Source organism: Saccopteryx leptura, chromosome 2 (genome assembly GCF_036850995.1).
Source record: "Saccopteryx leptura isolate mSacLep1 chromosome 2, mSacLep1_pri_phased_curated, whole genome shotgun sequence".
Classification (NCBI taxonomy): Eukaryota; Metazoa; Chordata; class Mammalia; order Chiroptera; family Emballonuridae; genus Saccopteryx; species Saccopteryx leptura.
The window spans coordinates 286,352,235-286,423,029 of record NC_089504.1 but is presented as its reverse complement, the minus strand read 5'-3'; the positions used below and the strand labels follow the sequence as shown (position 1 = coordinate 286,423,029).

Below are 70,795 nucleotides of genomic sequence, written 5' to 3'. Positions count from 1 at the left end.
CTATCTCCTATTGTTTTCCTTATCTCAGCCTCAGCCCCACTTTCTAAGCTAAAAACTTAAGAAAAACTCCTCTAACAAAACAAATAATAAAAAAGAAACAGTTCTCCACCGTTTCCCTCTCCCCTCCATTAACATCCACTGAGCCACCAAACTTGGAAAATCCTGACAGTTCTCCCTAAGACCTGTCTCACCTCCAGGGCCATCCTCTCTGCTGTAGCTCTGCTCGCAGGTCTCAGCATTTCTTTCCTAGCTTATTGCAGCAGCCTCTTAACTGAGCTTTCTGATTTCGGTCTTTCTCCACTTTAGTTCATTCTCCAGTTTCCTCTAGAATAATATTATTAATAAAATGTTGACAACAACCATACTAACTTTGTCGCTCCTATACTTACAGATCCCCTCTTGCTTAGTGGTGACTCTACTGTTTGGTTAGAGTGCCCCCACTGCTCTTCACCCTTCCCTTGTCCCCCTGTCCAGGTTTCTGGTTCGTCTCTCCTGGTAGGCACCCCAATATCAGGCACATGCACTCTTCACCATTCTCTGAACACAGCATGCTCTTTCAGGACCCAATGCCATTGTACCAGCCATTCCTGCCGCTGCCTTGTGTGAGTTCCTCTCTGCCCATTGTCTCCTGGCCTCTTACTCACCCTTAATAAACTCAGCCCACATGTCAGCTGGCAAAGCCTTCCCTGACTCTTCCAGCAACACTTAGTTAGGCTTCTTACTTCTCTTGTCAAGCACATCTTTGCTTTCATCTCTGGCACTTCTGCACGGTAAGCTTCTTGGGACCGACTGAGTCCTGTCAACTCTGGATCCCTAGCACCTGGCATGTGGTGAGTATCCAAATGTGTGTAAAATGTTCTCACGGGACTAGAGGGTGTTTTTTTAGTTCAGAATAGGGCCTACAGTAAACTTTAAAGCTGGGGAAACAAAGATGTGAGCATGGGGAGAAAGCTAGCTTGGCTGGAGAAGACACTCTGAAGTACATAACTGAGGCCGGTGGAGCAGATGTGGATATTCACCCTGTGAAATGGAGGAACAGGCTCCAGAAAGGTCAGGGACTTGCCCAAGGCCAGGTGGCGAGTAAGTGGCAAAGTTAAGACTCAGGCCCAAATTTCCCACCTCCCCCTACATTTTTATCACAAGAACCAAATGAGAGAATAGGAGAGAATATACTTCTATAACATGCAATATGTGCTAGGCACTGTGGCATTTTACAAAATTAACCTTATTTAATCCTTTTAGTAATCCTCTGAGTTAGGTACTATTTTCATCTTCTATTATAGATGAGGAAACTGAAATACAGAAATGTCAAGTAACTGGTCTCAGGTTATAGAGGAAAAAAGCAATCGGGATGTGAATCCAGGCCAGGCTGGCTTTTAAATACTAGGCTGTTCTCCCTCTCCATGCAAATGATTTCATTTAGTATCAGGAGTATGATTAGAACATTTCTTTTTTCCCTTCCTGTTCAATGTGATAGTAACATGTTTTCAGGGGTGAGTACCTGCCACATAGCCTTCTTCTCCTTGTGCCTCCTCTGCAGCCTCTCTTCCCTCTCCTCTGCACACTTTCTGTGCCATGCCCTGCTCGCTCTGCTGGGACCTTCATCTGCTGTTTTTTATTCACAGAAGTGCATTAGCAGAGGGGAGCTCCAGGTGTCTCTGTCATATCAGCCTGTGGCACAGAGAATGACAGTGGTGGTCCTCAAAGCCAGACACTTGCCGAAGATGGATATCACCGGTCTCTCAGGTAGCAGCTATTTACTTCAACCTATTTCTAAATGTCTGAATGACACCCCTCTCCTCTTGCCTGTGGCACAGACACACTCCCACATGTCAGGACCCCTTATACCTGTCACTTTGCATCCATTCCTGTCTCTAACTTCTCCTCCCGATGACCATCTCTAGGTCATAGATTTTCCCAGCCAGGGTGGTGCTTTGGGTAAGCAAACGGGGTCTTTATCTTTGGTGAGGTACCCTAATGGGTGTGCATGCCTGGTGCTGAGTTCTTGCCCCAGGTGAGCCCTTTCACAAAGAATGCGGGCCCTGTTATTCTCTATGCTCCTAATAATGCTTCTTGGTGTCAGAGGGTTTCTTCAGACCTGACTTGAGGAAGTTTTTCTGTTCTCCTTCTGCTTGGTTTCCTTGACCCCTTTGCCTAGGCCCGGCAGACTCAAATGCAGTCAGTGTGCATTTATTATGTTATCACTAAAGACCAGGTAGGGGTGGCCACCAAGGGCGTGGACAACAGAACCTCCTTCCCAACATGGAACCACCATTATATAGGAGAGGACTGTGTCATAGGCCTGTCTTCCTTTTTCTCTATCTCTTTGGGGGCCCCAGATCCTTATGTCAAGGTGAACGTCTACTACGGCAGAAAACGCATTGCCAAGAAGAAAACCCATGTGAAGAAGTGCACTTTGAATCCAGTCTTCAATGAATCTTTCATCTATGACATCCCCACTGAACTCCTGCCTGATATTAGCATCGAATTCCTCGTCATCGACTTTGATCGCACCACCAAGAACGAGGTGGTAGGGAGGCTGATCCTGGGGGCGCACAGTGTCACAGCCAGCGGTGCCGAACACTGGAGAGAGGTCTGTGAGAACCCCCGCAAGCCTGTGGCCAAGTGGCACAGTCTGAGCGAGTACTAATCCTATGCTCCTCACCTCTTACCCCAGGGCCAGGCTGGGCAGGGACGTGGTGGTGGTGAGAGGTGACAGAGAGAAGTGGACTCAAAACCTCATTTTAGTTGTAGAAGAAAATTTCTTACAAAATAAATCCCACAAAGAACATCCCACATGATCACAGCTGCAGATCGGTTCTTAGCAATGATGATTTTTCTCCTTTGCAAGGCACTAGAAATTTTTATTTTAATGGGGAAAAAGAAAGAGGGAAAGACCTCTACAGGTTTATATATAACAATGTAACCTTATACTTGCATGTCTAATACAAACTGAAGAAATTAGCCTAACTGCCACTATCAAGTTACAGATTTTAATCCATGAAAATTGTGTTTTGTGCCGAACTGTATTTGCTAATTACCTGAAATTGGCTTCTTTTTATTGGGCTTCTCTGGAGAGTTACCCTCACTCCCCACCTCTGGAAAAGAATATTTTGCTCTTGTAAAACCTCATAGTTTCATTATCCCCATCATTTCTTCCTATTACCTCTTACATCTCTGTTCTTTGATTGAGCTCAAGGTCCAGAGGTCTGTAGTAATACCAGGAAACAAAAATTGAATGGATTAGGCAAGGTTTTCAGGGGAAAGAATGTTTGAGAAATGGGTTATTTTTGCTCCTGCTCTGAAAGGGTGGATGGCAGTCTATGATTAGATTGTGATGAAGCACATGGACACATCAGATTTATGTGGTAGAATTGGGTTACAAAATAACATCTCTAAAAAGAGCTTTAGAGACTTCAAATCAGCTATTGAATAGTAGCAATGAACACATCCCGCTGATCCCAAACACTATTTGCAGGAATAAGGACAAGAAGGAAAGAAATAAGATGATTGCGACCCCCTTTGCAGCTCTGGATGGAAGCAACAGCCATTGTTGGTTGATGGGTTAGAAATCATCAGAGGTTTGAAGGGTTAGATTGGCCACATCTAAATCTTCTCAAGTAGCTTAGATATGGTTAGTTTAGCTGCATAAGGCAAAAAGGCTTTCAAAAATTATTCTCCTTAAATCTTTCAGTAATGGCTCTTAAAAATAATAATGTGACTGCATCAGAAAGGTAACTTGGATTCTTTCAGGACATCGTTTCCCTCAAAAAACGTTTTTGGTTCTTGGAATTTATGAGTCTCAGGACAGGGTAGAGGGATGAGGGGAACCACAGAGTTCAATCCTCCTTCTGCCAGTGGGCAATGAAGGGCGAGACACATTCAGCACCCTGCTGGGATTAGAATTTAAATCTCCTTACTCCTATTCCAGCCATGTCTCTAATGTTGAGACTTCTCAGATGACAGAGACTTCACTGACAGTAATCTTGCTTGGAAAGACAGTAGATGTTTTTGTCAGCCTGAAGAGGAACTCAAATAAGCAGCAGCTGGAAGCAAGGCCTGAGGGGTTAGCTAAAATTGAAGGTCCACTTCCATGCAAGAACATCACTTTCTAACTTGCTTCTGAGAAGGGAGTTGAAAAGCTGTCTCCATGGAGAGAGTGGCGATGTTGCCTTTGAAGTTCCCTTAGCTCTTGTAATTTAAAACCAATCTGCTCCCCCCAATTCTTCCATTATTGTTTTAAACCTGGCTTCTTGACAAAGCAGAGCAATGCTGAGCAGGCAAAAAGCCCGCTCTCTGTTCTTGTGCCTGTCAGTCCCCACTCCCACAGTCTGACCCACTCGCTCACCATCAGTTGGCTTCACACCACCCGTCTCTATCCTATACTATGTGTAATGTAAATACTGTATTATACGTAGAGAAAGTAATTTTTGTTTTCTAAAAATGGCATTTTGAGATAGTTCAAAGTAAATCGGACAGGAGCATTCTGAAACCCCATTAGGAAAAAATTTAAATGGTTCTTCTTCATCGCCTTAATGTCTAAAGATAAATTGCTGAGCAATCCACTTTTGTTTCCTTCCCCAAAACAATGCAAAGCAACAGGTGGAGATAGTCCGGTCTTTGCCCTGCTGTGTGTGCCTCTGTAGCTCCTCCTGACATAAGTCTGGGAAAACAGCCTCGCCCCACTCCTCTCTTCCCCATCTCCTTGTAGCTTTATTCCTTGCATTCTTTGGGTCTACTGAGCAGTAGGTGGTGAGGTGACATAGAAGGAACCAGTAGTTCTGTAGCCTATGAGCTGCCTCGGTGTCTTTCTCAGAAAAAGGCTAAGAGGCAGACTGTACAGGGTTCCTCCCTCCTACCTCAGGCCTGATCCATCGTGCCCTTGACTTTGCTGTCCCAAAGTTTCTCAGCTGACTTTGGCTTTCACATTTGTCCCTCCCAGAGCTAACTGATAAGGGTGGAGGAGGCATACCTCCTCCTAAGAGTCAGTGGAAAGACAAGAGAGTCACATCCTAGCTTTTGTACAAGGTACTCATGGTCAGGAATAGGTTAGGGAATGGTCACTTCTGATTTTCCAAGAGTCAGTCCTTCTCTGCTGATATCTTGATTCCTTTGGGAAGACAAGAGTTTTTCTTAATAACAAAAGTCCCTTTAAAAAAAAAAAGTCCCTTTATGAGTTATTCCTTCTTTCAGTTCTCAGTGGAGCACAGCCAAGACATGTTTATGAACAGTGCTCTAGATATGAAAACAGAACTGGTTTGTGGGACGGGGGCAGCTTGCTTAGGAGAGGGAATAATGCAAGTCCTTTTTTTTGGAAGGCTTTTATTATGGCCATGATAGTGACATTTCCCTCACCCTGATCCTTCTCCAATGTGGTTGGTCTTTCTTTACCTTGTGTCTTCTCTTGTAAAAATAAAACTCAAGAATAAAATAAACGTGTCAAATTTGAAAAAAAGAAAAATCTGAAAAAACTAACATGAATTGTGTGAAATTGCATAATGCTGTAATGCTAATCTACAATATGTAATGCTATCTTGTATGTTGAATTTGTTAATGCACCCCACAAGTGCAAAATAAAAACCGATTCACATTAATAGAAACAGTGGTGTGAGCATGAGTGTCTTGGAAGCTGGATGACTATAAATGAAGTTAACAGTCAAGACTCCATTGGGATGTTCAAGGGCAGCGGTTCTCAACCTGTGGGTCACGACCCCGGCGGGGGTCGAACGACCAAAACACAGGGGTCACCTAAAACCATCGGAAATATATATACAATACATTGATAAGTAAGAGTTCTACTCTTGGGGAGCTTAGGAGAGCACAAGCATTCAAATAATCACACTAATAAGGGTATAAATATAAACTGAGAAATGCTTTGAAAGAAATATATTTCCGATGGCTTTAGGCGACCCCTGTGTTTTAGTCGTTTGACCCCCGCCGGGGTCGCGACCCACAGGTTGAGAACCGCTGTTCTAGGGCATGTTTCCAAAGTACAGACCTCAGAACACCTGATTCAGACTCATCTGGGCACTTGTTAAAAAAAAGTGGAGATTCCAGGCTCCTGTCCTGGAGACTCATTTGGTAGGTGACTTGGTTTACCGTTTGGTCTAATCCTTCTTTCTGGTCTTTCTGTTTTCCCTTCAAAATATAATCTCTAAGACAGGGGTCCCCAAACTTTTTACACAGGGGGCCAGTTCACTGTCCCTCAGACCGTTGGAGGGCCAGACTATAAAAAAAACTATGAACAAATCCCTATGCACACTGCACATGTCTTATTTTAAAGTAAAAAACAAAACAAAACAGGAACAAATACAATATTTAAAATAAAGAACAAGTAAATTTAAATCAACAAACTGACCAGTATTTCAAGGGGAATTATGCTCCTCTCACTGACCACCAATGAAAGAGGTGCCCCTTCTGGAAGTGCAGCGGGGGCCGGATAAATGGCCTCAGGGGGCTGCATGTGGCCCGCGGGCCGTAGTTTGGGGACCCCTGCTCTAAGACAATACCACCAGAGGGAGAGCTGCTGGTGGTGAGCGCTGAGAATTAGTCTGCCAATGTATCAATAATTGGGAATTCGGTTCACCCACTCATCTCATATATTAGTCAACAACTATTTATTTATTTACTTATTTATTAGCAACTATTTATTTATTGTCTGCCATATGCCACGTACTAGGGATACAATACATTGATAAGTAAGAGTTCTACTCTTGGGGAGCTTAGGAGAGGACAAGCATTCAAACAATCAAATAATCACACTAATAAGGGTATAAATATAAACTGAGAAATGCTCTGAAAGAAAAAGCACACAGGTTAATGCAACACTCTAGGGTCATATACTAGGGCGATATGGCCATAGCAACTGCTGTCTGTGGGATTCCTCTGCCAGCCGTAAAGTCTGGAATGATTCCGTTTTCATGTTTTCTGTTATGCACAAATGATCCTCCCTGAGTACATGCTCGGGTAGAGAAAAAGGAGGCAGGAGAAAAAGTCCTGGCTCTTCTGAAGTTTGAGTGAAGGAGCTAAAAAACACTTTTCAATTACAAAACTATATAATATAACTACCATATTACAAGAAAATTAAAAAACAAGAGAAAAAAATCAAGCGATTCCAAAATGTTAACAACCACATTATCTCTTCCAGTCTTGTTTCCTGTGCATTGTTTCCCTGCTGTGTCACTCAGGATCATTGTGGAAAACATGTAAAATAAAGTATAAGTTCATAGAAATAGGAAACATTACAAACATTAATCATTTTGGCACATTTTCCAATTTGTTCTAATTATCATGATTGTAATCATGGCCTGTATATAATTTTGTATATTTTTCCCCCTAGGTAATAGTCTTTAAAAAGAAAAAAAGTAACATGATATAACAAAATGATAGTGAGAGTACCTTGGAACTCAGGCTGCTTTTGGCTACAAGTAACAAGAAATGCAATTCAAATGGGCTTAAGCATTAAGAAAATATATTGGCTCAACTAACTGGAAGTTCAAAGGTGGGGGGCAGGCTTCAGAGCTGATTCCTGCAAAATGTCACTGAAACTATAAGGGACCCAGGTTTTTTCTGTGGGCCCACTCTGACAGTCAGTGTTAGCTTAATCCTAAAGCTTTTATGATGCTTACAGAACCACTTCTAGTCTTCATGCTTCCTCATTCACTTCCAGGGAAAAAGAGGAGATTGCTTTAGGACCTCTCCTAGAAAAATAAGATGCCTCTAGGTATTCTCTAATCTTTTTTTTTTTTTTTTTTTTTTTTTTAATTTTTCTGAAGCTGGAAACGGGGAGGCAGACAGACTCCCGCATGCGCCCGACCGGGATCCACCCGGCACGCCCACCAGGGGGCAATGTTCTGCTCATCCGGGGCGTCGCTCTGTCGCGATCAGAGCCATTCTAGCGCCTGGGGCAGAGGCCAAGGAGCCATCCCCAGCGCCCGGGCCATCTTTTTGCTCCAATGGAGCCTCGGCTGTGGGAGGGGAAGAGAGAGACAGAGGAAGGAGGGGGGTGGTGGAGAAACAGATGGGTGCTTCTCCTGTGTGCCCTGGCCGGGAATCGAACCCGGGACTCCCGCATGCCAGGCCGACGCTGTACCACTGAGCCAACCGGCCAGGGCCTGTATTCTCTAATCTTTCTGGTCCAAAATGTGTCACATGGGTATTTCTGAATGAATCACAGGCACGGGAGGTGGGATTACCTTTAGGTTGTTTTAGGACCGCCCTGGAACTAAGTATGGGAACTGGGTGGATTCTTGAATAAAATATCATTTTCTATGGAAGGAGGAATATGTTTTGGTGGGCAACTAACAAAGAATACCACACCATATTCTGTGGGACCTCTCACTCCAAGTATATTTTTCCTATGATCTTATTAACACAGCGATTTTCAAACTTTTTCATCTTGTGGCACACAGAGCAACGTAAGTTTAGCTATAGGGCAAAATTTTTGAGAAAGCTGAGAACATTATTCTTTTTTAAAAAATTAATTTTAGAGAGAAAGAGTAAACATTGATTTGTTCCACTTATTTACGCATTCATTGGCTCTTCTTTTATTATTGATTTTGAGAGACAGAGAGATAGGGAATGGAAAGAGTGAGAAGCATCAACTCGTAGTTGCTTCACTTTAGTTGTTCATTGATTGCTTCTCGTATGTGTCTTGACTGAGGGACTCAAGCCGAGCTAATGACCCCATACTCAAGCCAGCAACCTTGGGATCATGTCAGTGAGCCTGCACTCAAGCTGGCGACCTTAGGATTTCCAACCTGGGACCTCAATGCTCCAGGTCTATGCTCTATCCACTGTGCCCTGACTTGGGATCAAATCTGCAAGCTTGGCATATCAGGATGATGCTCTAATCAATAGAGGTACCCTGCCATGGCGAGAACATTTACTATTATTATTTGATTGATTTTAGAGAGAGAAAAGAGGTGGAAGAGAGAAGGAGAGACAGAAACATCGATCTGCTCCTGTATGTGCTGTTACTGGGGATCAAACTAGCAACCTCTGCACTTCAGGACAAGGCTCTAACCAACTGAGCTTTCCGGCTGGGGAGAAAACATTATTCTTAATCATTAAGCCTTTCTAAGATATTAAACAGCCTGACCTGTGGTGGCACAATGGATAGAGCATCGACCTGGAATACTGAGATTGCCAGTTAGAAACCCGGGACTTGCTTGGTCAAGGCACATACAAGAAGCAACTACTACAAGTTAATGATTCTAGCTCTGCCCCCACCCCCCACCTTTCTCTATCTTCTCTCTAAAATCGATAAATACAATCTTAAAAAAAATATATATATTAAACTGGAGAGCATGCCAACTGCCTAATACCTACTAGGTTAAATACCACCTTCTGAGTACCCCTAAGAAATGCTCAAAACTCTGCTTGGTATTTAAGAACAAACTCCTATAGGGGGTGTTAGGACTCAACAGGCCTGGGAATAGATGTACTAACAGAAAAATCTGGATATAAATCTGGGAACTCATTACCTGCTCTTGTCTTTAATCCTGAGAAACTGGTAATTCACCTTAAAAGTTATATTAAACCTCAGTGTAATTGAAAAGCTCTGACAGGACCATAAAGAGTGACTCATTTTCTTAATTATTAAATAGCAAAAATGGCTAGCAGATTGAATGTTTACCAATTCTGGGCCTGTTTTAAGCATTTTATACTTTTAAAACTCATTTAGTCTTTTCAACAGCCCTGCTGGGTATATGCTATTATTCCTGTTTAACTGGTGAGAAAACTGAAGTCCATAGTTTAAATAACTTGTTCCAAATTATACAGCTCTCATAAGCAGTGGAGCCTGGATTGACTGTGGAGTCTGACTCCAGAATCTGTACTTTTCTACCATCCCTGCTGTGCTGGTGGAGACTTCAAAAGAGATGCAAAAAAGAGCCTAACAGGAACTAAGGCAAATTAGAATGTTTTAAAGGGTCACCTCCCACAGTATGAAACTGGACATTTACATGATTACATTCACCAAATTTCAAATCATTTAATTATTCTTTACCAATCAGTTGAAATTCCTACTTGTGTCTTACCTTCTCACTCTTCCATTTGATCCAAATCTCTCATGTGAGAATTAGAGGTACCCAAAAAAACAGAACTGAGACTCCAAGAACCGTGTGCTTTTTTTTTTTTTTTTTTTTGTATTTTTCCGAAGCTGGAAACAGGGAGGCAGTCAGACTCCCGCATGCGCCCAACCGGGATCCACCCGGCACACCCACCAGGGGGCGATGCTCTGCTCATCTGGGGTGTCGCTCTGTCGCGCTGTGTGTGCTTTTTAAAAAATTCACCGTTAAATTCCCAGCACCCAACACAATGCCTGCCTTGCAGCAAGCACTCACTAAAGGTTTGTTGAATGAAGGCAGGCAGGCAGGCAACAAAATACTGGCTAGGAAGCTGACCTAAAGCAAACTCGAAAAGACTTTACCTCCTCTTCTTACTTATTCTGAGTCAATTTCAAAAGAAGTTTGGTCTAGCCTGACCAGGTGGTGGCGCAGTGGATAGAGCGTCGAACTGGGATGCGGAGGACCCAGGTTCGAGACCCAGAAGTCGCGAGCTTGAGCGTGGGCTCATTTGGTTTGAGCAAAGCTCACCAGCTTGCTCACCCAAGGTCGCTGGCTCGAGCAAGGGGTCACTCAGTCTGCTGAAGGCCCACGGTCAAGGCACATATGAGAAATCAATTAATGAACAACTAAGGTGCTGCAATGAAAAACTAATGATTGATGCTTCTCATTTCTCTCCATTCCTGTCTGTCTGTTCCTATCTATCCCTTTCTCTGACTCTCTCTCTGTCTCTGTAAAAAAAAAAAAAAAAAAAAAAAAAGAAGTTTGGTCTAGAGTTGAGTTTTTTTTTTTTTAGGGGGGTTCATAGTGGGGGGTGTATATTAGTTATAATTAGAACCACATATTCTCTTGAGGAGTCTAAGAAAATGTAAGGAAGAGTGGCTACAATTTTGGATGGGACTGTGGAAGTTATTTCTGATTAAATTGTTGTGCATGCATCCCTTCCCAGACAGATTTTATGCTGGATTATACTGTAATTGAGCAGATATTCGCACTCCCCTAAACCATTAGGTTTCTCCACCTCCACTCCCTTACCTACAAGCTTCTCTGCAAGGAAACTAAGGAAAGCATCTGGTTGGGGATATTTTTGGAACTAAAGACTTTCTCCTGGCTCAAAGCAAACTAATCAACTCCATCAATAATCAACTCTGGGAAGGGCAGGAAATGACACATGTCCCCACCCTTGCAGCTTTTGTTAAAAAAAAACTAGGTGACATAATGATATAATCATGTGTGCCGGGGAATGTACACACTGAACCAAAAGCTGGTCATCAAATTTTTGGGGTTTGTTTTGTTTTAAGCAAGGACTATTAGGTAAGGTTGAAATTTTTCAGTAATTTTGGCTCAAGGCCAACTAATGTTTAAAAGTTGATTGGGCCCTGGCCACTTGCCTCAGTGGATAGAGCGTTGGCCCAGCATGAGGACATCCTGGGTTCGATCCCTGGTCAGGGCACACATGAGAAATGACCATCTGCTTCTCTTCCCCTCCCTCTTTGCCTTCTATCTCAGCCAGTGGCTCGATTGGGTTTGAGTGTCTGTCCCAGGCACCAAGGATAGCTCAGTTGATTCAAGCATCAGTCCCAGACGGGAATAGCCAGGTGGATCCTGATTGGGGCGCACGTGAGAGTCTATCTCCCCTCCTCTCGCTTAAAAAAAAAGTTGATTGGAGATTTCAGAATACCCCAAACACAAAGACGTACCAGTCCTTTTTTGATCTAGTAGTTTCCTTCATAACAAAAGTATGAGTTTAGTTTTTTGCTTGTCCTAAGTCAAATCCCTTGTTTCCTTATTTGTGAACTATTAGAGCATCTTTTGGTTGCTTATTCTGAGTCTCCCATCCCTGCACCATTCTGTACAAATATACCCACTGAAATTTGTCACAGCAACAATGAACTACCCAGAGACCAGATGCTCCAAGGGGCCGAGAGGAAGCAACAGCCTGGTCAGCAGACCAAAGGACTGAAGTCCCATCCCCAGCCTTACTCAGATATTTATTAGCCAGTACAAATAACTCAAGGAAACAGAAGTTTTCAGGTGGTGAAGTAAAGGACAAGGAACATTCTGACTTCTAATCTCTGTTCTGAGAGCCTAAACATTTTCTTGTTGCTGAATCTTATCCTGTTGTTTTGCTGTTTCCAGCACAGGGTCAGAGAGGCACCTGGACTCTCATCTGCTCAGGGCTTTTGCTCTCTGCTTCTAATTGTTTACCCTAACTCTCCAAGTTTTCATAGCATATTCCTGTAATTTTCCATACTTGTTAACTACAGTTTTGCTTTACAAAGTCTTCCAATAATTTCCAAAACACTGTGACATCACCTAACTCAGTGATTTCTTCTTCTTATTTTTTATTCAGTGAAAGGAGGGGAGGTAGAGAGAGATACTACTGCATGTGCCCCAACGGGGATCCACCTCACAAGCCCCCTACCGGGCAATGCTCTGCCCATCTGGAACCACTGCTCCATTGCTCGGCAACCAAGCTATTTTAGTGCCTGGGGCTGGTTATGGAGCCATACTCAGCACCCAGGGCCAACTTGCTTGAACCATTTGAGCCATGGCTGCAGGAGGGGAAGAGAGAGAGAGAGCGGGAGAGAGAAGGGGAAGAGGGAGGAGTGGAGAAGCAGATGGTCACTTCTCCTGTGTACCCTTACCAGGAATTGAACCCTGAACTTCTACACTCTGAGGCCAACTACTGCTGAACCAACCGGCCAGGGTCAGTAATTCCTAATCTAAGAATGGCTGTATGGCTGCAATGAGAATCATCTGAGGAAGTTTTTGTTTTAAAATAGACTCCTGGGTCCTATCAGAGATCTATCAAATCAAAATTTCCAGAGGCTAGACATTATCTCTCAAGTTCTGCTATTAATTTAAAGCATTTATTTAGGGAATAGTTTTATTTATTTTTTTAAAGATTTTATTTATTCATTTTAGAGAGAGGAGAGAGAGAGAGAGATAAAGAGAAAGAGAAGGGGAAGGAGCAGGAAGCATCAACTCTCATATGTGTCTTGACCAGGCAAGCCCAGGGTTTCTAACCAGTGACCTCAGTATTCCAGGTTGAAGCTCCATCCACTGCACCACCACAGGGCAGGACTATTTAGGGAATAGTTATTGAGTACCTACTTGCATGCTCATTAAACTATCACAAAATTGCTAGGCTTTCAAGATGGCTAAAGAAGATAAAAAAGGAAAATAACATGGTCGTGGCACTCTTTTGTTGGCAAATGTATCAGTTAACTTTTGTTGCACAACAAACTAATCCAAATCTTATTAAAATAGCAATGATAGCCCTGGCTGGATGATTTGGTTGGTCAGAGCATTGTTCCTAAGTGCAGAGGTTGCCAGTTCAATTCCCAATCAGGGCACATATAGGAACAGCTCAATGTTCCTGTCTCGTTCTCCCTCTCTTGTTAAAAATGATAAATAGCCCCTGGCTGGTTGGCTCAGTGGTAGAGCGTCAGCCCGGCCTGTGAATGTCCCAGGTTTGATTCAGGACACATAGAAGTGCCCATCTGCTTCTCTACCCCTCCCGCTCCACCTTCTCTTTCTCTCTTCCCCTCCTGAAGCCATGGCTTGATTGGAGGGAGCTGGCCCTGGGCACTGAGGATGGTTCCATGGCCTCCACCTCAGGCACTAAGAGGAGCTCAGTTGCTAAGCAATGGAGCAATACCCCAGATGGTCAGAGCATCGACCCCTAGTGGGCTTGCCAGGTGGATCGGTCGGGGTGCATGGGGGAATCTGTCTCTCTGCCTCCCCTCCTCTCAATGAATTTAAAAAAAAAATTAAAAAATTTAAAAATAGCAATGCTATATTAAAAAAATTTCCAGGCCCTGGCCGGTTGGCTCAGTGGTAGAGTGTCGGCCTGGCGTGCAGAGGTCCCGGGTTTGATTCCGGCCAGGGCACACAGGAGAGGCGCCCATTTGCTTCTCCACCCCTCCCCCTCTCCTTCCTCTCTGTCTCTCTCTTCCCTTCCTGCGGCGAGGCTCCATTGGAGCGGGGATGACCCGGGCACTAGGGATGGCTCCTTGGCCTCTGCCCCAGGCGCTAGAGTGGCTCTGGTCGCAACAGAGCGATGCCCCAGAGGGGCGGAGCATCGCCCCCTGGTGGGCAGAGCGTCGCCCCTGGTGAGCGTGGCGGGTGGATCCCGGTCGGGCGCATGCGGGAGTCTGACTGTCTCTCCCCGTTTCCAGCTTCAGAAAAATACTAAATAAATAAATAAATAAATAAATAAATAAATAAATAAAAATTCCAGAGGCTAAGCTGAGAAAATGAGAAAAAACAAAACAGTTCTCTAGCTGTTTCTGATCCAGAATGATCAGATATTTAGGACCCACACATACTTCAGACTGGCCTTCAGGACTTTTTACCCAATTATCCTTGCCTGATTGGTCTCTTGCTATATGCTAGCTCTTACCCTTTAACCCGAAGCTTACTGTTTTTTGTTTTTGTTCTTTTTGTTTTTTTTTTAAGAGAGAGGAGAGGGAGAGAGACAGAAAGGGGGAGAGATGAAAAGCGTCAACTTGTAGTTTTGGCACTTTAGTTGTTCATTGATTGCTTTCTCGTATGTGCCTTGACTGGGGGGCTCCAGCCAAGCCAGTGAACTCTTGCTCAAGCCAGCAACTTTGGCCTCAAGCCAGCGACCTTTGGTCTCAAGTCAGCAACCATGGGATCATGTCAGTGATCCCACACTTAAGCCAATGAGCTTGCACTCAAGCTAGCAACCTCAGGGTTTTTGTTTTTTTCCGAAGCTGGAAACAGGGAGGCAGCCAGACAGACTCCCGCATGTGCCCAACCGGGATCCACCCGGCACGCCCACCAGGGGGCGATGCTCTGCCCATCTGGGGCGACGCTCTGCTGCGACCAGAGCCACTCTAGCGCCTGAGGCAGAGGCCATGGAGCCATCCCCAGATGCCCGGGCCACCTTTGCTCCAATGGAGCCTCGGCTGTGGGAGGGGAAGAGAGAGACAGAGAGGAAGGAGAGGGGGAGGGGTGGAGAAGCAGATGGGTGCTTCTCGTGTGCCCTGGCTGGGAATCGAACCCGGGACTTCCGCACGCCAGGCCGACGCTCTACCACTGAGCCAACCGGCCAGGGCCTGCAACCTCAGGGTTTTGAACCTGGAACCTCAGCATCCAGGTTGATGCTCTATCCGCTGTGCCATCACCGGTCAGGCCCAGGTTTGCCTCTTGATGCCCATTGTGTGTGTGTAGCAGGCTTGACTTGCCCATTCTCAAATACTCTATCAGAGTTGTCCTATATACGTGATTCTTGACTTCTCTGTTGTTCCAAGTCACTTTTCCTCCCTTTGAGAAAGCTTCATGGCCTAATTCCACATACCATTTTTTAAAAATTTTATTTATTTATTTATTTTTTACAGAGACAGAGAGTGAGTCAGAGAGAGGGATAGACAGGGACAGACAGACAGGAATAGAGAGATGAGAAGCATCAATCATTAGTTTTTTATTGTGCGTTGCAACACCTTAGTTGTTCATTGATTGCTTTCTCATATGTGCCTTAACCGCGGGCCTTCAGCAGACCAAGTAACCCCTTGCTTGAGCCAGCGATCTTGGGTCCAAGCTGGTGAGCTTTGCTCAAACCAGATGAGTCTGCACTCAAGCTGGCGACCTTGGGGTCTCGAACCTGGGTCCTTCCGCATCCCAGTCCGACGCTCTATCCACTGCGCCACCTCCTGGCTCCACATACCATTTAAAAATATATATATTATTTTATTGATTTTAGAGAGAAGAAGGGAGGGAGCAAGAGAGAGATAGGAAGATCAATCTGTTCCTGTATGTGCCCTGATAGGAGATGAATTGGCAACCTTTGTGAGTCATGATGATGCTCTAGCTTGCTAAGCTATCCAATCAGGGTACCACCTACGAACTTAATCCTAGATCTTTCAATATATTCTTTTATTCAATGTAGTATCTGTTTATTATTTATTTATTTATTTACAGAGACAGAGCGAGAGTCAGAGAGAGGGACAGATAGGGATAGACAGATAGGAGCAGAGAGATGAGAAGCATCAATCATCAGTTTTTCGTTGATTGCTTTCTCATATGTTCCTTGACCGTGGGCCTTCAGCAGACCAAGTAACCCCTTGCTCGAGCCAGCGACCTTGGGTCCAAGCTGGTGAGCTTTGCTCAAACCAGATGAGCCCACACTCAAGCTGGCAACCTCGGGGTCTCGAACCTGGGTCCTTCTGCATCCCAGTCCGACACTCCATCCACTGCGCCACCACCTGGCCAGGCAGTATCTGTTTTTATGTTGCCTTTTCTTCCCAATTGTAATCCCTCAGAATGAAACAATATGTTAGGAGTCTTCAGGTAGGTTAACTCATTTCAACCTAAGGAAGCTGTCCACATACCAGCTCTATCTGGACAGTGGCGGAAAATAGGTCTGCAAGGCTCTACAGACGGGGTAACTCACTTAATGCTATCTGACCACATTTTACTTAAAATCCATCCTGAGCCCTGGCCAGATACCTTGGCTGGTTAGAGCATCAGCCTGATACACAAAAGTTGTGGGTTCGATACAGGAACATATAGATGTTTGTCTCTTTCTGTCTCTCTAAAATCAATCAATCAATCAAAAAAAATAATCCATCCTGATTCCTCCAGGTCATACTTGGCCCCTGCTCCTATAAAATGATGCCAAACAGGCAGCAAGTCAGTTAAGTGCTCTACACCGAGAATGTTATAAGAATTCAACTCAACTCTGATCAAAGTCTTTCTTCAGATAAGAACTAGGCCTGTGGTGGTGCAATGGATAATCAACCTGGGACACTGAGCTCCCAGGTTTGAAACCCTGAGGTTGCCAGCTCGAGCACAAGCTCATTAGGTTGAGTATGTGGTCACCAGCTTGAGCGTGGGATCAACCCCATAATCACTGGCTTGAGCCCAAAGGTTGCTGGCTTGAGTAAGAGGTCACTGGCTCTCTCTTTCTCTCAAGACAAACAAACAAAGGTAGCCCTAGCTTTCTTCAATGATATGGGTACAGTCTAGCCAAACAGTTGAATAGCACACCACTGAAACAGTTCACCATTAAACCAAAAATAGCAACAGACTAATCTCCCAACTTTCACTGAAAAAACCCTGAAACTTCTGAGTAAAATATAATTGCTATTTCCTTAATTAACTAATTAATCAATTCATGATTTATCTAATTGTTTCACAGCAATTCTTACTGGGGAGTAAAGGGAAAAATACCAAATTTTGTGCAGTGAGATAATTTTGATTTTTTTTTTTTTCATTTTGAGCTAGTCTAAGGATACAGTGAATAATTTCTTTAGTCAGAGAACTAGTTTCCTGTATGGAACTAAATTTCAGTTCCAGCCAAGCTGATGAAATGTGGGATACTGTGAAAGTAAATTTTAATTTGAAGCACAGCAAATCTAGGATTACTGCAAATCCAACATTTTCAGTATTGGGCAATCTTTTATTCATTTTTATTTATTTTTAAAGTAAACGATACCTTTTATTTTTAAGAAGATTTTATTTATTGATTTTTAGAGAGGAAAGAGAGAAAGGGGGTGGGGAGGAGCGGGAAGCATCAATTCATAGTGGTTGCTTCCCATATGTGCCTTGACCGGGAAGCCCTGGGTTTCGAACTGGCAACCTCAGCATTCCAGGTTGAATACCTACTGGGCCACCACAGGTCAGGCTATACTTTATTTTAAAAAAATATATTTATTAATTTTAGATAGGGAGAGCAAGAGAGAGAGAGAGAGAGAGAGAGAGAGAGAGAGGAAGGGAGGGAGAGAGAGAACATTGATCTGCTCCTGGATGCGACCTGACCAGCGATGGAATTGGCAACATCTGTGCATTCGGATGCTGCTCTAACCAACCAAGCCATCTGGCCAATAACTATTGATTGACTTTAGAGAGAGGAAAGGAGGGGGAGAGAGAGAGAAACATCAATTTGTTCCACTTACTTATGCATTGGTTGATTTTTTTTTTTAAGAAAATTTCTAAACATTTTTTAAAAATTTTTATTTATTTTTTACAGAGACAGAGTGAGTCAGAGAGAGGGATAGACAGGGGCAGACAGACAGGAACAGAGAGATGAGAAGCATCAATCGTTAGTTTTTCATTGCGCATTGCAACACCTTAGTTGTTCATTGATTGCTTTCTCATGTGTGCCTTGACCGCGGGCCTTCAGAAGACTGAGTAACCCCTTGCTGGAGCCAGCGACCTTGGGTTCAAGCTGGTGGGCTTTTCCTCAAGCCAGATGAGCCCGCACTCAAGCTGGCGACCTCGGGGTCTCGAACCCGGGTCCTCTGCATCCCAGTCCGACGCTCTATCCACTGTGCCACTGCCTGGTCAGGCTGCATTGGTTGATTCTTCTATGTGCCTGGACTAGGGATTGAACCTGCAACCTTGGCATATTAGAACAACGCTCTAACCAACTGAGCTACTGGCCAGGGCCAGTACTGGACTATCTTTTAAAGCCAAGCGCTTGTCAAATGTAGCAAGAACTCTTTTTCACCCTTCTCAAGAATGAGTTTGGCCCTGGCCGGTTGGCTCAGCGGTAGAGCGTCGGCCTAGCGTGCGGAGGACCCGGGTTCGATTCCCGGCCAGGGCACACAGGAGAAGCGCCCATTTGCTTCTCCACCCCTCCGCCGCACTTTCCTCTCTGTCTCTCTCTTCCCCTCCCGCAGCCAAGGCTCCATTGGAGCAAAGATGGCCCGGGCGCTGGGGATGGCTCTGTGGCCTCTGCCCCAGGCGCTAGAGTGGCTCTGGTCGCAATATGGCGACGCCCAGGATGGGCAGAGCATCGCCCCCTGGGGGGCAGAGCGTCGCCCCCTGGTGGGCGTGCCGGGTGGATCCCGGTCGGGCGCATGTGGGAGTCTGTCTGACTGTCTCTCCCCGTTTCCAGCTTCAGAAAAATGAAAAAAAAAAAAAAAAAAAAAAAAAAAAAGAATGAGTTTGGAAAAGATGCAACACTAACAGTTATTTGTCAGGAGCTTACCAAACTTATGTATGATATATACATACACCTGGCCCTGATCCCAGTCAGGGCATATATGGGAAGCAATCAACGAATGCACAACTAAGTGGAACAACAAATGCTTCCCTCTAGCCCCTCTCTCTTCCTTCCTCTGACTAAAATCAATCAATCAATAAAAATGAATCTTTTTAAGAAAATAATAAATAGAGAGTAGGAATGAGGAGAAATTACATCTTTTTGATCTTATTTCTTTTTTATTCCATTCAGGTTAAATTCAACCTCTCCTCTATTTGCCTCTTCATAAGAGTCAACTTCTTTGATAGGCCCCAGCCATATCAATTCCTTCTCTGAATACCTGTAACATTCCCAGTTTGAAGTACATGATCTACTAAGTTCTCTGAAGTCCTATAATATTCCCAGTTTGGAGCACATAACATACCGTACTACTTTAAGATTAATCTCTAGTTGTTTTGTACACCCAAATTTTTTTTTTAATTTTTAAACCTTTTTCTTTTATTTATTCATTTTAGAGAGGAGAGAGAGAGAGAGAGAGAGAGAGAGAGAGAGAGAGAGAGAAGGGGGAAGGAGCAGGAAGCATCAACTCCCACATGTGCCCTGACCAGGCAAGCCCAGGGTTTCAAACCGGCAATCTCAGTGTTCCAGGTCAACGCTTTATCCACTGCGCCACCACAGGTCAGGCTGTACACCTAAATTTTATCAAAACTCAAAAGTAGGATTATGTTATACACCTTTGAATCCCTCACAGTTCTTCAAACTACTTAGTGCCCAGAAGAGGCTCATACATACTTTGTAACTGTATTGCTTTTCTCAACAGACTTTCCATTAGAAAATGGAATGCTTCATTGACTGTCTCAATATTGAACCACATTGACAGTTACTGACCCACTCACTAAATATTAGATAATGAAGACAGAAAAATACATTCCCTTAATGTGCAAACTCAGTCCTCTCACAGGACCTGTGGTGTAACAGTGGATAAAATGTACACCTGGAATGCTGAGGTCGCCACTTCAACACCCCAGGCATGCCTGTTGAAGGCACATAGAGAACTGCAAGTTGTTCTCACTCCTCCCCCCTGTCTTTCTCTTTCTCTCTCTCTAAAATCAGTAAATAAAAAACAAAACAAAAATCTAAGTCTTCTCTACCAACACTAATGCCCATTTTGAGAATTAGAGATAAAAGCAATGACATTCACATAAAAATTTATTCCTCGTTCTCTCACATTCAGTATACATACTTGATACAACTTTAACCCTTGCCTTGATCAGATGGCAAAGGTACTATCATTTTCAGTGTTTTTCCTGTCTCCCTATCCGAGAGGTAATCTGAATGAAGAAAGCTCCCTAGCACCTGACACAGGTGTCCTATACATGGTGAGGAGTAACCCTTTTTTTTAATCAATATTTTCCAGAATATAAACTTTCATGGCATTAAATATTTTTCTTTTTTTTTTAGTGAGAGAGACAGAGACACAGAGAGGGATGGATAAGGATAGACAGAGGAAGGGAGAGAGATGAGAAGCATCAATTCTTCATTCTGACACTTTAGTTGTTCATTGATTGCTTTCTCATATGTGCCTTGGCAGGGGGCAGGGGGGTTACAGCTGAGCCAGTGACCCCTTGCTCAAGCCAGTGACCTTGGACTCAAGCCAGTGACCATGGGGTCATGTCTATGATTCCATGCTCAAACCAGCGACCCTGTGCTCAAGCTGGTGAGCCCGTGCTCAAGCCAGATGAACCTGCGCTCAAGCTGGCGACCTTTGGGTTTCGAACCTGGGTCCTCTGCTTCCCAGGCTGATACTCTATCCATTGTGCCATCATCTGATCAGGCTAAACTTTTTACCTAAAGTGCCCTTTGCAATGATTCCAAAGATTTCTATCCATATATAGGTGAGTAAAGGAAAAGCCCAGCCGGACCTGTGGTGGCGCAGTGGACAAAGCCTCGACTTGGAATGCTGAGGTCACCAGTTCAAAACCCTGGGCTTGACCAGTCATTGCACATACAAGAAGCAACTACTACAAGTTGATGTTTCCTGTTCCTTCTCCTGCAGCTCTCTCTAAAAATCAATAAATAAATTATTAGGAAAAAAAAAAAAAGTAAAAGCCCAACAAGTTGTTTATAAGTTTTGTATTGTTTACAAGTTTGCATTGTATCATATAACTGTCTTCATATACAAGGGTGCTAGTGAAAAATGTCTCTCTTCTCTCCATCCCAAACATCACAGTAGACCAATTCTTGCTAATATACCACACAGTTAAGACATATATCCCTTTCTGAATTCTAAACAGTTAATTCTAGACTCTAGTTTCTAAATATTGTAATTTATCAATTTGGTATGGACATGAATAAATCCAGTGCTTTTCAACTTGTCCCTGAATTTTTCTCTCTTCAAAGTTCCAGGCAGTAATTGATTTTAATGTCTTCAAATTGGATAAAGCTGACTACTTAAGAGCTTATAAATTACATACAATATATGATCATTAAGAAGAGAGATATGACTGACACATATTATATCCCTCAAACTAGTTAGCACCATGAAGAAGAGAATTCTCAATACTAATTGATGGGCTAAGTAATCTAACAATCAAATATATGACTGATAGGTCCTGGCCGGTTTGCTCAGTGGTAGAGCGTTGGCTTGGCGTGCAAGAAGTCCCAGGTTCGATTCCCGGCCAGGGCACACAGGAGAGGCGCCCATCTGCTTCTCCATCCCTCCCCCTCTCCTTCCTCTCTGTCTCTCTCTTCCCCTCCTGCGCCTAAAGCTCCATTGGAGCAAAGATGGCCCGGGCGCTGGGGATGGCTCCTTGGCCTCTGCCCCAGGCGCTAGAGTGGCTCTGGTCACGACAGAGTGACGCCCCGGAGGGGCAGAGCGTCGCCCCCTGGTGGGCATGCCGGGTGGATCCCGGTCGGGCGCATGCGGGAGTCTGTCTGTCTCTCCCCGTTTCCAGCTTCAGAAAAGTACAAAAAAAAAAAAAAAAAAAAAAAAATATATATATATATATATATATATATATATATATGACTGACAGTTTTTAAAACACTAATTTGTTATTTTTTTTTAATATACAAGACAAATTCCCTCTGGTCTTTCTTTTTGTCTATCCCAAATAATTACATAGCTGTCAACTTCTTTCTTGATGCCAATAACAGTTCCCTAGCCTAAGTCATTAGTTATGAAAGCTAAGGCATTAAACTTAAAAATCTATAGGCTAGTTTAAATATGATAAAATACTGTTAAAACTGTGTTTATTTTCTACCTTCCTTCTTCTCTATGGACCATTCTATGGCTTCTGTAAGATTGTCCTGCAAAATTCAAATTCTGTTTACCTTTGAAGGTGAATGGCTTGAGTACCATAAAAGATGACTTATTTGGTAGAAGAAACATTTCCAGGAGTTTCAAAAGGAACCACTACTCAGTTAAAAACTTACAACCATCAGCCCTGGCTGGATAGCTCAGTGGTAGAGCGTCAGCCTGGCGTGCAGGAGTCCTGGGTTCGATTCCCAACCAGGGCACACAGGAGAAGCACCCATCTGCTTCTCCACCCCTCCCCCTCTCCTTCCTCTCTGTCTCTCTCTTCCCCTCCCGTAGCCAAGGCTCCATTGGAGCAAAGTTGGCCCAGGCGCTGAGGATGGCTCTATGGTCTCTGCCTCAGGCGCTAGAATAGCTCTGGTTGCAATAGAGCATCGCCCCCTGGTGGGCATGCCGGGTGGATCCCGGTTGGGCACATGCGGGAGTCTGTCTGACTGCATCCCCGTTTCCAACTTCAGAAAAAAAAAACACAAATAAACTTACAACCATCATTTTTTTAAAACTTGGAACAAATAGCCATTGATTACAAGGAAAAATACAACAATATTGTCCTTCTGCCTGTAATAAAAAATGGACACAGTAAGTTGAGCCCTGTGCTTTTTAGAGGTACTACAGAGTCCTGTTCTTAGAGTGTGACGCAAACAAGAACACTACTTAAGTGACATGTAGTGTTCAATATATACTATGTTACTCTTAGCACTTTTGCACTTAATCTCCACACGTAATCAGTTCAGATATTAAATTAATCCTGATTCTAGAAGAGAGACTCACCACCAATATTTAAAGCTGTTTCTTCCCAGGACAATAGTTTGCCAACTATTCATGGATTATCAAAGTGGTATTCTCTTAAACTAAGCTTTCTCAAGGCTCAGACACCCTGAGGTGAATTTAGCAATGTCCTTGTGAAAAAATCTTCAATGAGAAACTTAACATAAGAATCTTAAAGCTTCAAGACTGGCTCATTAAACAGATATTATAGGTTTTTAGAGCACTGAGTCTAGTGATTGTCAACGTTAGGAGGCACAATTTTATTCAAACTTCTGATGTTTCTTCTGTATGGAAAATGCAGTCTGATGAAAGGGCCTAAAAACATTTTTCCAGGCCTAGCTCTTCTAAAGAGCACAGGGAAGCTAAAGGAAAGAACTAGGGAACAATTACTGTAAATGTATTGGTAACTGGGGAAAAAAATAAATCTGTACAATGCCACGGCTGTCCCAACTAAGGATTTGGATTAAATGAGGTTGGTAATCCAGTACTAGTTTCCAAAGTGTTTACCTTTGAAGGTGAAGAAAGTCAAAACCCTGAAAAAAGGAGTAAAAGAACCTCACAGAATCCTTCATTACATTTTATATGCTTCTGTTTGTTCTCACCCATCTCAGTACATTTCAATTAGCAATAATCATACCTTGTATAAACCACCTTGGCTACAATACTCCCATTGTGCAAAGCTCCAGTATATTTCTTAGAAAAGCTAGGAGCATACTGGGAACACTGTTCTGACCCTACCTTTTTTCTAGCCAAGTTCCTATAAACCTATGGCCTGATTTTCCCAAATCTCATCACTCCATAATCTGCAATAGGAGTCAGTTCCACAGTTATCTGCTGAATGTTAGCACACATCTCTTTAGCACTGTTTCCCCCTAAATGATTTTTGTTCTGTCTCCAGGAAGCACAGTGTGAATAGAAAAGACTGGCATCCTTCTCTGGAACAGTCCTAGTAAACTGAGGCTGAAAAATAATGTGGAGCAGTACATGGCAAAAAATTCCTCTTGTGAGCTTAGTCAAACACAAGCAATATACATATTCCCCTGGATGGGAACAATTTACATTACAAAACCCAAATCTATGGTAGATCAAATTCTAATGACAATTTAAAAGAAGAGAGTGCTCCACTGGGTTAATAAATCAGAATTAGCTAAGAGACAAATATATTAAATATCACATCATTGAAAACTCCTAGTAGGCATATCCCCTTCATCAGGTACTTTTAAAATAACAGTCATAACAGGAGAAAGAGCAAGCACCATGCTCACGAATGCAGGTTTCTGGACTGCTTTGTTTAAGCACTGCAGTTCACAGATAAACACTTCACAACTTCAAGTTACTGAATCTTTCTTCTTCCGGAATGGTGATTTTAGCCTCTTCCATACACTGTTTTTGGGTTTGGATTTTTTCTCCATGGCCAGTACTGCCTCCTTTTCTTTCCTACGTATCTCCCGGACAAGGGCATGGAATACATCATCAATATAATAGCGGTATGCAGCAGATGTTTCAAAAAAGGGACAGCTGAATTCTCGGGCCAAAGCCAATCCTTCTTCCTTGGTGACCTTTGAAAAAGTGAACATGGGAAAAGTTATAGAGGTACCAGTGGAAAACAATTATAACTACTCCAAAAATGAAGGGACTACCTTAACAGGAAGAGAGAGATCCTCAACTCTGGAGGTGTTCAAGCACAGTATAGTGGTTTTTGTAATGTTGGGAGGTTGAATTACCCAAGTTCTAAGATTCCTTCTGCCTTCAAATTATGTGAATCTATTGCTAGTCTATTTTTTAAACTTTTTTTCCACTTCTTTTTCCAGTGACAGGAGGTGAGATAGACTCCCACAAGTGCCCCGACTGGGATCCACCTAGCAAACCTTGTCTGGGGCAATGCTCTGCCCATCAGGGGCCATTCTCATAACCGAGCTATTACAAGAGCCTGAGGCGGAGGCTCCACAGGGCCATTCTCTATGCCTGGGGCCAACGCGCTTGAACCAATCAAACCATGGCTGCTGGAGGCAGGGGAGAAAGAGAAATAAAGAGAGAAAGGAGGGGGGAGAAGCAGATGGTTGCTTCTCCTATGTACCCTGACCAGAAATTACACATGGGACACCCATGTGACAGGCTGATGCTCTACCACTGAGCCAACTGACCAGGGCTTTTTTTTTTAGGTGCAAGAGAGAGACAGATAGACAGACAGACAGGGAGAGAGATGAGAAGTATCAACTCGTAGTTGTGACACCCTAATTGTCCATTGATTGCTTTCTCATATGTGCCTTGATCGAATGGCCCCAGCTGAGCTAGTGACTCCTTGCTCAAGCCAGCGACCTTGGGCTTCAAGCCAGCGACCTTTGGGCTCAAGCCAGCTACCGTGCTCAAGATGGTGAATGCACGCTCAAGCCAGCAACCTTGGGGTTTTGAACTTGGGTCCTCAGCATTCCAGGATGATGCTCTGTGCCACCACATGGTCAGGCCAGGGCCTATATTTTTAAAACATTTTTGTAAGAGTTTATTTGAGCCAAAATGATGGCATACGTAGGGGAACAAGATATCAAATGCTCCTTTTTTTACTCTATTTTAATTAAAAAAATATTTTTATTTATTTATTCATTTTAGAGATGAGAGGGAAAGAGAGAGAGAGAGAGAGAGAGAGAGAAGAGGGGGAGGAGCAGGAAGCATCAACTCTCATATGTGCTTGATCCACTGCGCCACCACAGGTCAGGCTATTTCAATTTATTTTTAAAGATTTTATTTGTTGCCTGACCAGGTGGTGGCGCAGTGGATAGAGCATTGGACTGGGACGCGGAGGACCCAGGTTCGAGACCCCGAGGTCGCCAGCTTGAGCACGAGCTCATCTGGTTTAAGCAAGGCTCACCAGCTTGAGCCCAAGGTCACTGGCTCGAGCAAGGGGTCAGTCGGTCTGCTGTAGCCCCTCGGTCAAGGCACATATGAGAAATCAATGAATGAACAACTAAGGAGCCACAATGAAGAATTGATGTTTTTCATCTCTCTCCCCTCCTGTCTGTCCCTCTCTCTGACTGACTCTGTCTCTGCCACACACACACAAAATAAATAAAATAAATTCCTTTAAAAATAGAAAAGTAAAGATTTTATTTGTTGATTTTACAGAGAGGACAGAGAGAGAAAGGTGGTGGGGAGGAGCGTGAAGCACCAACTCATAATAGTTGCTTCTCATATGGACCTTGACCAGGTAAGGCCAGGGTTTTAAGCTGGCAACCTCAGCATTCCTGGTTGATGCTTTATCCACTGCACCACACCAGGTCAGGCTCTACTCTATTTTAAAGATAACTTTTGGAACAGGGAACAGATACCAAACATGCAATCTTAATTCTCTTCATACTTTTCATTTTAAGAAAGTAAAATACAAGGCAAACAGATGAATACTTAAGCTACAATACTAAAAATTATAAGGAACCCAAAATTAATATATCCAGTTAGGGGTATATCATAATTTCTCCTACTTTGGATATTTTGACTTTTTCTAATTTTTGCTACCATAAACAATTTGGAAATAAACATTTTATATATAAATCCCTGAATAGATTTTTTGAAATTGATACTAGAGAGAAAGGGAGGAGAGAAAAAAGGAGCGTGAATATAGCTGCTTCACTTTAGCTGTTCATTGACTGCTTCTTGCATGTGCCTTGACTGGGCAAGCTGGGGGTTTCACACTGGTGACCTCAACATTCCAGGTCGATGCTCTATTCACTGTGCCATCACAGGTCAGGCTGAATAGATTTTTAAAAAAATTTATTTACTAATTTTAGAGAGAGAGAGACAGAAACATAAATCTGTTCCTGTATGTGCCTTGATGGGATAGAACCCACAACCTTTGCATTTTGGGATGACGCTCTAATTAACCAGGTTACCCTGCCAGGGCTGAATAAGTTTTTTGGGTTTTTTTGAAGTCAAACTACTTCCTAAAATTTGCACTATTTATTGCTTCCACTAGTAATCATGAATGTGTCTATTTCACTACACTTTCAGAGACTCTACACCAAACAGCCAAATTTTATTTTATTTCATTTTTTTAAGTGAGAGTAGGGGAGATACAGAGACAGACTCCCACATGCGTACAGACTGAGATCCATCCAGCGACCCCTGTCTGGGGCGGATGCTCTGCTCATCTGGGCCCCTTGCAATCGAGCTATTTTTAGCATCCAAGGAGGAGGCTCAAGGGAGCCATCCTAAGCACCCAGGGCCAACATGCTTGAATCAATTAAGCCATGGCTGCGAGACAGGAAGAGAGAGAGAGAGAGAGAGATAGAGAGAAAGGGAGAGGGTAGGGGGAGAAGCAGATGGAAGCCTCTCCTGTGTGCCCTGACTGAGAATCGAACCTGGATTTCCACATGCTAGGTCGATGCTCTACCACTGAACCAACCGGCCAGACCCTCAAACACCCAAATTTTAAACATCACTGCTAATTTGAAATGTAGCTCTTAATGGAGCCTTGGCTGCGGGTACGGAAGAGAGAGATAGAGAGAAAGGAGAGGGGGAAGGGTAGAGAAGCAGATGGGCGCTTCTCTTGTGTGCCCTGGCCGGGAATCGAACCTGGGACTTCCACACACCGGGCCGATGCTCTACCACTGAGCCAATCAGCCAGGGCCTTCTACAATTTCTCTTATTTTCCCCTTCTGGGACTTATAATCCTCACCATCATGAAGTAGATCTTAAAATCTTAATTTTTCTCCTGATACAACATTAACAAATTTGGAATTGAACGTTTCATGATTCTTCCCTTAAGATAATATATTCTGTGTGTCATCTGATTATTAACTTGTGGATTTTGTCCTATAAACCAGTGGTCCCCAAACCCTGGGCCGCGGACCGGTACCGGTCTGTGCATGGGCCATTTGGTACCGGTCCGCAGAGAAAGAATAAATAACTTACATTATTTTCATTTATTTAAATTTAAGTCTGAACGATGTTTTATTTTTAAAAAAATGACCAGATTCCCTCTGTTACATCTATCTAAGACTCACTCTTGACGCTTGTCTCGTAAGTTTGACAATTATATTTGAAAATACCAGTTTTTATGCCGGTCGCATAATTTTATTTTGTGCATTTATCCGTCCCACCCTAAAGGCTGGTCCATGAAAATATTTTCTGATATTAAACCAGTCCGTGGCCCAAAAAAGGTTGGGGACCACTGTTGTAAACTGATTCCTAAAATCCAGATTTTATCCCAAATAACATATTAGTATATACGAGGAAATTTTCAACGTTAGGCAGAAGCTAATTTTGAATTTTTACTTTAAGATAGAGAAATTTGTAAACAGAAAAACAAACATAACTAATCCCAGTAGATTACAGACAGCACCTTCGACTCTATCCTCACCTGTCTTAGTTGCTTTAGGTCAGACTTGTTTCCTACAAGAACCACAGGAGTATCATCAGTACGTCGAACTCGATAAATAAGCTGTTTAAACTCCCGAACTTCATGAAAACTTCGACGATCAGTGATAGAGTAACAAATGATAAATCCTTCTCCTGCCCTCATATACTGATCCCGCATGGCTGTGAACTCTGCCTAGAGGAAAACAAAGATCATTATTGTACTGATGCGGCCTAGAATTACATATTATTATTAGCTATTTATTTCAGATTTAAAAAGATATATGTTGATTACCTGCTATCCTGAGTCAGAGTGCATGAAAAATTAAAAGACATGAACTAGTGATATTCTCTGCATAAATAAGCCTTCCCCTCCCCTTTACCAGAGTGAAAGGGTTTTTATTCATAACATTCTGAAATTTGATACCTGTCCAGCTGTATCCAAAATGTCCAGATTGGCAGGCTCATCATCAATACGGATCCGGATTTTATAAGCATCTTCTACAGGAAGGAAGAAAGGTGTACTATGAACCCATAAGTGCAAGAGTATACAACCCTACTTTAAAATCCATCTTATGGAAAAGCAGGTCACAAAAGTTCTTTAAGTGCCTACATTTTCTCAGGAAATATGCTAAATCCATTGAGATACATAAAGTGGGTCTTCACCTAAGGGTTTTTTGGGTTTTTTTCACTTAAGCAATCATGTAAGTTTATTCATAGCTTAAGTTTATAAGACTTCACCTACAATTCTAAGTTCAAAAAGGATTCTGAGAGATTATTTTTTTAAATATTAGGCCAAAAGTAACTTTACCATTTATTAAAGTTATTAGATGTTAGGCTTTACACTAAGTAATTTATATACGTTAACTTATTCAAGCCTTACCCAGCGGTGGTGCAGTGGATAGACCATCAGATTGGGATGCAGAGGACCCAGGTTTGAAACCCCGAGGTTGCTGGCTTGAGTGCGGGCTCACCAGCTTGAGTGCGGGATGGCTGGTTTGAGCATGGGATCAGACATGACCGCATGGTCACTGGTTTGAGCCTAAAGGTTGCTGGCTTGAGCAAGGTGTCACTCCCTCTGCTGTAGTCCCCCAGTCAAGGTACACATGAGAAAGCAATCAATGAAAAACTAAGGTGCTGCAATAAAGAACTGATGCTTCTCATCACTCTCCCTTCCTGCCTGTCTGTCCCTATCTGTCCCTCTCTCTGTCTCTCTCACTATAAAAGAAAACAAAAAAACCTTATTCAATAATAATTCAATGAGGTATTATCATCTCCACTTTACAGATAAAAAAAAAATAGAACTCTAAAAATTAAGTAATATAGCCAGAATTAAAACACAGGGCTTCCTGACTTAAAAGCCACATACTTAACCATATGCTATAGTTCCTCCCCATTTTAATACTATAGGAAAGAGAAAAACATTAAGCAAAACAGACAAACAAACAAAAATAACCCCCCCAAAACTCAAAGACACAGACAATAGTGTGGGGAATGCAGGAGGGGAGGGGGTTAGGGGAGGCAGAGGAATGTAGAAGGGGATAGGTAATGATGGAGGGAGACTTCATTTGGGGTGGTTAACACCCATTGCAATATACGGATGATGTATTATAGAACTGTGCACCCGAAACCTGTATAACTTTATTAACCAATGTCACCCCAATAAATTCAATTAAAAACATTAAAAGAAAAGAAATCATCTTACTTTACTATTTACTAAATAAAACATATTTTCTCCTTTATAAATGCAAATTATGCATATTATTAGAGTGACCTTGGGAAATACAGAAAAGTAAAAATGAAGAGATAAAAACTCACTCGATAAGTCCATCTTTCAAACAATTGCTGCTTAGCCTGACCTGTGGTGGCGCAGTGGGTAAAAGCGTCAGCCTGAAACACTGAGGTTGCTGGTTTGAAACCCCAGGCTTCCCTGGTCAAGGCACATATGGGAGTTGATGCTTCCTGCCCCTCCCTCCCTTCTCTATCTGTCCCTGTCTCCTCTCTCTAAACTCTAAAATGAATAAATAAAATTAAAAACAAAAAAAACAAAAAAAACAATTGCTGCTTACATCCTGATGTATTTTCTTATAAAAATTTTTTTCTTGAATCCTTGTTTCTGAGTCTTTCTCAGAGGTTAAGAGCCCACTATATCAATGTTTCTCAAACTGCAGGTCATGCTGTACTAGGATTAGTGAGTTGTGAATGAATTTAATGAGTTGGGACCAGCATTAAAATAAATAAGCAGAGCCTGACCAGGTGGTGGCGCAGTGGATAGAGCGTCGGACTGGGATGCAGAGGACCCGGGTTCGAGACCCCGAGGTCGCCAGCTTGAGTGCAGGCTCATCTGGTTTGAGGAAAAGCCCACCAGCTTGAACCCAAGGTCACTGGCTCCAGCAAGGGGTTACTTGGTCTGCTGAAGGCCCGCGGTCAAGGCACGTATGAGAGAGCAATCAATAAACAACTAAGGTGTTGCAATGCGCAATGAAAAACTAATGATTGATGCTTCTCATCTCTCTCCGTTCCTGTCTGTCCCTATCTATCCCTCTCTCTGACTCTCTCTCTGTCTCTGTAAAAAATAAATTTAGAAAAAAAAAATAAGCAGAAACCTTAAAAGAGAAAATACCAGAGTGACCTACATGTAGTGAGATAAGTACAGTTTGTTGATATTTTAATTACATGTGCATATGTTTAGGTATGTATGTATGTACATATACACTTAATATGTGTATTGGTTACAATGTAAACCTTTTCTTCTTAGAGTTAGCTGCCAAAGTTTAAAACAAAATGCACTAAATTATAAACTCAATGGGAAGAGATAGCATGTCTTTTTGCTTACCACTCTACCCAGAGAGCCTACCACAGTGCTTGGGACATAATAGGAACTCAAGTAACATAAGTATTTGCTGGTGAATCACTTAATATTGCCAGAAGAGTAGCTAATTCTGAAAAAGGAAAAAAACAAAAAAACAAACAAAAAAAACAACCAATGGAAAAAAAAAAGATATATTCTCTAAGTAAATATTCTAAGTCCTATTTTTTTGTGTGTGGTAGAGACAGAGAGTCAGAGAGAGGGACAGATAGGGACAGATAGACAGAAATGAAGAGAGATAGATACATCAATTCTTAGTTGCAACACCTTTGTTGTTCATTGATTGCTTTCTCATGTGTGCCTTGACCAGGGGGCTACAGTAGACCAAGTGACCCTTTGCTCGAGCCAGCGACCTTGGGCTCAAGCTGGTGAGCCTTGCTCAAACTAGATGAGCCCGCGCTCAAGCTGGCGACCTCGGGGTCTTGGATCTGGGTCCTCCGCATCCCAGTCCGATGTTTTATTCACTGCGCCACCGCATGGTCAGGCCTAATTTGGTTTTACTCCTAGAATTTCCACCAGAGTTTGAGTCTCTGAACAATGTTCTAAATTGAATATAGTATATGAAAAAGCAAGCACTGTTTCTATTTTGCCCCATCCACACCAGTATATACTCTATAAAATGACCACATCCAAAGCTGGGTTAGCATAGACACTCATTGGCTTTGTGGAAACAGAGCAGCAAGGCCTGACTCAATGAAATCATTCCTAGAGACCCAGGACCGTACCAAGCATCATATCCTGAAAACACTAGCAATACAGCAGACCTTTTGTGCCCCATCCCTAACCCTACACCTTTTATCCTAAGATATAACCCTTTAGAATCAAACCTTTATTATTTATTTATTATTATTATTTTTATACAGGGACAGAGATAGAGTCAGAGGGATAGGGACAGACAGACAGGAACGGAGAGAGATAAGAAGCATCAATCATCAGTTTTTCATTTTTGACACCTTAGTTGTTCATTGATTGCTTTCTCATATGTGCCTTGACCGCGGGCCTTCAGCAGACCGAGTAACCCCTTGCTTGAGCCAGCGACCTTGGGTCCAAGCTGGTGAGCTTTTGCTCAAGCCAGATGAGCCCGCGCTCAAGCTGGCGACCTCAGGGTCTCGAACCTGGGTCCTCCGCATCCCAGTCCAACGCTCTATCCACTGCGCCACCGCCTGGTCAGGCTTTATTTTTTTATTTTTTAAAATGAGAGACGCCCTGGCCGGTTGGCTCAGCGGTAGAGCGTCGGCCTAGCGTGCGGAGGACCCAGGTTCGATTCCCGGCCAGGGCACATAGGAGAAGCGCCCATTTGCTTCTCCACCCCTCCGCCGCGCTTTCCTCTCTGTCTCTCTTCCCCTCCCGCAGCCAAGGCTCCATTGGAGCAAAGATGGCCCGGGCACTGGGGATGGCTCTGTGGCCTCTGCCTCAGGCGCTAGAGTGGCTCTGGTCGCAACATGGCGACGCCCAGGATGGGCAGAGCATCGCCCCCTGATGGGCAGAGCGTCGCCCCATGGTGGGCGTGCCGGGTGGATCCCGGTCGGGCGCATGCGGGAGTCTGTCTGACTGTCTCTCCCTGTTTCCAGCTTCAGAAAAATGGAAAAAAAACAAACAAACAAACAAAAAAAAACGAGAGAGACAGTGAGACAGACTCCCTCATGTGCCCTAATGGGGATCCACCCAGCAGGCCCATCTGGGGCTTATGCTCTGCCCATCTGGCACCTATGCTCACAACCGAGCTGAGGTGGAGGTTCCACGAAGCATCCTCAGCACCCCCCGGCCTACGCACTCACTCGAATGAATCAAGTCAGGGATGCAGTAGAAGAAGAGAGAGAGAGGTAGAAAAGAGAGAGGAGGAGGAGGGGGAGGGGAGAAGAAACAGATGGTCGCTTCTCCTGTGTGCCCTGACCAAGGATCGAACCTGGGACTTCCACATGCCGGGTCAATGCTCTACCACTGAGCCAACCAACCAGGGCCCAAACCTGCTTTCTTATGGTTTAGGGATGACAATAATGTTCTTATTCTTTGTAGAGAAAAGCAAATTTTTAAAAAAAGGCAAAATAAAGTTACATTTTACTCTAATAGCATTTTGCCAACAATAAAGCATTAGGAATATAAAAGATATGAAAGAAGACCTTAACTATTTAATAAACTTGAGCTATAAGGAAGTAAATAAAGAGCTTCGAGTAGAAGTCCAGGCTCTGCATGTCTGTATTGTAAGAGTTCAGCAGGCTGGCTTTACTTGTTTTTCTGCTTCCTTTTGTGGAAGTTCAAACCAGCTGACTCATAGTTACAGAGTCTGACTCAAGTCAGACCCTTCTAGAAGTGACAGCAAAAGATTTCTGCTATGTGGCCTTTAACCTTTTCCTTTAATCTAGCAATATAGTTTAACCATAAAAATATGACAAAGAAAATATCCTATTAATGTTCATTAAAAGACAGAGACTAAAGATGGCTTATGTCCACATGGAGTTCAATGAGGAAAAATATACGCATTTGCTTACCAACTGCTGATACACTTGTTGAATAAATATGAATTAGAAACCAAAAAAGGCTCAAAATATAGTTAATAACGGTTTTAATAAATAAATAAAATCTTTAAAAAAAACTTAAAAATTGACACCAAGACACTTCTATGGGTTTAATTTGGAATCTAAGTGATAAACTGACTTACCGATGGTGGGGTCATGATCTTCTGGGAACCGGTGGCTGATGAACTGCATGGTCATGGCTTCAAAACAAGAAATGAAAGTTAAACCCACACAAATGACCCACAGAAAGAACTTAAGTATCAACACTGCATGATAGCCAGTCTCCCATTTAGTTTGAGTGGAGACCATGTGTACTGAGAAATTTTCATGCGCTCTGGCCAGAGAGCTCAGTTGGTTAGTGTGCTCAGGATACCCAGAGGGTGCCGGGTCCCACCTTAGGGCACATACAGACAGATTGACGTTTCTGTCTCTCACTTTCTTCCCTTCCTCTCTCTTTAAAATCAATAAATAAAAAAGAAAACAAGAAATTTTCGTGCTTAGTTCTTATAAAACGGAAGAAAAACGTGGCCTACCACTCTTGCCTACACCACCAGCACCCAGCATCACTAGTTTGTATTCCCGTGAGAGCCCTGCAGGGCTGCTACAGCAGCTACCAGGAGGGCGAATTCCAGAATCCATTGTCTTCTGGGAGACTCCCGAGCTGCACCAAGGAAAAGGCACCTACAGACAAAGAAGAAAATATTTAATCCAGGATGGCGGTACCGGGAGCCCAGCCCCAGTCAGTGCCGTGCCTTCCCACACTCCGGCCCACTCCTGCTCCCTGTTGGAGCACTCCGGCGGCCCTAGGAAAACCCGTGTCCTCACCTTCCCTCCAGAACAGTTCATTCCCGTGACACATCACAGGTTTTCCAAAAGAAAATAAAAGGAATTTAGAATTTGAGACTGGGGCAACGCACAACAGGGAGGAGCCGAGTGCTAAAGTTTAGGTTTGGGGACCAAAGACAGTGCCGCTCAGGCCGCGGGGGTCCCTCAAGCCCGCCCCAGGTTCCGCCCCCTCCCCGTTCCTCTCGGAGACAGCGCCCCTCCACCAGAGGCACCCCCACCACCTTCATGTTCCCCACCTCTCCGCCAAATGAGGTACCCTGCTGCTCGTACCTTCAGGATGGGAAGGCCACGCCAGGTCTGATGACCGCTGTCTTCCTGTACTCGCAGCAACGCTCCAGCACTGACCTGTGACCCCTCCCGCAGCCGGGGAAGATGGCGCCACCGGCGAGAGGGAGGAGCTGTCCCCATGACGCAGCGGCCGGCCCGCCTCCGCAGGGGGAGGACACGTCCCCTTCAGGTACTCTTGGTCCCACACTAAAGGTACTTTAGTAGAGTAGTATACTGGAAGTATACACCCACAAACGTGTTAAAACAATTATTTACACAAGTCAAAAAGGACTGAAGATGTGATAAGGCACACTGAAGATGTGATAAGGCACACTGAAGATGTGATAAGTGTCTTTATAAAGTAACTTACTCAGGGGTCTCTGCTGCTTGCGATAAATTTGGCCAGATATAAGGGGAAACGGGAAGGAAATGGGCAACCCACCAAATCCTCCACCAAAACAGGACCAGTTTACCACTCAACAACAGAAAAAACAAATTTCCCCAAAAGAACAGCTAGGAATTGGGCTTTTAAAATAAACGGACCCTGTCTCAAAGACCAGATGGTCTAGTTTAATGATTTTCAAGTGTTTCCAGCTCATGGCGTATAAACTTACTAAAATGCTGTGGCACACCAAAAAATATATTTTTTGCCAATCTGACAAAAAAGAAAAAAGGGTATTTTGATTTATTCACACCAGTTACTGTTAGAGGTTAGAGTTCTGTATTTTAAACATATGTAAAGGAAACCTATTAAAATTGTTCTGTTGTAAACAAAATGCTATGTTCCAACAAGAAATAAAATTCAAAATTCAGGTGACCTTTAATTAAATAGAGAAATAAATGAAGACACCATCACTATATTCCTCTATTTAGGTACAGGTAACAAGAAGGAACTTTATATTGGGAAATCTTTGTTGAAACTTTTGCCCACCCTACTTTCAAGAATGTTTCTCCAAGAATAGTTTGCAATTCCTTTAAAAATGTTTCATTCACTCAGTCCCTTTAACCATATTTAATAAAGGAGGGCTAAAATAGGAAAATGGAAAGCATCTAGCACAACAGTTCTTTACATTTTCATTTGGACTTCTAAGGGTTTACTTCGAAAAGTCATTAAAACTGTATGTCAACTTATGGGTCCACATATGTATTTTTCTAGTGAGGTTATGTCACATTGTGCTATGAGTAAGCAAGTTTATAAATTTTAATGTATTAATGGGTTGTGGAATAAAGAACAGAGAAACCACAGCAGAATATTTATACATTTATTTATAATGACATTGTGGTCTAAATATTTACAACAAATAGGAAACCAGAAGATAAGTTTATACAAAGCCAGCCTGCAAAGTATTCAAATGTGCAAAAATGACAGTTCAGTATCTCAAACTACTGATTCAGCAGACTAGCTCCTTCACTTTCACACATCAATAGTTGATACAAAAAAAGTTTTTTTTGGCAAAACCTGTAATGCCAAGAAAAAGGACAAGTTGCAATTTCAGTCACTAAGTCCACCATCCTATTGCGAGTAGTCAGATCTCTCTATTTTAGCTGCAACCAGTTTTGAGAGAGACAGACGACAGTGTTCATTTCTATGACGAGTTCTGACCAGCTTCTGATCAAGCAGTTTTCTCTGACCCAGCTGAAGACAAGAGCTTAGAAGAGCAATAAAAACAGCAATGGCTATCTGAGACAAGTGTGCCTGAATGTGCCAACATTGTGAAAAAAATAACTTCGTTTTCCTACTCAGGATCCATTTATATCTGACAATTTTAAATTAGTAAAACCACACTTTCCAAAACAGAAAGGATCCAAAAATGGAAAAGGGGTGAGGAATTCGTAGATTTAGTAATGAAAGAAAAGGATGGTCTTAAAATCATTTCCCCACAAATAAATAGTAAGTCTTGGTTTGTAACAAGTTATTATCAAAATTGACCAAAGAGTAGTAAAATACAAATAAAATTGTTTACATCAGAATAGAAGATCTATTTCATTTGGAAAGGCTGAACCAGATCAAATCTATGCTGGAATGAACCCATTGGGATGCTTTGTTGAACAAGCACATTTCACCAACTGTTAAAAAATAGCTTCTGAGACAAATTTGTGATCCTAAGTAAATTTTAACAGATGCTATGCCTCTGAAGAAAAAAGGGCATTTTTAAATGAACAAAACCCTTTTAAGAAAGGGGATAATGCATCTCTAATTTCTGCAAAGGTCCATGATGGCTCCCAGTCCAGGCCAAAGTCTTGTTGAATTAAATGCATGCATTATTGCTAAAGAAGAGTCACCGAGGGTCAAAACTGTTCCAGTGTTTCCTACGGGGCCATCCAGAATGGCATCTGTTGTTTAGCTCGTGGTTGTGATGATGGGTATTGATATCCCAAACTCCAGCCCTGTGGAAAACTACTTGCATTTTTATGACCTCCATGTTCTTCTTCTTCATCAGATGAATCTGCAGCATAAGCCACCAAGCCAAATCCCTTCTCCGTAGTTTTCATCTTCTTGACTGGATAATCTAGAATAGAGAAAAACAACCCCAACCCCATTCCCCAACAAGGGAAAAAAATACCATAAATTCGTTAATTAAAAAAAAAAAAAAAGATGTTAATTTTAAGTGGTTAGTTGGACACCATTTTGAGATCACAGGGTCAGTGGTCACCCAAAAACGTTGAAGGTCACACGAAAAACAGCATCAGCATCAGCAAATGTGAATCCACCAGAACCATGTAAGAAAAGAGAAAGAAAAAAGAAACACACAAAAAAAAGAAAAAAAAGAAAAGAAAAATAAAAAAGAAAAAAAAAGAAAAAAAGGAAAGTTAGCAAGTAAGTCTCTGGAGGCTGATATTTCACCTTTTAAAGAGTTTAAAGAAAAGAAGCTAAGAAAAGAAAAACATTTTTTTCTGTTCATTTTTATTATGACTACAGGCAAGGAACAAAATGATCCTGTACCTCTACAGGATTTAAGAGTCCTGTAATACTAAAAAACAACATTTTTTATAATAGCCACAGGCTGACCATTCCCAACCAACAGAGCTATCAGGGGAGATGTGGCTCAGTTCCCAATACAAAATAAATAAATAAATAATCTTTAATGAAGTCTCTATCAGAATACCTCTAAGTATTTAAACAACAAAGCAACAAAATTTTGAAATGACCTACCAATCATTAGTATTTCCTAGGGTTTTAATGTCACTGATGTTATGTATAAAACATAAGTCGACTGACTCTTTTCTAGATACTCGTCGGTTGAAAATAAAAGGCTGTGTAACTATATGCTGTCCGTATAAATAAAAAAAAGGTATTCTCATTAGATTATAGAGGTTGAATTAAACACCTAAATGAATCACACCTGAATGGACATCAAGTTAGGACACTAACAGCTTAAGACCACTCTTAGCCACTTCCTTAGTCCCCCAATTATATCTTACTCACCATGGCTTCCTGTTAAGGTCCCAGACCCATTCCTTTCCTCAGACTCTGTTTTTATTCCAGTTACTGGAAAGGCTGGTGGAGGCATCAACTGCCTGTTAAAAATATAATTTAAAATATCAATTTTAAATTCTCTAGTAGATAAGAAGTAGAAGAGCAACACAGTCTGCAAATAATTTTTCAAGTTCATTTTCACCATTAACTTCAACCTTTTCACCTCATCGTCTGTCCTTCAAGCTGTTTTCAAGTTGCAAGATTATGAGGCCTTGTCTACATAGCCAGGCCATGCCAAAAACAGAATAAACTGTTGTGGGACACGAGCTTCCTCTTATGAAAACTAATAATAATATAGGAAGGGTGGCAGGCTAGACTCCCATTCAAGTACCTCCATCCATCATTATGCTAGGATTCTAAGTAGCAAAAATGGCTTGATTGTATAACTACTGCCTATCCTTAAAAAAAAAAAAAGAAAAAGGCTAAGATGCAGATAATGAAAGAAAAAGAAGATGCCTGAATAAGCAAGCACTGAGTTATTCAAAACTAAGTATAACTGCTTTTCAAGCTGTGGAAGTCATATATATCATTGTACTTTCCATTACTACATCAATTACAACAGGTGCTTGATGGAACCAAATGATGTAATTGCAGTTTTAGAACATAGAAGCTCCTAGCAAGGATCATTACCTACACTAATGGAGAAAAAAAATGACATGAATATATTCATATAACTATATTCCAACTAACTTACCTGTCCCTCTCTCGCTCTTTGCCTGAGGAACTTGCCGGCTTCGATCCTGCACCTTCAATTTCATTCTGACTGGAGAAGCCTGTACCTAAATTAGTCATATGAATGGGTCCATGCTATGAGCAGAAAAATACAGTGGCATTAGCAAATCTACAACTGCTGTATTGAGTTTAGCTCCTTAATGTAATTGTCAAGTGCCTCATCTTTCTGATAAATTGCAGTAAGCTGCACTACATAGCTCCTGGGATGTGGAGCATACCTATAATCAAAGTAGAAAGTATTTTTTTCTGGAGTGATTGATGGTCAGGGATGTTGTGGTTTATGATGGTATGTCTATTTCTTTTCAACCATCTATATAACTTTTTTTTTTTTTAATCTTATTGATTTTAGCCAGAGAGTAAGGGAGGGAGAGAGAGAGAGAGAGAGAAAGAGAGAAAGAGAGACAGGAACATCAACCCATTCCTGTATGTGCCCCAACCAGGGATCAAACCAGCAACCTCTGCACTTTGGGCAGATGCTCCAACCAACAGAGCTATCCAGCCAGGGCCAACTATCTATAACTTGGTTGGTTTGTATAAACCTAGTTATAAACTCTAAAAATACTTCAAAGTTTGTTTCAAAAGACTGTTTCGAGGATTCTGGCAAAAAGGAAAGGTGCTGCTTCTGATAAAACACAATTGCACCAAAACTACATATTTTAATAATCTTTAAAAATAAACTCTTTAATGAATGAGTTTCTAATTATGTGTATGTACAGAATCACTGCATCCCTGGCACTTTTTGGGGATGTGTTGAAAAAAATAATCACCCTCTTTTTTAGGGGGTGGGTAAAAAAAGAATAGTAAACTGAAAGCCAAGGTTTTAAATATAAACTATGTGTTGGTAGAATGAGCTTTCAGTGAGATGTGTAGGGAAGTAAGAACTATTAGGCTTGCAAGCATATAAATAAGAGAAATACAGAACTCTACAGAACTCCTTCCAGATGCTAGTCAGAGAAGACCTCCCTAGATGGAGAGCTTTGTATGCCTTGAAGACAAAACCCACGCAAAAGGAATCAATCTTGCTTTAAATTAATCACTCAAGGATAAAAACCAATCTAAATAGATTAGGAAAGCTGAAAGCCTAGCATTGGGAAGACAGTTGTAATAGATGTGAATTTATCTAAGAGAATATAGAATATGATGAAGAAAGTAAGACATGGAATTTTTATTTAACCTGGTATCCAAGAAGTCCAGATTCTCGTTCATCTGGTAGCTCTTCCGTGAACCTCCTCTTCTGTGCCTGGGGTTGAGTTGGGAGTGGGGGCTGAGGCTGGGGCTGGGGGCCGGCAGGCAAGGCAGTTTTGACAGGAGCAGCAGGAATAAAAGGCCCACTCATTGGACTCTGGTACCAAAAGAAACCAAGGGGGGGAAAAAGTGAAAATCCCCAACAAAGAAGTAAATCACATGAATCTTTCACTTTCTGGTCCTTAGTTTCCTTCTTGTGTAATCTGCTAACAGTGTTACCTAGCCTTCCCACCTTCATGGTAGGGAAGCATAAAATTGATAATCTCTACAGTTCTTTGAACTCTCAGGAAAAATCTGTTGTGCATGAACTATTAGGAACAAACATGACCATCAAGAAACTCTAGCCACTTAGTTCATAAGTTAACAAGCAAGAATACTTTTTTCTTTTTAATTATTTTTATTGATTTTAGAGAGAGAGGAAAAGGGAAAAGAGGGAAAATGAGAGAAGGAGAAAGAGAGAGAGGTGAATATCTGTTCCTGTATGTGCCCTGACTGGGGATTGAACTGGACAGCAACCTCTGGGCTTTGGGACAATGTGATTAGCTCTTTCTGGCTCATAAGTTTTACTAATGCTGTGGCAAAGGCAACTTCATCTACCACTTCCATGAGTAAGTATGTCAAGAGCATGTCTGTCTAAGCTTTTAAGAGCTTCTTTCAAAAAGGAATAAGGGGTCATCAAAAGACAGTATACATTAAACAAGCACTTCTAAAAGGAAAACTCTTATGACTAACCCATGGCTAATATTTATTGATTGCCTGGATCATATTACTTAACCCTTGCAACCTTTGAGATAATTATCATTATGTCCATTTTATATAAAAGGAAAACAAAGCCTGGGTAGGTGATGTTAGCCTACCCAGCTCAAAAATGGGAAAGCATAATGAACCCTGCCCGTTTAACTCTAAACCCTAACTGTTAATTACTATGCTATGCTGCTTTCTAATTATAAAAAAAAAAAGTCACTAAAGCTGGAGAACTCTAAGAGCTCTGCTTAACCATAAAAATGTAAAATACTTATGACTAGGGACCACAACAGAATTTAGTTGAGTCCCTTTTTGTTTCACACTGTAGAAGCCCCTTCAGTGCTCACAGCCCACAGGTAAGGAGGCCGGGCAATGGTTCAAGGCTGCAACTTACTCTGGCATGGGTACACTATGAGAGGCCCACAGACAAGGGTCCACCATAAATCCATTACCATGCTCTTATTAGTCTCTCCCCTGCCTCTAAGAAGGATTGTATATAACATATCTACATGTGTTTGCTGCCTACTCTTTTCCTAAAATTCTGGTTTCTTACAATTTGAGAAATATATACCAGCACTTATAATCTTTAACTCTGGTGAGTTCACATATATGGCCTAGGAACACCTGTATATGGTATATTTCTAAGATTAGTAATTCTGTTCCAACCATCTAACAGTGTAGTGTAGGCCAGCCACCTTCTCCTTGACAATTTTTTTTAATATTGTAAAGCCACGCACAGGCAAATGATGGCCCACAGTATGGCACACTATGATTCTGGCCTGCTATCTATTGTCAATTCAGCGTGACTGATACATGCTAGATGTGTTTGTTTGGTATTGTCTGTGGCTGCTTTAATACTACAACAGCAAATTTGCAGTAGTTGTGACAGACCACATAGCACACAAAGCTGAAATATTTACCATTAGGTCCTTTGTAGAAAGCTTGCTGACTTCTGCTCTAAGTAATAATAAGGTGGCAAGACTCACTAAACCATGAACTTCAGGATGAATAAACCATGTACACACTATTCCAAAGTATTCTTGTAGCTTAGTGGTGGCAACTCAGGAAGGTAACAGGAAAACAATACTTCACGTTACATATCCCCCCCCCCAAAGATAGAAGCGGGGAAGCAGTCAGACTGACTTCGCATGCACCTGACCGGGATCCACCCGGTATGCCCACAGGGGCGATGCTCTGCCCATCTGGGGTGTTGCTCGGCTGTGGCCGGAGCCATTCTAGTGCCTGAGGTGGAGGCTATAGAGCCATCCTCAGCGCCCGGGCCAACTTTGCTCCAATGGAGTCTTGGCTGTGGGAGGGGAAGAGAGAGATAGAGAGGAAGGAGAGGGGGAGGGGTGGAGAAGCAGATGGGCGCTTCTCCTGTGTGCCCTGGTTGGGAGTCGAACCCGGGATTTCCACATGCCAGGCCGATGCTCTACTGCTGAGCCAACTGACCAGGGCCACATACATGATTTTAAAATAATATTACCAACTTTCTACCCCTCTGCCCCAGCTTTTCCTAATTCAATGGTATCGTGTTTCATATCCTGGCATTTTACCTGTCCAGTGCTAGCTGGAGGCTGCATTTGTGTTATCGGGTATTGTGTTGGCACAGGTGGGACTCCAGTAGGTAATGCTGGCAAGACTCCAGGTGCCAATGAAACAGCCGGTGGCACTATGCTTGGTACTCCATAGGGAGGCTGAATTGGCTGCTGAGGAGGGGGAACAACAGGGTAACCAGACTGATAGCCATTGGATGGATAATATGGTGGTTGAGGAGGGACACTACTTATAGCAGAGGGTTGTGTATAGCCTGAGGGGGGAAGAAAAAAAGTGTTTAATCAGCTGCAGCAGAATGAGACATTTAACTGAATATTAAACTTAATCTCTAGGGAAGAAAAATACTGAAGCTCAAATGGCTTTCTAAATTACCTAAGTTGAAGGGACACTATAGCGAAATATTTTTTAGTTAAACACTTCAGGACATACACACCTGGTAAAGGTACAGCAGTATTAATCTGATTCACAAATCTAGAGTATTCAGCATGAACCTGAAAGAAGGGAAAACAAATTAATAAGGGACAGTCCTTATTTACTAAGTATTTATAAGAGGTCTGATTATACAATTTGAGGACCAAAGTAATTGGAAATGAAAATATTTCCATGCATGTTTTAATCAAATTAAGACTTATTTTTTTGAGAGGGAGATGGGAAGAGGGCAGGAGAGAGGGAGAGGGTGGGGTGAGAGGGAAGAGGAAGGGAGGAGAGGGAGGGGAAGGGGGGAGAGGGAGAGGGAAGAGGAAAGAGGAGAGCGAGAGTGAGAGAGAGAGAGAGAGAGGAGAAGAGAGAGACAAAAAGGGAGAGATGAGAAGCATCAACTAATAGTTGTGGTACTTTAGTTGTTCACTGATTGCTTCTCATATGTGCCTTGATGGGGGAGGGGGCTCCAGCCAAGTCAGTGACCTTTGGGCTCAAACCAGTGTCCATGGGGTCGTGTCTATGATCCCACGCTCAAGCTGGATAAGCCCATGCTCAAGCCATAGACCTCAGGGTTTTGAACCTGGATCCGCAGTGTACCAGGTCTACACTCTATCCGTTGCACCACCACCTGGTCAGGTAAGACTTACTTATTCTTTTATTTACTGAGTGACCTGTCCTCAAGGAGCTCATGGTTTAATAAATGTTTAGTACTTTCCCACTCCAGTTCTTCATTATATACATCTTACTAAGTCCATAACTTCAAGTAGCAACAAGGAAAAAGGGAATGGTCAGGGAAGTTATCTGGTATAAGGGATGGAAAATCAGGTTACTTCACAAAAGCAAAGAAAACAACGGCATTCCAAAAGGGCACCCTTCAATATGAAATAACATAAGGTTATATATATTTAACCTCCAAACCTGATTTCTTTTAGGTGATACAAAAACAGTCCTATGGTTTAATTTTGGTTATGTTTATAAAATAGAAATAAGAGATAATCAAATAAGCAATTATCCTAAAGGCATTGTTAACTGGTTTACAACTATTACAGCTCTACATTTACTTTAGCTAAAGTTAATATTAAAAAGAATTTGGAATGCCCACTCTAATGATCTGAGCAGGATTAAAAGTATTAATCTAAATGACTGACAACATTGAGATTTTATGATACTACTGTACCATAGATTTCAAAATTCCATGCTGAAGTAGCTCCTGAAGAAGAAATACATGCCAACTGTGCCCTGGCTAAGGGAATTCAACTTCCTTAAAGAGAATGTTACTTGCTAAAATGGTTTAGGGGTCTGAACAGTATCCCCCTCAAAATTCATGTCTGTCTGGAACCTCAGAATATGACCTCATATGGAAACAAAGTCTTTGTTTGTAGGTTGTTAAGATGAAGACTCGAGTAGGCCCTAACTGAAAAGACTGCTACCCTTAGAAGAAGAGATAGGGATACAGAGGTACAGGGAAAGAAGTCAGGTGAAGATAGAGCAGAGAGGTTGGAGTTATGTGATAGAAGGCAAAAAATGCCAAGGACTACTGGCTACCACAAGAAGCTAGAAGAGGCATGGGATGAATTCTCCCTCACAGGTTTCAGAAGAAGCCAACACTGCCCACACCTTGACTCTGGACTTCTGGCTTCCTAAACTGTGAGAGAATAAATTTCTGTTGTTTTAAGCCACCTACTTTGTGGCTATTTTGTGTGGCAGCCTAGGAAACTAATATAGGTAGGGAAAAATAGCTAAGACACAGTCCAAAATGGCAGTAGCTGTTCTGAATGAGTATCAGACAGACAAATACAACTCACTGTTTGCAAGAGATTCTCACAGAGCTTCTTGGCAGCAGCAAGGCCTTCTGGTTTGGGATGACTGCAAAGAATTAAGAACCAAGAAATCAAAGGGAAAAAAAACAAAGCATAGAGGATTCTGTTTTCACTGTGTATGCTGCTTCATAAACTTAATATACTCAATGTAACACAAATCTAAGCTTCTGAAAACCACAAAATAGGAACACAAAATAATGTTATTTTAATGTACAACTAGTATCATTACCACATTATTTTATTGGTCTTTCTCTGAGTAATAGTAATTCTTGATACAAAGACACTTTAAAATATTGTGATATGTTTAAGTCAAAATTACTGAATACTATAAAAACATCTACCTTTTAATCTAACCATTTTTATTACCTAATTATAAAGTGATCACTCCAAGTATTTACCAAAGTTCCTCATGTTACTACTTATTAAGCCTATTTTTCTCTTACTTTACTCTTTCTGAAGCACGGCTGCCTGTACTGCTAAGCTGACAAGGATTCAAACGTTCTCAGCCCCATCCATCATACCTGATGTAAATATACATAGGTTCAAAAGCTTCTCGGCCAGATGCTGGCTCAATGCAGCCTGAACCCTTGCCTCGTAGAAAGACTTTGGCACCCGTTTCAATCTGAATGTGCTGCAAATAGGAGCAGCCAGGACCTTCCACTTTCTCTTTGACATTAAAAGTGGGCACAGCGTGTTCTAGACCCACGAATAATTTGTCTTGAACATAATGCATCTGTAGAAGAACAGAATATCTCAGGTTAAACAGAGAACACATAATTCCTAATCTTGAATATCACCATACAAAATATATATACTGCTCATAAAAATTGGGGGATATTTTATAGCTTTATATTCATTTTGAAATATCCCCTAATTTTTGTGAGCAGTATATTTTAATTCTCCAGATACTTTTAATCACTTCCAAAATAAGGAATCCCTGTAATTTCTACCAAGAGTCCATAAAAATAAAGCCTACCAAGCATCTTAATTTAAATGAGAACTAATCTACATACCTACCTCTAACACTAATACCTTACTCTGTTCAGCAAAATCTATTTAAGAGGTGGAAATCCAAAATCCAATATAGAGGAAGCATACCCACTTCCTCTTGACTGATAAACGTTAAGAAATTATAGCAGTTTCCTGTAAAACTGGAGTAAAATGTTGGTTAGCACAGTCAGCCCTGTGATATTCTTCAATAAGGGCTGCTCTCTCCAACCCTTTTTTCTAGGAGGATTGTATCAGCAGAGTCTTGCTTCATCAGACTCAGCCTTCTTAGTCCTCCAGTTACCGAGTTTACAAATATAAATTCAAACCACTAACTTCAAATGTATAATATGCATACTCTCTGATCTATCAAAATCCTCTTTCTGGACTGTATAAGTAGGAAGAAATGTGTGCTCAGATGTTCACTATATAATGGAAACCTAAATGGTCCATAAATGTGGTATCAATAGTGGGTAACTTTCAGGATAGAATTTCAGGACTTTATTTTTTTCCTTCATACTTTCTATATTATTTAGCATATATCATTTTTATAGAAGTAATAAAGCTGTTTGTGATCTCTCCATAAAACGTACCCCTGACTGGAAGGGAGGCTTCTGGCTAACAGCTGGAGAAAGCTGTGTAATGGGTGCTGGTTGGTGATAGACAGTGACTGTCGCACCATTAAAAGTTGGACTTGTTCCTGTGGCAGCTTTCACCACCCCACTGGTGATAATTTCTTTGATTCGGTTTACAGCTCCTAGGGAAAAACATAGAGAGTAATAAACTATACCAAAGAATTGAATGAACTGACTAGTACCCAGTGATAAACACAGGCCAATACTCAGTTATTCACGCATTAACCCGTTTTTATAGGTGATCCAAGTGTTTGGCTCCCAACCTCTCTAATCCCCTATGTGTATTCATGAGTAGTTCATAAACAATACTATGCAAATCCCTGTATTATGCCTTTAACAAAAAGTGATATGTGAGCTGAAAACATTACTTACTGTCCACTAATTCCCGTGTCTGGCCCTGAACATGAAGATATAATGGACGATCCCTATAAAGAGAAATGTAAAATGATCCCAAACTGGTCATAACCAAAGAAGGAGCTATATGAGCTACTAATTTGTAACTTTTTATTCTTTTAGCACATGTGGGTGCACGTGTGAAGCAGAGACAGACAGGAAGGGAGAGAGGTGAGAAGCATCAACTTGTAGTTGTGGCGCCTTAGTTGTTCATTAATTGCTTTCTCATATGTGCCTTGACCAGGGGACTCCAGCAACCTTGGGGTCATATATATGAGCCCACACTCAGGCTGGTAACCCTGCGCTCAAGCCAGATGAGTCCATGTACAAGCCTGTGAACTCGGGGTTTCAAACCTGGGTCATCAGCATCACAGGCCTATGCTCTATTCACTATGCCACCGCTGGTCAGGCTAGTTTGTAACATTTCGTTTCCAAATAAGTGAAAGGGACTATAAAGTACATAGAAATGGCTGTTGCTAATTTCTAAGAGCATGGGTTAACAGTGGGAAAATGGATAAACTTTTCTGGTTGCTAAAACTAAATGGCTTGCATAAGATTTAAATTTGTTCTTATAGGCTCATTAATATTAGTATCCAGTCAATTGAGATGTTTGAGAATAGAATTCCTTTTTGTTGGCCGTTTAACAGGTTATGGGCAAATGTACTTTTGGCTATTCAAATTAAGGGGATAAAGTAACGGTGGCATACATAAAAACTTCTTTAGGCCCTGGCTGGTTGGCTCAGAGGTAGAGCATCAGCCTTGTGTGTGGAAGTTCCAGGTTCAATTCCCAACCAGGGCACACAGGAGAAGCATCCATCTGCTTCTCCACCCTTCCCCCTCTCCTTCTTTTCTATCTCTCTCTTCCCCTCCCGCAGCCAAGGCTCCACTGGAGCAAAGTCGGCCAGGGCGCTGACGACAGCTCCATGGCCTCCACCTCAGGCGCTTAAATGGCTGGATAGCAGAGAATGCAGCAGAGCAACGCCCCAGATGGGCCGAGCATCGCCCCCTGGTGGGTGTGCCGGGTGGATCCCGGTCGGGTGTATGCAGCATTCTGTCTACTGCCTCCCTACTTCTAACTTTGGAAAAATAAAAAAAAATAAAAAAAATAAAGAAAAAAGAAAAAAAACCTCGCTTTAAAGGACCATATCAACTAAAACTCTAAATTACAAATGTAAAAGTAACTTAGATTCAGATTTTGATTATATTAATGCAGAAAGTTAATAAGCTGTAGATAAAAAAATAACTTGTTTCAAGACAAGTTTGAAACAGCAACCAGCACATATAAAGCTGAAATATACTCTTTGAATAGCAAATTTTGTTTAAGCCAATGTTAAAAACATTGCCTTGCTTATGTGCCCTCAAAAATTGAATACCAGAAGTAATGAAACTAAACTGAGATAAATCTTTACACAGATAAACTAAAATTTATAGTTATCAGAAAGGCATTAAGGAGTCCAATAAAAAAATTTTTTTAAAGGAAGATTACAACAAAGTATGAGCTCACTTGTTGGGGAAAATATATATTTAAGTAGAAACACAGTTTAGAGTATATATAGTAAATGTTAATAATTATGACCTTTTTTTTACACTTTTGTATAATTCATTGCCTTCAATAAATATTGTGTGTGGGAGGGAAATCCCAAAACACAAAAGCAAAGAGAATAACTGCAACACCTCTTTTATCTTTAGAGGTGTCCTGAATTCTGCAATAAAGCATATACAGAACTTAAAACCAGATGAATCATGATTTCAAACACTTATTGAAAATGCTATAAAATAAATAATGTTAATCAACACTAGCCCTGGAAAATTTTTTGCCTATATGGACATAAAAGAGCTTCAAAGCCCCAAATTCCTGAGCTGGAGTTCCACAGAACTGACCTTACCTTCCTGACCTCACTTTCCTACTGCTCTCCTTTCTCTTCTCTACTCTAGCCATACATGCAAACTCTTCTGCCTCAGGGCCTTTGCATGTGCTGTTCCCTCTGCTTAGAACAGTTTGCTCCCAAATAAATGCTTGTTTCCTCACTTAAAAAAAGAAAAAAATAAAGCATATATACTGCTCACAAAAATTAGGGGATATTTTAAAATTAAAGATGAAGTGATAAAATATCCTCTAGTTTTTGTGAGCAGTGAATATAGATACATGTATATCTATTTTTAATTTTTTTTTTGACAGAGACAGAGAGTCAGAGAGAGGGACAGATAGGAACAGAAAGACAGACAGGAAGGGAGAGAGATGAGAAGCATCAATTCTTTGTTGTGGCACCTTAGTTGTTCAATAACGGGGGGAGGGGGGGGGGAGGAGAGCTACAGCAGAGAGAGTGACCCCTTGCTCAAGCCAGCAACCTTTAGGCTCAAACCAGTGATCATGAGGTCATGTCTGTGATCCCATGCTCAAACCAGCCATCCCTCACTCAAGCTAGCGACCTCAGGGTTTCAAACCTGGGTCCTCTGCATCTGTCTGATGGTATATCCACTGCGCCACTGCCTGGTCAGGCTCTTTTTAAATGGTTTTATTTAAAATATTTTTTATTGAATTTATTGGAGTGACATTGGTTAAAATATACATGTATGTGTCTATGAACCAGAGTAGCTACTGTATAAACTTTAAATCATTTACTCATACTTCTTAAGAATAAAAAATATGAAGCTAACATGAGTCATGTATCCAGCCCTTCCCCAAAGTAGAGGATATGAATACATACCCTGGTCCCACTTTGGCTTTCTCCTCAGTTGTCATGAATCTCCCTCGAGTTGACACTGCAGCCCCACTAAGTCGGCTGATCTAAAAAGGAAACATTCTATTAAGAAGATGATATGGTACCCTGGCCAAATAGTTTGGTTTGTTAAAGTACTGTTCCGATATGCAGAGGTTGCTGGTTTGATCCCCAGTCAGGGTGTATACAGAAACAAATCAACATTTCTGTCTCTCTTTCTCTCTGTCATTTTCTCTATCTCTAAAATTGCTTAAACAAAACAAGTTTTAAATTAAAAGCAAACAAAAAAAATGGTGATACGGCAATTGATGGATTTCCAAAATTTTTTAATATTTATTGACTTTAGTGAGAGAGGGAGAGAGAGAGACAGGAACACTGAGCTGTTTCTGTTATTTGCCCTGATTAGGGATCGAAACAGCAACCTCTGCACTTCGGGATGATGCTCAGTCTAACCAACCAAGCTCTCTGGCCAGGGATGATTTCAATGATAGGTAGCAAGATAGATTTTCCCCATCCGTACAATCCACCAAGAAGGCAGGAATGAGTTTTCTCTGATATCTGAAATTCTAGTTTCATTGCTTCTTACTCAGACCAACCCAGGGAATTCACACATATCTGGTTCTTACCTCCACTAAGAAGTTCCTCTGCAGGTAAATCAAACTGAACCCTGATTTGGGAAACTATGATCCTAATCTACTAATAAACATCAGTCTCATGTCTGTATTGAGTAATCTTATTTTTTCCGAAACCACACCCACCCACCATATTCCCCGAAGAAGCCCAAGAGCTCCACACCTCGTCTTGAGTTTGTCCTCGAGTCAGCAAGTTCCTACAAGTGAGAGGCACATCATTGATCTCTACTTCAGCTACCACCAGGTCATCCTTGCTTTTACTGCTAGTTAGGCCTTTTCCAGGAGCCTGAAGCTACAAAAAGAGAAATTAGATTAAAAGTTTACATGATGAAATATCTTTCCACTACCCACACTACCTCCTTACCTGTTCGTTTCCTGCCTACAAACACACAGAAACATCCATAGGTCATTCTTTTTTTTTTTTTAATCAGAGACAGAGTGAGAATCAGAGAGAGGGATAGATAGACAGGAACGGAGAGAGACGAGAAGCATCAATCATTAGTTTTTTGTTGCAACACCTTAGTTGTTCATTGATTGCTTTCTCATATGTGCCTTAACCACAGGCCTTCAGCAGACCAAGTAACCCCTTGCTCGAGCCAGCGACCTTGGGTCCAAGCTGGTGAGCTTTGCTCAAATCAGATGAGCCTGCACTCAAGCTGGTGACCTCAGGGTCTCGAACCTGGGTCCTCCGCATCCCAGTCCGATGCTTTATCCACTGCGCCACCGCCTGGTCAGGCTATTTACTACTTTAAATATTACTTTTTAGCTCCTGGTCTGTGGTTCAGTGGATAGAGCATTGGCCGAGCATATGGATGTCCAGGTTTTATTCCTGGTCAGGGCACACAGGAGAAGTGACCATCTGCTTCTCTTCCCCTCCCTCTTCCCCTGCTGCAACCAGTGGCTCAACTGGTTCAAGGATGCCCTTGGGCTCTGAGGATGGCTCCACTGGAGAGCATCAGCCTCAGGTACTAAAAATAGCTCAGCCCCCAAGTATCAGCCCCAGATGGGGGTTGCTAGGTGGATCCTGGTTGGGGCACATGCAGGAGCCTGTCCCACTATAACGCCCAAAAATAAAAGTATAGAAATTACTTTACAGAGAGGAAAAAAGGCATCTAACTGATTAACATCAATATTAAAATTTTTGGGCCCTGACCAGTTAGCTCCACTAACTGAAGTGGTAGAACATCAGCTCAGCGTGTGGATATCCTGGGTTCAATCCCTGGCCAGGGACCACAAAAGCAACTATCTACTTCTCTACCCCTCCTCCTCCTTCCTCTCCCATGTGTCAATTGGTTCCAGTGAGTTGGCCCCAGGAGCTGAGGATGGCTCCCTGGAGCCTCCCTCTCAGGCACTAGAAATAGCTCCATTGCCAAGCAACAGCCCCAGATGGGCAGAGCATACCCCTGCAAGGGGCTTGCTGGGTAGATTCTAGCTGGGGCCCATGCAGGAGTCTGTCTCTGTCTCCCTTCCTCTCACTTAAAAAAAAAAAATTGCCACTGGCTGGTTGGCTCAGTGAATATAGCGTTGGCCTGGTGTATAGACATCCCAGGTTTGATTCCTGGTTAGGGCACATAAGAGAAACGACCACCTGCTTCTCTTCCCCTCCTGCAGCCAGTGGCTTGACTTGTTCGAGCATTGGCTCTGGGAGCTGAGGGTGGTTAGGTTCGTCTGAGTGCATCAGCTTTAGGCACTAAAAATAGCTCAGTTGATTCAAGCATCGGCCCAAGATTGGGGGTGGGGGTTTGCCAGGTGCATCCCAGTCAGGGTGCATGCAGGAGTCTGTCTCACTATCTACCCTACTCTCACATAAAAAAAAAATTTTTTTTTTAATATTTATAAAGAGCATTTCATCTTCATCAGTATCCTTTAATATTTCCTTGTAGACCTTAGAAATGGACAACTGACTCACACAATCTTTGAAAACCATAAAAATACAATATGTGAACTTTCAGTTTACTAAAAGTTCTCGATTCTGCAAAACTTGAATAAATTTAAGCATCCAGATAGGTATGGCCTACTGATAAACATTCTGTTGATGTTACCCACTAATAAATTGGAAAGTTAACAGACTATCATTTTATTTTTTCCAGTTTTATTTAGGTATAATTAAAAAATAAAAGCTGAATATATTTAAGATGTTTAACTTGATATTTTGCTATATGCATACATTGTGAAAAAATTACCCCATATATGCAAATTAACATCTCCATCACCTCACATTTATTGCACCTTCAAATACAGAACTCAACCCTTTATAGGAAGGAAAGATGGCAAATTTAAGCCAAAAGAATCGTCTAAAATTAAAATGCAGTGGGCTGCCTTGGAACACAATGAACTCTACAACTTTTAGAGGCTTTCAATAAAGGCTAAACACCCAATTGTCTGAGGTAACTATAAAGTAGACATCTGTCCCTATCATCTACATTTCTGGACAATTACTGTACATTCATGAGCCTAATTTTCCTCATTTGTAAACAGGTAACACTAATTCATTCCATAAAATTGTTGTAAGGTTTTTTTTTTCTTAAGTACAAAGCATGTGTTCTAGCATTACAGACAGTCACTATATACTCATTATCCTATTGGAAGATTCTTGTATGCTATGGCAATTAAGTTAAAGGTTTCCAAGTTCTGATCCATTCTAGGTGTAAGATTCCAATTATACTAGGGATTTTATAAAATGACCAAATAATTTCCTCAATTTGTGTGAAAACAACAAAACCACCCAGTTATAAATTATTTTTATTTCATGTGAAATTGTACTTTAGTTAGGCCGTCATTAAAAAGTTGAATCTATAGCCTGACCAGGCGGTGGCGCAGTGGATAGAGCATCAGACTGGGATGCGGAGGACCCAGGTTCGAGACCCCGGGGTTGCCAGCTTGAGCGTGGGTTCATCTGGTTTGAGCAAAGCTCACCAGCTTCTACCCAAGGTCGCTGGCCCGAGCAAGGGGTTACTCGGTCTGCTGTAGCCCCCAAGGTCAGGGCACATATGAGAAAGCAATCAATGAACAACTAAAGTGTTGCAACAAAAAACTAATGATTGATGCTTCTCATCTCTCTCCGTTCCTGTCTGTCTGTCCCTATCCTTCCTTCTCTCTGACTCTGTCTGTCTCTGTAAAGGAAAAAAAAAAAAGTTGAATCTATAGATTATAATTAGAGACATTTGAAAGCTCACTCGATTTATTTGAGCTTTTCTTTTGACATTAGGGAAAATGCACATGATTCAAAAAACATATTACGTCCCTGGCCGGGTAGCTCAGTTGGTTGTAGAGTTCTGATATGCCAAGGTTGCGGGTTTAATCCCTGGTCAGGGAACATACAAGAATCAACCAACCAATGCATAAATAAATGGAACAACAAATCAATGCTTCTCTCTCTCCCTTCAATTAAAAATAATATTACAACATTGCTTTACATGATTTATAAACTTAAGTTGAAGTAAGTCAACATAGATAAAAAAGCTATTTAGTCCACAATTGTATTCACCTAACAAAAACTGCCTCGTAAAAACAAATGACAAACTATCACCCGATACATTCCAAAACTAAGTGATCTTTAAGTTACCGTACCCGTTTCTCCTTCATTAACACAAACAATTGTGAGATTACAGGAGTACAAAATAACCCCTATTAAAATTGCAATTAGCAGGGTCCCTTCAACTTCAAATACCTTCTCAGCAGCATTCTGAGTTGGTTTCAGCTTCCCTTTGGCCATGAGCATGGCATTGATCTTGGCAGCCACAGCAGCAGCAGCATCTAAGGCTCCAGAAGGAGCAGCTGTGGTGCCCCCAGGGCTTCCCCCACTGCTGGTAACATCTCCACCTGGGGCCGCCGGTGGGAGGAAAAGAACGGGGGCTGGAGCTGGTTGGTCCCATTTGCTGCGGCGCCTACAGTAAGTAAAAGGAAAATAATAGGCCTCCAAAAGCTTTCAATTATAATATTTTTCCATTACTATGCCTTGACATCTCATGTTCCCTCTACCATATTCCCTTTACACCTTCGAATCTCCTATCGGGGCTTAAAATTATTCTTAAATAGGCAAGTACAGCACTATTTCCCCTAATCCTCACTTCTTTCAGCCCTTTCCCAGAATCCACTTCCTTTCTCTTCCGTCATCCCTATCAAAAGACTTCACTCTGTCCCATATGCCCTCGTTTTCGCCTTCTCCTTGGCTCGTCCTTCCAGAAGTCCCTGCTTTCCTCCTCACTCTGATCCTCGCCGGCCTTCTTCAGGGGCCCCAGGCCTGCTCACCACTCTCTCAACAGTCGGGCCCTGCAGTATGTACACTTCCCACTTAAGTACCCTCTACCCATACGCAGCTTCCCGTGGTCCCTCCGCCTCTCCTGTGCCCCCTGCTCGCTGCCATTCTCCTGCCCGCGAAGCTTTACCCGCCAGCTCCAGGATGTGTCGCGCTCCCCGCGGACATGGCGACCGGTTCGGCGCAACCACCCGCCAACTACCCGACAACCACCTTCCCGTCACTTCCGCCTCAACGCCCTTACGCACAGTCTCTTCCGTTCGTGAGGAAAAGCGGTTCCGGTTAAAACATCTATTGGGATTGGACTCGCGTTGGTTTCCAGGTGTCTAGCTTTTTCTGAGAGTTGATAGCATGTGACCTTTATGTTCGGGCCTTCCCCTTTAGAAATATGATTACTAACACATATTAAGGCGAAATTGGGGCGGGGAGAATCCATCTTTGTTACGGGCAAATTGGTAACCTACATGATAATAGGCATGAGTCAGGGAATTAAGCCAGTTTCTGCTCAAATTGAACTGTACAAGCCAGCCTCTAGCCGGAAAGTGAGCTTTCGCGTGACTTTTGCCCCTTTCACGATTCAGTAACCTATTTAGGAACAGTAAAACGATTCATCCCAAAGATCATTTGAAGAATTTATTTTCTCTGGCTTTTTTTCATTTCTATGTGCCAAGAACTGTTTAAGAGGGCGTAATAAGGTGACCAATCGTCCTCCTTTAGGGAGGACAGTCCTTCTTTTGTAAGTTCTGTCCTCCCTCAAAAAGTGTCCTCCTACATGTCCTCCTTTTTGATATTGGAAGACTAAATATGTAAATGTCCGTATTTGATCGATGAATCGATCCATTGCGTGTGATGTGACATATTTGTATCTAAGTGAGTACTTTTTTCTTACAAGTATTAAAAATTAGGCATGTAAGCATAATTACAATGTAAAATATTACAAATGTTTTTATTATGCATTTATCATATTGTAGTGTATTGCAATGAATAAAATGTTTCTTTTATTTATGGTATTGTTTTCTTCAATTTATTTTTGTCCTTTTCATTATAAAAAAGTTTGTCACCTTAATGAAGACATAAAAGTTTAATAATTACAGGTCCTGCCTTTCTGGTAAGTCAGTGCTGGTGGGGTAGGCACGCAGGGAAATGCATATAGTAAGGTTATATAATAAATAAGCAGTGTTGAAGAAGGTAAAACGCTCAACTTGGTGGGGTTTATACGCAGGTGTTTGAAGAAATGGAAGCTGAACATCTGGGTGAGGGTGGAGTAGTGATCCTGCATAGGTTATGAAACCCTGTTCTGAGATCTACTACTTAAAACTGAACTGGCTGGAGTGTGGGGGCCAGATCATGATAGGCCTTGAATGCCAGCTGAAAAGTTTGAGTTGATTTTGGAAGCCAGAGATTTCCAACATTTGAGGTTCCTTATGGCTGGCTCTCCATTTAAGATAATAATAGCTCAACCTCCCACTGTTTATTCTCTACCTTGTTTGTTTACTCCAACTGCTACTCTGGTCGTCCCTCTGTTTGCCATGGGGACTGCCACCCTGCGGGGCCGTTCCATGTCCATCTTCTGTTTGCAGTCTAAATTGTGCTGTGTTCCTGCATATGCTTACCCCATGTTACCTCTCACCTGTCCTCTCAGCCATAGGGAATCCTGGCCCCATGGTCTTCCTTGTCAAAAGAGCATCATTTAGGCTGCTGAACACATGACACTGCCTGAAATCACACACTTTCTTGGCTTCTTCACTTTCCCTTTCCCACTTCCCCAGCTCTGCTGCCTCTTTCTTCCAGGATCATCATCTTAAGGAACCAGTAGCACATGGGTTGGCGTTGTGGAAACCTGACTTAGACAACCCTTAACCCTTGACTTTTCCATGTAAATTAGAAGTGCAAAAACTGAGGAGATAGAGCCACAATTAAATAATGAAATTAGAACCAGGGTCACAGCTGGAAGCGCCAAACTGACCCAAGTCCTCCTCAGTTTCAGATCTATAGGCCTGTAATCATCTGCATGGGGCTTCCAGGGACTCAGAGTCCACACCAGGGCCTCATGGGAACTGGCACTAGAGGTAGGACAGTAGATGACACACTAAAGGGATGTTGGCCAGGAGTGGATGCAGAGGTCAGGTTTCCAGAATGCAAAGATAATGAAGTGGTTAGGCCAGTGGTCGGCAAACCATGGCTTGCGAGCCACGTGCAGCTCTTTGGCCCCTTGAGTGTGGCTCTTCCACAAAATACCACATGTGGGCGCTACCTCCATAAGGAATGTACCTACCTATATAGTTTAAGTTTAAAAAATTTGGCTCTCAAAAGAAATTTCAATCGTTGTACTGTTGATACTTGGCTCTGTTGACTAATGAGTCTGCCGATCACTGGTTAGGCCATTCAGACCTCTCTCTTCTTCACTGCCATGACTAGTTCTACATATTCAGTAAAGAATCTAGAAGAATGAACTGAGTTGAACCTGAGGCCAGAAAATATGAGAGTATAGTGGTGAATAATTGTGGGCCAGTGAATAATTGTGGGCCAGTTTTGTAAAGAACCAGAAAGATACAGCCTGACCAGGCAGTGGTGCGGTGGATAGAGCATCGGACTGGGATGTGGAGGACCCAGGTTCAAGACCCCGAGGTTGCCAGCTTGAGCGCGAGCTCATCTGGTTTGAGCAAGGCTCACCAGCTTGAGCCCAAGGTCTCTGGCTCAAGCGAGGGGTCACTCAGTCTGCTGTAGCCCCCCGGTCAAGGCACATATGAGAAATCAATCAATGAACAACTAAGGAATCGCAATGAAGAATTGATGTTTCTCATCTCCCTCCCTTCCTATCTGTCTGTCCCTATCTGTCCCTCTCTCTGACTCTCTGTTTCTCCCACAAGAAAAAAAAAACCCCAGAAAGATACGTGTTGCAGTAATATGATGTTATAGTAACTAAATATATAGAAATATAGAAAAAATGGAAGACATATAAAAATGATCAGGATATAATATTAAAAGCAATTAAGGAAATTAAATAAAGTTATGCCGTCTGGATAGGAATTAATATAGTGTGTACAGATATGATAGGCAGATTGCCTTTCGCACAGGGCCCAGTTAGTGTGTGTGTGAAGTTATATATAGATAAGAAGTGACTTGATGTCATAACTCTTTAGGTTAATATAAACAAAAAGCTTCCCTAGGAACACCTTAAAAGTGGCTTGATGTAACATTTCTGTACATTAACATAAAAAGGGCTCCCTGCGAGGAACTCCCAAAAGGTGGTTGGAGGTGATAATCCGGTAGATTGACATCTGTTAAAAGGCGTTGGCCAGAAAAGGTACTAAAGCTAAGGGGTCCGCTTAGCTGCAGTAGTTGCCCACACTCCAATGTTGATGTGGACTGTCTCCATGCTGCTCTGACCAAAGACAGTTGAGAGGAGCATGCTGATAGGGCCCCTTAATCTGTACCAAGCATGCCAAAAGGATTTGGGAGTAATAAACTGCCTGTGTGATTCTTGTAACTAACTAGTGTGTTGGTCATGTCTTTCCTCTGGTGGCAGTTGGTCTCAGCACTGATAAGTAGACTCCTCATAGCTGCTTCAAGAGTAGTCTTGAAGAGGCTGCCAGCCTGCTGATAAGCAGGAATATCCCATTTTGCGGGGAAGTCGAATCGGGGACACCTGATAGATGTAGAAGTCGGGCTCTACTGGGACAATACACAAGAATACAAGACACCTTTGCCTTGGACAAGTCCATTTGAAAAGGATGGCAATTTATCTGAGACTGTCAGGAGGAAGACAAAAATCTTTAGGCTTGTGGAAAAGAAACTCCTGGTGGCAGAGATGAGGAGAAAAGAATGGTGTGAAACAGGGGAGATCTAGTGAGCAGTTCTAAATATTGTTCTTGTTACCAGACAGGGACCGGCCTGGAGTGGGTCTGCCTCAGACCGGCCTGTAATGTGTGGGTTCTTGATTTCATGTAGAAAAGGTGTCACAACACAAACCCAGGTGACTTTGAGAGTATGTTCATTAAAGGAGACAGTGGAACAAAGGAATGACTTAGGGTAGAAAAAGCAACAGGAAGCCCTGGCCGGTTGGCTCAGTGGTAGAACGTCGGCCTGGCGTGCAGGAGTCCCAGGTTTGATTCCTGGCCAGGGCACACAGGAGAAGCGCCCATCTGCTTCTCCACCCCTCCCCCTCTCCTTCCTCTCTGTCTCTCTCTTCCCCTCCCGCAGCCAAGGCTCCACTGGAGCAAAGTTTGCCCGGGCGCTGAGGATGGCTCTGTGGCCTCTGCCTCAGGCGCTAGAATGGCTCTGATTGCAGCAGAGTGATGCCCCAAGATGGGCAGAGCATCGCCCCCTGGTGGGCATGCCGGGTGGATCCCGGTTGGGCACATGCGGGAGTCTGTCTGACTGCCTCCCCGTTTCCACCTTCAGAAAAAAAAAAAAAAAAAGAAAAAGCAACAGGAGAGAGCCTAGGCCAGGGGTCCCCAAACTTTTTACACAGGGGGCCAGTTCACTGTCCCTCAGACCATTGGAGGGCCAGACTATAAAAAAAACTATGAACAAATCCCTATGCACACTGCACATATCTTATTTTAAAGTAAAAAAACAAAACAGGAACAAATACAATATTTAAAGTAAAGAACAAGTAAATTTAAATCAATAAACTGACCAGTATTTCAATGGGAACTACGGGCCTGCTTTTGGCTAATGAGATGGTCAATGTCTGGTTCCATATTTGTCACTGCTAGATGTAACAAGTGATGTGATGTGCTTCCGGATCCATGAGGTGTGCATCCCACGTCACTGGAAGCAGTACTGTATGTGAGCGATGCCATGCTTTGCGTCTCTCACTGACCACCAATGAAAGAGGTACCCCTTCCAGAAGTGCGGTGGGGGCCGGATAAATGGCCTCAGGGGGCCGTATGTGGCCTGCGGGCCGTAGTTTGGGGACCCCTGGCCTAGGCGATGCTTTGCTTTGGCTCCTTAGAAATGTTATAGGAAAGAAGTGAACCAAGGCAGGAGTGTTTTTAGCTCACTGGAAAGTTAGAGAAAAGGGGACCTTGGAGACAGGTTCAGGAGGCAAGCCCAGGACCAGCTGCCACTGCTCACTACTCTCCTGGTGCAAGTCTCCTAGGGACCTTTGGAGGTTAGGAGAAAGAAAAGTAAAAAGGTCATGCCTAAGAAGGGGCATGAGCATGCTGTACAGAAAGCTCATGCTTGGTCTTTGGTTTGAGGGTTTTTATCTCTTTTCTGCAGTTGAGAGTCTGAGGGGAGAGCCCTAGCAGAACACTCACTAGTTTTCTAGGTGTGTTTTTAATCTGCTAATGCATCAAAATGAGCATATAGCATTGTTTGGGATTATTCTTTGGTCAGCTAGTATTACTGTTTCATTTTTATCTTGCGTCTGTCTGGCTCTAATCGGCTTTTTTGTTACTTGTTCCTCTGACTTCAGCTGTCCTTGGGTTTGGCTGGCAAAAATGGCATTAACTGGGTGTCATTTATCTCCCTCATGAGGGTGATTTAAGCTATTTATTTTCTTGTCAGGGAGGAGAGATAAGTAATTTATTCCTAAGTGTCCTTGGTTAGGTAAGATAAGGTCTTGCAATTCACCAGCTGCCTATAAACTGGTCAGATTGTTTGGCCTTATTATCATCTCAGTTTCTCCATTCCACTTGCTTAGGACTTTTCCTAGCTTCTTACTAACCTGCCTCATTCTCATAAAATAAACTGTGAATGAGCTTTGAACTAATATGAGTGTCTTGAGTCAATACCTTAAAATTCTGGTTTAAATGTTCTGAGGTGAAGTTTGGGTTTCTCTATTCTTTAAAAGTTCTGCTACTACACATTTAGGAATTAGAAAGACTATAAATCTAGTCACCAGTCTAGAAGTATCCTGTGTGTGGCTACTTCATGGAAAATCTGAGTAGCAACCATTAATGGAATTTACATTTTTCTCTCAACAAAACTATTTGTACAGTCTGGAGAAAACAGAAGAGAAGAAAGAGAAACAGTTGGGTTAGACATTTATTCTCTCTCTTTGTTTGCTTGTTTTTGAGAAACATATTAGGAGAGTTTATTCAAACACTCATGCAGAGATATTCCAATAGTATTTGTTCTTTTATTCCCAGGCTTCAATCCCCACACCCTTCTCTTTTAAAAAATTTTTTTAAATTTTATTTATTGATTTTACAGAGAGAGGAGAGGAGAGAACAAGAAGTATCAAGTCATAGTTGCTTCACTTTAGTTGTTCATTAATTGCCCGTTGTATGTGCCTTGACCGGGCAAGCCCAGGGTCCCGAACAGGTAACCTCAGCATTCCAAGTCAATGCCCCATCCACCGTGCCACCACAGGTCAGGCACCCTTCTCTTTTTTAAAGGGAGGGCAGTTCTATTTCATATATTATTTAGGATAGAAGTCTTTATTTATGCAAAAGGACATAAATTCACAAATCCACTTGGTATATTTTATATTGAACAAGTGGTTGTATGCAACTGCTGCTTCTGGCAAAATTAAAAAATAGTGGAAGTGAAAAGTGGATCATAAATGGCAATCATTTTTTTCTCTATTAAATCCATCAGATTATCTTTTGTTTTCTCACTCATCTAAACTGCAGTATCAGTGAAGGATTTTCTCAGCAGTGACTGCCACGACTTGAAGCCCATGGGTATCTTTGCCCAAATGGCATCTGATGGCAGATGACCCCACCGTGTCAAGGTTCTGGTAGGTACTCCCAGCATTCCTGTAGCAGTGGCTTAGGAACACAGCTTTGATACCTGCTTTGGTGAAGTTGTCTGCCATCTCCTTCTGAATGGTCTTGGTGAGGTTGAAGTGTGGCCATCCTCACAGATGTTTTGGAGGAACCGTGGGATGTGCTGGAAGATGATGGCATGCTGGCACTTCTGCTGCCACAATGCTCAGCTGTTGGTCCAGCCACTGGTCCAGGTCTGCTTCAAAGCAGGCTAACTGGAGGCGTCATACAGGATCAGGACACCCCTAACCCAGAAGCTGAAATAGTCATCTTCCTAAGTCTACTGCAACTCTGCTATGGTTTTGGGGGTGGGGATGTTGCCCACGTAGTGGTTGCTGCTGACCAGGACCAGTGGGATCTTGCTGTCCAGTTTCCTGAGCACCCACTTCTTCCTCCATCTGCTCCTTCTGCCAGGGTATCCCTGCATGGCATTGATGAAGCCGCCGCATAGAATAAAGAATCTGGGTTAGGGTTTTCACTTGTTCTAAATGGCTTGATCAGTTAGACAAATCTCCTGGCCCCACTTGACTCTACCCCTGTCACCGTCCCTAGTGGACCAGGGCTTTATAAGTCCAAACTTTGGGTCTGCACCTTGGGTGAAGTAGAATGGGCCTTTCCATTTGCTTTCCTTTCCTTTTTTTGTTTAAGACTTTCTTTATTCATTAGAGAGAAGAGAGAGGGAAGAGAGAGAGAGAGAGAGAGAGAGAGAGAGAGAAGGAAGGGAGAAGCAGGAAGCATTAACTCCCACATGTGCTTTGACCAGGCAAGCCCGGGGTTTCAAACCGGCGACCTCAGCGTTCCAGGTCTATGCTTTATCCACTGCGCCACCACAGGTCAGGCCCCTTTCCTTTTCTGAGGAAAACACGTCCAGGGTTCTGTCCCAGGCTCTGTGGAAACCCCCACCCCCTCTCCTACCTCCCAAAACTCCTGCCTGCCTCTGCTGCAGACCTATACTCTCTCTATTTGGCTCAAAGTTTCTAAGTATTTTTATAGTAAAAGTTACATTAAAAAAAGAAATATTACATACAAAGCCATTGTACAAAAACAAATGTTTCCCCTTAATACAAGAAAGAGAATTTGTGATTTTTCTACTTTTAAAATGAGACCTGCAGCTCACTATTCACTAAACTGATTTCACAGCTCATAATGGGTTCAGATTGAATATAGAAAAAAAAAATAATTTTTTTTTACATCAAGTTTTGTCCTTACACAAAACCCCAATACAGAATCTTAGGTCCCAAATGCCAGATGATTTCACTTATATGTAGAATCTAAAAAACAAAGTAAACAACAGCACAGAAAGAGACTCATAGATACAGAGAACATTTTGATGGTTGCCAGATGGGAGAGAGGGTTGGGGGACTGAGTGAAAAAGGTGACAGGATTAAGAAATACAAATATGTTGTTACAGAATAGTCATGAGAATGTAAAGTACCGTATAGGGAGTATAGTCAAAATATTGTAATAACTATGGTGTCAGATGGGTACTAGATTTGTGGGATAATCATTTTGTTTGTATAAATGTTTAATCACTGGATTGTGCACCTAAGACTGATATAAAATTACATGTCAACTATAATTGAAAAAAAAGTTTTTTTTAAAAAAGAATCTAGGTCTCACTTTCTTCTTTTTAGCCTTTCTTATGACGTTTTTTACTCTAGCATAAAATACAAAAAGATACTCTTTCCGATGGGAGAAGGTTGGGAAAAAAAGATGAGACTTTAGTATAACTAAACCTCTGCTTTTTCACTTTTCACTTCAGAGGTTTTCTGCCCCACTGATTTGAGGTGGAGGGGGGGGGGAGAGAGAGAGAGAGAGAGAAGAGAGAGAAAGAAGGATCAACTTCTTGTTCCACTTATAGGTGCCCTGAACCAGGATCGAACCCATGACCTCATGACCTCAGTGCACACCAGGACGATGCTCTATCCACTGAGCAACCCAGCCAGGGTCCACTCCAGAGTTTTGTGGATCTACCTATTCAGAATATTTCTAGACATGCCCTAAGGTATATCCGTGTCCAATCTCCTTCAGAAAACGTTGGCATCCAAGGGATAAAAATGAGTGGGGCCATGGTTAGAGTCCCTGGTCTCTAATTCCATTTTGAGTTTCTCATTTCTGGGCCTTTTCCTCAGCTCCTTTGGAGCAGGATTTCTCTGTAGAGCCTTATTCCTGTCCAGCCAACTTGGCTTAATAGCCACTGCCTGCTGACACCTCCAGTTGAGCCTTTCCTCTCCCTTTCCCCAAATGTAAGGAAAGATCCTGAGGCCTGCATTCTAGTCCCAGGCTTGTCAATAGCAGGCCGCATTGCTTGAGTGAGTTTTTAGCACCTTGGCACCATACACCCTCATCTGTAAAAGGTGAAACTGGATTGAGACATATTCTGAGGCCCCTGTTGACTCTTTCATTCTAGGACTCCTTCCATTGCCAGACCCTCCTCCTCAGAAGATGGGACAGAGAGTTTAAGAGGGTGTGTTTTTGGCCAAGAGTCCCCTCCTTCTGACAGCAGTCTGTTTCTAAATGTATAGGAGGGATGCTTGCTAAGCACATCCCTCCTTGGAAGGGGTGAGAAAACCATCCCTTTGCTGGAGAGGAAGGGGATTCTGGAGTAAAGTGTCTTCTGAGGAAACATGGTAGGGAGCTGGCTAAGGCTCTGTAACACCTTTGAACAGGAATATCACCAGGTTCCTGGGGCGGGGGGGGGGGGGGGGGGGGGGAGGGGGAGACAGGGGTCCCTAGGACCTGCACCACAGGCTGGGTGTAAGTCTAGGAAAGTTTTTTTTCTGTCTCCTGGATCTCACTTTCCCCTTCACTTAGACTGTGGCTCTCCCCTTCAGCTCCTCCTCTCAACAGGAGCTCAGGCGCTGCTGGCCTCTGTCAACATGCAGCCTTCCCACCAGGCTCAGCTGTGGGCTGGAACTGACAAAAACTTGAATTTGACCCCCCCCTTGCATATACCAAGTATTTTAAACTAAGAAAAGATAATGCTGATTTGAAAGAAACTGTATCATAAAAAAATAGCTTTTCCATTTGATGAATATTATCTAAAACAGCAAATCGAGTTAAAACTCAAACAGAAAACTGGAGGAACCCTTTGCTAAAAATCAATATCATAACCACAAACCACTCTGCATGATTTTTACTCCCAAAGGCTGGTTTATTTATTTATTTATTTTAAATTATTTTATTGATTGATTTTAGAGAGAGGATAGAAGAGAGAGAAAGGTGAGGAGAGGAACAGGAAATATCAACTCCCAGTAGTTGCTTCTTGTATGTACCTTGACCAGGCAAGCCCAGGGTTTTGAACCAGCGACTTCAGCATTCTGGGTCAATGCTTTATCCACTGCGCCACCACAGGTCAGGCCCAAAGACTGGTTTAATGGGAGAAATCCCAGCCCTTTAGCCTCCAATTGTGCTAAATCACTTAGGAGACCAATGCTTAGTCAACAAACAGTTTGAGAAACCTTAACCCTCCCTCCTCTAACTTTCCATTCTGTACATAAGCACCGTCAGGAACATCTGGAAAAATAAACATGTCAAACTGAACATTCTTAGCTACCAGATAGACTGTGTTGGCACACACAGCATTAACTGTGCAGTGTTCTAGCTGACAATGTTTAGCCTGAATTTAATCATGAGTTAGTAATATGACAACTGCACAATTTAGGCCACTGAACAAGACATCTATCTTTCTTCAAACAGTCAATATTGCCACAAATAAGACAACAAAAGGAGAAGAAATATTTTGGCTCCCAAAGAACTAAAAAGATTGTTTACTATATTCTTTGGATTTTTTAAACCTAACACATCACCTCACCATTTTGTGGATGTCTGTTTTTAATTATCTATCTATCATCTATCTGTATATCTATCTATATCTATCTATCTATCTATCTATCTATCTATCTATCTATCTATCTATCTATATTTATTTTAGAGAACGAGACTGAGACAGAAAGTGGAGGGGGGAGAGAGGGAGAGAGGGAAGAGAGAGATGAGTAGTGTTAACTTGCAGTTGCTTCATTTTAATTTCTTTTCTTTTCTTTTTTTTTTTTTTAGTGAGAGAGAAAGAGAGACACAGAGAAAGAGACAGACAAGAAGAGAGAGAGATGAGAAGGATCAACTCATAGTTATGGCACTTTTTAGTTGTTTATTGATTGTTCCTCATATATGCCAGTGGGCTCCAGCCAAGCCAGTGAGCCCTTGTTCAAGCCAGTGACCTTGGGTTCAAGCCAGCGACCTTAGGGTTTCTAACAGAGGACCTCAACATCCCAGGTCGACACTCTATTCACTGTGCCGCCACAGGTCAGGCAGTGTGGCTGTCTTTCTTGCTAGTGATGTTGACTTGTTTGTAGAGGACATGTCAATTGTCAGGCTCAGTGGTGTACATGCTAAAGTTGCCTGATCATTTCCTCATGATTAAATTTAGGCCAACCTTTTGCTGAGAACACTACCTAGAGCAGGGGTCCCCAAACTACGGCCCGCGGGCCACATGCGGCCCCCTGAGGCCATTTATCCGGCCCCCGCCGCACTTCTGGAAGGGTACCTCTTTCATTGGTGGTCAGTGAGAGGAGCATAGTTCCCATTGAAATATTGGTCAGTTTGTTGATTTAAATTTACTTGTTCTTTATTTTAAATATTGTATTTGTTCCCGTTTTGTTTTTTTTACTTTAAAATAAGATATGTGTGCAGTGTGCATAGGAATTTGTTCATAGTTTTTTTATAGTCCGGCCCTCCAATGGTCTGAGGGACAGTGAACTGGCCCCCTGTGTAAAAAGTTTGGGGACCCTTGACCTAGAGCAAGCTATGTGCCCTTAGTGCAGCCCACCTAGAGACCAAGGATGTCTAGTTTGCCCAGCATTACTACTGTGATACTAGCATTGGTTACTTTGTTATAGAGGGACCTATAGAGGAAACTGCCTGATATATTTATTATAAGACATGTATTTTTCCCCTAAAATTAGTAATTTGGTGAGTGATACTTTGAGAGTGTATAAATATTCTCTTCTCTAATGATCGTCCCCAAAATTTCATCATTCCTTGATGATTCCCTGATGTATGTGTTATCATATGTGTGTTTGTACACTTAAAAGTTTTTTTAAATTGATTTTAGTGAAAGAGGGAGAGAGAGGGAGAGAGAGAAAGATAGAAACATCAATCTGTTCCTGTATGTGCCCTGACTGGGGATTGAACCCGCACATAAGCATGTCAGGACAATACTCTAACCAACTGAGATATCCAGCCAGGGTTGAAGTTTTTAATTTAATTATTCCTATATAATGGTATTTTCTAGTATTGTGCTTTGGAGAAGAACATTTTACTCCCCTTCCATATCGTTAAAATATTTTTTCCTTGAAATAATTTTTTATTTTTCAATTATAGCTGACATACATTATTATATTAGTTTTAGGTGCACACCACAGCAATTGTACATTACATAGCTTCCACTATATGTAGTGATTAAAATATTGACTGTACTCCCTATGCTGTACATTCCTATAACTATTCTGTAACAACCAGTTTGTACTTCTGAATCTCTTTACCTTTTTCTCCCATCCCCCGAAACCCCACTCTCATTTGGCAGCCATCAAAATGTTCACCTACCTGTTTCGCTTTAGCTTCCTCCTGTCACAGGGCATCTCCTGTTATGCCTTGTCCCAACAAAGTGGATGCAGAAGGCCATATCAAAACTTCCTCACAAGTTATCTTCCCTCCCCAGGCCAAGGTGTCTCATTCAGCTCGTCACTTGGCCACATGGCAAGCATTACTGTGCTTGGGAAACCATGGATCACCTACTGGATATCATGTAGAACTGTCATATCTGGTATCCCTTCTCCCCTCTAGAATTGCTGTGCTTCACCCACCAGCCTTGCCCTTTCTACATTGTCACTTCCTGCCCAGGTCCTACCTGTCCTCCAAAGTCCTGGGTAGACGTAGCAGCTCAATAAATGATTCCTGAATAAAAATCATGGCTTAGTGTTCCGGATCATAGAGAAGATGATTCAAATATGATAGCATCTTCCCCCTTCTTTGTCTTGCCAGCATCAATTCTGAGAGGCTTAGAACTCTGTCCTTAGAGAGGCTGTCCCTCTAGTCAATCTTGCTCATTACATCCTCACCAGAGTTTGAATTTGAGTGGCAGGGTCACAGACTCCTTGATTTTTGCCCTGCTTCTGCCTCATCTCTTATGACCAATACCTCCTGTTAAAATAAAGTAGTGCCCTCTTTGTGTACTCTTGTTCTCACAAATACCAGGACCTAGGAGACCCCAAGACTTTCATAAGTAAGGCAACCAGAAGATTTCACTCCTTCGATGCAACAGTGTACTTCATCCATGTTAACAGGAAGCAGTTATAAATTTCTCCTTTAGACGTTAAAACAATGTGATATGTATGGTGAACATGCAATACAAATAACAGATAGTGTGTTGTAGAATTGTGCATCTGAAGCCTGTATAATTTTGTTAACCAATGTCACCCAATAAATTCTATTTTAAATAAATAAATACAATGTGACAGATGAACCTGTGTAGCCCTTTTGTACAGCAACCATTCAGATTAGAACTATTCCAGGAGGCTTAAAACACAATCATTTATTTATACCCTTAGCCAATAATAAAATAAAAGACAGCTTTGCTCAATTATGTTTTAGAGGTATTGTTGCTATAATCTTTATTTTGTCCATAAAAAGTGGGGGGGAAAAGCAAATGAGGCACTGTGGGATAGTCTAATTTTATTACTCCAAGTGTCTTTAAAAACAAAATGCTTAGTGTTAAAGAAAGGCAATTCAGAAGAAAGATAGATATTCAATAAAAAACCTGTAGTTCTGAATTTGAATTGGCAGTGTTTGTGACTATATGGAAGTACATGAATACATATGAATTTTAATGTTTTTTAGCTCTGTCCATCAGAAAGGCTTAGAAATAAACCCATTCTAATGAATAACACTGTAATAGCCTGACCAGGCTGTGGCGCAGTAGATAGAGCATTGGCCTGGGACACTGAGGACGTAGGTTTGAAACCTCGAGGTCACCAGCTTGAGTGTAGGATCATAGACATGATCCCATGGTCACTCGCTCTGCTGGAGCCCCTCGGTCAGGCGCATATGATAAAGCAATCAATGAACAATTCAGGTGCTGCAACTATGAGTTGATGCTTCTTATCTCTCCCTTCCTATCTGTCTGTCCCTGTCTATCTATCTGCCCCCCCTCACTAAAAAATACACATACACACACACACACCACTGGAATAAACATTTTGATTTGACACTACTGTTTCCCGCAAAAAAAACAACAAAAAACCCAGAGATTCTTAGAGAAATGATTGAGTCCAGGTCAGGGCCAGCAAATATTTAAGATGAGACAGATACACTTGTCATACTGATATCAGAAAAAGTCTCAAAAAGTAGTTAAGATCCTATCGAAAAGGATTAAGGAGCTAACTTGAAGTCACTTTCACTGCTGAAAGGATAGTGGGAGAATCAGTACAGATACAGTGCAATGTACTGAAATATTTCAACATGTTTGAATCCTTGAGTTCATATTAACACAGGTTAAAAATAAAGACAAAGTAAAAGAAAAAATTTAATTGGTCGCCAAAGAGGATGCTAGGGGAACACCTCATTCATCTGTGATTTTCTTTATAAATGGTATCACTAAGTAACTAAGTAGTATTTAGGGAGAGTTTCTCTTTATTCAAGTGTTCTAGGTAATAATATATGATGATGAAATATCACCATTTTGCTCCACATAATCAATAAATGGATCTAGGCCTTAAACATAAAGGGCTCCTAACTTCATTAGAAGAAACACAGAGGATGTGATGCACCTCTTGATGGAAGAGCACACATCACTTTTGAGGTGGTCTTGCCAGCAAATCAAACAGGAATCAGATCAGGCTCTATATCTTCCAGGTCAAATATAGTAGCCACTAGACACATGTGTCTAATGAATATGTGGCTGTGGCTATTGGGACTGAGGGACTGAATTTTAATTACCTTTCATTTATAACTTGCCTGACTAGGTGGTGGCTCAGTGGATGGAGCATTGGACTGGGATGCAGAGGATTCATGTTCAAAACACATAGCCAGTTCCTCTGGCTTGAGCGCAGCTCACTGGCTTGAGCGCAGGCTCATCCAGCTTAAGTGCCGCGTTGCTGGCTTGAGCATGGAATCATAGACATGACCACATGGTTGTTGGCTTGAGCCCAAAGGTCACTGGCTTGAAGCCCAAGGTTGCTGGCTTGAGCAAGGGGTCACTTGCTCTGCTATGGTGCTCCCCTCCCCCGTCAAGGCACATATGAGAAAGCAATCAATGAACAACTAAGGAGTCGCAACTAAGAATTAATGCTTCTCATCTCTCTCCCTACCCCTGTCTGTCCCTCTCTGTTTCTGTCACACACACACAACACACACACACACACAACACACACACACACACACAACACACACACACACACACACAACAGAAAAAGAAAAAGGAATCCCAAAAAAGTGAATATAGTGTAAGAAGCCTCTGGGACAACTTCAAGTGTATCAACATTCACATCATGGGGGTGCTGGAAGGAGAAGATAGAGAGCAATAAATTGAAAACCTATTTGAAAAAATTATGGCAGAAAACTTTCTTAACTTGGTGAGGGAAATAAAGTCCAGGAAGCAAAGAGTTCTAAACAAGATGGCCACACTAAGACACATCATATTAAAATGCCAAAGTTTAAAGAGAGAATCTTTTCTCTTTTCTTCTTCTTCTTCTTCTTCTTCTTCTTCTTCTTCTTCTTCTTCTTCTTCTTCTTCTTCTTCTTCTTCTTCTCCTTTTTTTTTTATTAAGTGAGATGCAGGAACGCAAAGAGACAGACTCTCACATTGCACTGACTGGGATCCACTTTGCAAGCCCCATTTGGGGCTGATACTCTGCCTATCTGGGGCCACTGCTCCATTGCTCGGGCTACCAACTATTTTTTTATTTTTTTATTTTTTTCTGAAGGTGGAAACGGGGAGAGACAGTCAGACAGACTCCCGCATGCGCCAGACCGGGATCCACCCGGCACGCCCACCAGGGGTGACGCTCTGCCCACCAGGGGGCGACGCTCTGCCCCTCCCGGGCGTAGCTCTGCCGCGACCAGAGCCACTCTAGCGCCTGGGGCAGAGGGCAAGGAGCCATCCCCAGCGCCCAGGCCATCTTTGCTCCAATGGAGCCTTGGCTGCGGGAGGGGAAGAGAGAGACAGAGAGGAAGGGGGGGGGTGGAGAAGCAAATGGGCGCTTCTCCTGTGTGCCCTGGCCGGGAATCGAACCCGGGTCCCCCGCACGCCAGGCCGACTCTCTACCGCTGAGCCAACCGGCCAGGGCCAGCTACTAACTATTTTAGTGCCTGAAGTGAGGTCATGGAGCCATCCTCAGCACCGGGGGCCAACTTGCTCAAACCATTCAAGCCATGGCTATAGGAGAAGAGAGAGAAGGGGTGGTTAAGTAGGTGGTCGCTTCTATGTGCCCTGACCAGGAATTGAAC

At 42.4% G+C, this 70,795-nt stretch overlaps 3 protein-coding genes, 2 non-coding genes and 1 pseudogene across 7 annotated transcripts in view; 1 reads left to right on the top strand and 5 right to left on the bottom strand.

Annotated features, from left to right (window-relative positions):
• The window catches only part of SYT11 (synaptotagmin 11), a 22,997-nt gene extending 17,852 nt beyond the window's left edge, over positions 1-5,145 (top strand). The window contains exons 3-4 of one of the 2 annotated variants that reach the window (XM_066362245.1): positions 1,626-1,746; positions 2,340-5,145. In XM_066362245.1, the coding sequence (XP_066218342.1) occupies positions 1,626-1,746; positions 2,340-2,650 (432 nt within the window). In that variant the 3' untranslated portion in view covers positions 2,651-5,145. Of the gene's footprint in view, positions 1-1,625; positions 1,750-2,339 lie in introns of both variants that reach the window. The other variant, XM_066362244.1, reaches the window with a different exon arrangement.
• Positions 5,146-22,813: 17,668 nt separating this feature from the next.
• Positions 22,814-35,077, bottom strand: RIT1 (Ras like without CAAX 1). Its single transcript, XM_066362228.1, has 6 exons — positions 34,955-35,077; positions 34,372-34,519; positions 33,982-34,038; positions 28,881-28,954; positions 28,458-28,649; positions 22,814-24,666 (listed from the first exon to the last, which is right to left on the bottom strand). Exons 2-6 carry the CDS (start codon positions 34,475-34,477, stop codon positions 24,436-24,438), a joined length of 660 nt encoding a protein of 219 aa, XP_066218325.1. The 5' UTR covers positions 34,478-34,519; positions 34,955-35,077; the 3' UTR covers positions 22,814-24,435.
• A 1,122-nt stretch (positions 35,078-36,199) lies between these two features.
• KHDC4 (KH domain containing 4, pre-mRNA splicing factor) lies at positions 36,200-54,808 on the bottom strand. 2 transcript variants are annotated; one of them, XM_066362227.1, is made up of 14 exons: positions 54,703-54,808; positions 53,985-54,201; positions 50,478-50,606; positions 49,671-49,750; positions 46,942-46,994; positions 46,528-46,691; positions 45,469-45,680; positions 44,933-44,993; positions 43,141-43,198; positions 42,707-42,960; positions 40,336-40,503; positions 39,124-39,236; positions 38,379-38,470; positions 36,200-37,461 (listed from the first exon to the last, which is right to left on the bottom strand). In XM_066362227.1, exons 1-14 carry the CDS (start codon positions 54,738-54,740, stop codon positions 37,262-37,264), a joined length of 1,839 nt encoding a protein of 612 aa, XP_066218324.1. In that variant the 5' UTR covers positions 54,741-54,808; the 3' UTR covers positions 36,200-37,261. The 2 variants fall into 2 exon arrangements, 1 of the variants encoding a protein (XP_066218324.1); XR_010748798.1 differs by having other exon boundaries at positions 37,405-37,461; positions 39,124-39,208.
• LOC136396099 (small nucleolar RNA SNORA42/SNORA80 family) lies at positions 41,471-41,607 on the bottom strand. Its single transcript, XR_010749520.1, has one exon. It is a non-coding gene; the product is annotated as a small nucleolar RNA SNORA42/SNORA80 family (small nucleolar RNA).
• On the bottom strand, positions 46,107-46,235 carry LOC136396118 (small Cajal body-specific RNA 4). The gene has a single exon (XR_010749536.1). It is a non-coding gene; the product is annotated as a small Cajal body-specific RNA 4 (non-coding RNA).
• Positions 54,809-61,055: 6,247 nt separating the features above from the next.
• Positions 61,056-66,930, bottom strand: LOC136392063 (serine/threonine-protein phosphatase CPPED1 pseudogene; annotated as a pseudogene).
• Positions 66,931-70,795: the final 3,865 nt, after the last annotated feature.

Excerpts from the sequence above, each read along its gene's own strand:
- RIT1 (XM_066362228.1), bottom strand. The coding sequence starts at position 34,477 with ATGGATTCTGGAATTCGCCCTCCTGGTAGCTGCTGTAGCAGCCCTGCA. Across the intron at positions 34,039-34,371 it reads TGGTGGTGTAGGCAAGAGTG|CCATGACCATGCAGTTCATC; the intron begins GTAGGCCACGTT and ends CTTGTTTTGAAG. Across the intron at positions 28,955-33,981 it reads AGATCATGACCCCACCATCG|AAGATGCTTATAAAATCCGG; the intron begins GTAAGTCAGTTT and ends TCCTTCCTGTAG.
- KHDC4 (XM_066362227.1), bottom strand. The coding sequence starts at position 54,740 with ATGTCCGCGGGGAGCGCGACACATCCTGGAGCTGGCGG. Across the intron at positions 45,681-46,527 it reads AGCCTCCCTTCCAGTCAGGG|ATGCATTATGTTCAAGACAA; the intron begins GTACGTTTTATG and ends GTTCTTCTACAG. Across the intron at positions 39,237-40,335 it reads CTGGACTTCTTGGATACCAG|CATGGACCCATTCATATGAC; the intron begins GTTAAATAAAAA and ends TTCTGCTCATAG.